This window comes from Oncorhynchus masou, chromosome 9 (genome assembly GCF_036934945.1).
Source record: "Oncorhynchus masou masou isolate Uvic2021 chromosome 9, UVic_Omas_1.1, whole genome shotgun sequence".
In the NCBI taxonomy this organism is placed as follows: domain Eukaryota; kingdom Metazoa; phylum Chordata; class Actinopteri; order Salmoniformes; family Salmonidae; genus Oncorhynchus; species Oncorhynchus masou.
The window spans coordinates 70,049,128-70,120,461 of record NC_088220.1 but is presented as its reverse complement, the minus strand read 5'-3'; the positions used below and the strand labels follow the sequence as shown (position 1 = coordinate 70,120,461).

The 71,334-nt window shown below is 44.9% G+C and overlaps 3 protein-coding genes and 1 long non-coding RNA gene across 7 annotated transcripts in view; all 4 read left to right on the top strand.

Moving 5' to 3' along the window:
• sez6b (seizure related 6 homolog b) overlaps positions 1-18,749 on the top strand; it is a 133,825-nt gene extending 115,076 nt beyond the window's left edge. Inside the window, exons 8-17 of one of the 2 annotated variants that reach the window (XM_064975089.1) lie at positions 1,871-2,065; positions 2,272-2,410; positions 6,141-6,337; positions 7,091-7,285; positions 7,946-8,137; positions 13,740-13,934; positions 14,067-14,105; positions 14,298-14,406; positions 16,241-16,346; positions 17,489-18,749. In XM_064975089.1, coding sequence (XP_064831161.1) covers positions 1,871-2,065; positions 2,272-2,410; positions 6,141-6,337; positions 7,091-7,285; positions 7,946-8,137; positions 13,740-13,934; positions 14,067-14,105; positions 14,298-14,406; positions 16,241-16,346; positions 17,489-17,518 — 1,397 coding nt within the window. In that variant the 3' untranslated portion in view covers positions 17,519-18,749. Of the gene's footprint in view, positions 1-1,870; positions 2,066-2,271; positions 2,411-6,140; positions 6,338-7,090; positions 7,286-7,945; positions 8,138-13,739; positions 13,935-14,066; positions 14,106-14,297; positions 14,407-16,240; positions 16,347-16,811 lie in introns of both variants that reach the window. The other variant, XM_064975088.1, reaches the window with a different exon arrangement.
• Positions 18,750-23,698: 4,949 nt separating this feature from the next.
• On the top strand, positions 23,699-40,772 carry LOC135546558 (PHD finger protein 12-like). The gene is made up of 13 exons (XM_064975087.1): positions 23,699-24,480; positions 25,005-25,186; positions 35,230-35,302; positions 35,469-36,085; positions 36,281-36,413; positions 36,803-36,964; positions 37,182-37,328; positions 37,611-38,445; positions 38,692-38,862; positions 38,958-39,053; positions 39,151-39,233; positions 39,375-39,513; positions 39,726-40,772. Exons 1-13 carry the CDS (start codon positions 24,415-24,417, stop codon positions 40,130-40,132), a joined length of 3,111 nt encoding a protein of 1,036 aa, XP_064831159.1. The 5' UTR covers positions 23,699-24,414; the 3' UTR covers positions 40,133-40,772.
• Positions 40,773-42,435: 1,663 nt separating this feature from the next.
• dhrs13b.1 (dehydrogenase/reductase (SDR family) member 13b.1) lies at positions 42,436-47,619 on the top strand. Its single transcript, XM_064975086.1, has 5 exons — positions 42,436-42,692; positions 42,882-43,000; positions 43,152-43,275; positions 44,887-45,213; positions 45,578-47,619. The coding sequence occupies exons 1-5, from the start codon at positions 42,569-42,571 to the stop codon at positions 45,838-45,840; spliced, it is 957 nt and encodes a 318-aa protein (XP_064831158.1). The 5' UTR covers positions 42,436-42,568; the 3' UTR covers positions 45,841-47,619.
• A 4,800-nt stretch (positions 47,620-52,419) lies between these two features.
• LOC135546557 (uncharacterized) lies at positions 52,420-56,362 on the top strand. 3 transcript variants are annotated; one of them, XR_010456597.1, is made up of 2 exons: positions 52,420-52,700; positions 53,021-56,362. It is a non-coding gene; the product is annotated as an uncharacterized LOC135546557 (long non-coding RNA). The 3 variants fall into 3 exon arrangements; XR_010456596.1 differs by having other exon boundaries at positions 52,420-52,871; XR_010456595.1 differs by having other exon boundaries at positions 52,420-52,903.
• Positions 56,363-71,334: the final 14,972 nt, after the last annotated feature.

Here is a 71,334-nt window from a genome sequence, read left to right as displayed (position 1 = left end):
AGTAAAATCCTATGGTCGGGGGTAGCCCACAAGTGGTCTTTCAGTCAACCACGTGTGAAAACGATTTCAGATCAGTTTAAGATCAGAGTCGCATGTGTGCACATTTGTAGATATTCTTTGCTAGTTATTGAGTTATAAGCCCAGTTATAGATAAGTATAGGTCAGCAATGGGGAGTTACTGATTAAGAGATTCCTGCAAGAGCACAAAACATGTCGGCTACATTTCAAGCTGGTTTTGAAAAGCTAGTCAGGTAAAACGCTTATGTCTTAATTAATTGAAGGGGCAGTGTTGTATTTTGAGACATGCAAATACATTTTGAGATATGCAAATATACCAATAGGCAGAGGGGTAGTCTACAGTGTCTAATTCTCTGTATGGTAATAATTGTATATTTTATTTTGTAAAGTGGTTTCTTGCATCATACAACACAATACAATGCAATTTGCAGTCACCTATTTGGCCCATGGTGTTACAGACCAAGTCAAATCATTAATTAATGTCAAGCCCTTCATAATGTAAAACCGTTTTTAAAAGTCTCATGCAATGTAGGTCTGCATTGAACACATATCTTCTTCTTCTACTTCTTCTACTGTAGGCTATATCATATCATATCATCAAAAGCTATTTCCATGTGAAAATGTTATGGGATTTGCTCCATTGGTTTTGTCGGTAGTCCTACATTATGCTCAATTAGCCACAATAGCCTATTGGCTACTGTCTAAAACTGTAAGGGTACAGCCTATTGGCTACTGTCTAAAACTGTAAGGGTACAGCCTATTGGCTACTGTCTAAAACTGTAAGGATACAGCCTATTGGCTACTGTCTAAAACTGTAAGGGTACAGCCTATTGGCTACTGTCTAAAACTGTAAGGGTACAGCCTATTGGCTACTGTCTAAAACTGTAAGGGTACAGCCTATTGGCTACTGTCTAAAACTGTAAGGATACAGCCTCAGTGTTCACTGTAAACTCGCTCCGGAGGTTGGACAAAATTCTCCCAACATTCAAGTTTCCGCTCACAAGAGCTCAGATTTGCTCAGTGCACCCCAAAATGAGAAGTAACAGTGGTTAGAACATAGGTTCCCTGTGTGCCACAAGACCAGGCATGGGGATCTAACACAAGTCTTCAGGTCTCTGGAAAGTGTACTCAAGGGCACTCAAACTTCCCTCAAACACTCCAGCAATGTAAAATGAGTGGAGCTAAAAACCTGTTGTTTATGAAACGCATCATGCCCTGCAGACTAGTATAACCAAAAGACACTGCCTCAGGCCCTCTCCTCATCTTTCCCTCCTCTAAAGAATTGGAATGGAAAGAAGTCAAACACAAGAATCAATTAAAGTCCTCTGCTCTCGTTAGTTTAGCTACGAACTCTCAAATGCTTTATTGTTCTCCATGCTCATGCCCAGTCATCCTCTCTACGTGTGGCAACTCATTCGCATAGGTGCCTTTTCAAAGGGCTGTTCAGAGCTTGGAGTCAGAGCCACATCACAGGTCCTGGAGTCATTATCCAATCAGATCAATTTAATCTGATTAGGGCTTCAATTTACTGTAGCAAATGGGATTACGCTGTGAGAGAGGAGCGCTGCTTATTCTAATGGACCGTGTGTGGGATGTCTTTAACAGCATTACCCTCATCAATCTGACACAGGGTGGAACTGATTTAATAGTGCTCCTCTCACCCTGATTTGAACCATTACATGTCAGTCAGTGGGTTGACGCAACAGACCTCCAATAAAATTAACCTCTGGGTCTGCTCCGTCCCTGATAGGAGGCGAGCTAAGTCAATGGCCCACTGCATGGCAGACATGGGGCTCAGTGTCACAGTCTGGACTTTTTTCTGTGACTGATCCACATATCCTCTCCTTCATAGCGTTTGCAGTGGGCCACTGCTATGAGCCGTTCGTCAAGTACGGTAACTTCACCAGTAATGACAGCACGTGGGCAGTGGGGACGGTGGTAGAGTTCACCTGTGACCCTGGCTACACCCTGGAGCAGGGCTCTGTCATCATTGAGTGCATGGACCCCAACAACCCCCAGTGGAACGAGACTGAGCCCGCCTGCAGAGGTATGCTGTGTGTTTTGGTTCTGTGTAGGAAATGAGCTGTATGATATTGTTGAACAGAGTATTTTTGCTTAATCTGTGTGTGTGTGTGTGTGTGTGTGTGTGTGTGTGTGTGTGTGTGTGTGTGTGTGTGTGTGTGTGTGTGTGTGTGTGTGTGTGTGTGTGTGTGTGTGTGTGTGTGTGTGTGTGTGTGTGTGTGTGTGTTACAGCTGTATGCAGTGGAGAGATGACTGACTCTGCTGGAGTGGTCCTGTCTCCTAACTGGCCAGAGGCCTACGATAGTGGCCAGGACTGCATCTGGGGGATTCATGTGGAGGAGGAGAGGAGGATCATGCTAGACATCCAAGTGTACGTATCTTAACTATCTCTTACGTTCTTCACTACAGATTCTCCTGAACATAAGATATAACATGTTATACAGATGCAGAAGAAGGATGTTAGCTATGGGAACCCTTTTAGTAACGTCCTGGCGTTCCCCTCCCCATAGCAGTTCAAGTGGAGGACGCCCCACCACAGAGTAGCTCTAACCTTTCTAAGAATCTTCACCCGTGCATGAGCTCTGCAGCACATCTCTGCACTCAGATCATTAGGAGAAGCTTTACAGCTGATGTACAAACACAGACCTGACTTCAAACAGAAACTGCCAGTGCAAAGAACTACCCCATTGTGACTGGTTTAACAAATGAAAGAGAAAAGGGCTGAAGATAAAATAATATCTTGCTCTTGGATGGGACACATAAGTACAAGCAGACAAAGGTTAATTACCAACTGGAGCGGAAACTAATTATTTAACGGGGGTTCGGACAGAGGTGGTGTGTGTTCTGCTGAATCAGATAGGTTGAGTTGAGCAGAGCAGGGGAGAGGAGTGAGTGTTTTCCGTGATAGTGATGTCAGGTGAAGGCTGGGAACAGAAGACCCTGCTGTGTCAGACCCTGATAGATTAACCATGCGTACAATCATTTGGCTTCCTTAATTAAGAACTGGCTCATTTGCATATGTTGTCTCTCTTGCTCTTCTCTCTCTCTTCGAAACGCCTCAGCTGTGGTTGTACATTCTGAAGCATTGTAATAAATGGCATCCCCCATGTTTGGTACAAGAAGCTGTCAACATAATTAATTTCCTATTCATATAGAGGGGAAGCGATTTGGGCAGATATGACTTTCAGGGACAACGGTGAAGCGCGTTCAGCTCAACCTCGGAGCGTTGATGAGAATTCAGCTTGTGCATGTGAGTGAGACAGAGAGATCATCTACAGGATTTCCACGCCATTTCCTTCAGTTTTGATGTGAACATCAATATCAGCATATGCTGAACAAGGAGAAATATGAGAACCTAACATCTGAAATCTCAGTTTAAAGGCATCACTCAAACCACTGTTATCCTTCACTACATCCTCAGGGATCCTCTGATCATAGCGATGAAACCAGTGCTGCACAAGGAGTGATAATCTGAACACACAGACTCTCGTGCCATGAACTCGCATGTTCCATGTCTGATGCCTCCCTCCTGGCCCACTAGTCACGCCAGTGTTCTGGAACACAATTGCACGGTGTGCCTTCCTAAAGCTCGTTACCAGGGTTTAGGAACACTTTACCACGGTAATGAGAACACTCTCATTCCTCTATAATCATTCATCACCGCCCAGCGTCCTGTTCACCACTCCCACAATCACACAGGACCAGGGGCCCTAATGACAGCTGCGACACTCATTCAAGGGCCCTTCTAATGACGACTGGTTCATCCCAACCAACCAGGAGGGCTAGCTAGGTGCCTGTTAAGGGCTCAGGTGCAGGAGGAGGGGCTGTGAACGGCATGCAGGTGTGGAGGATGGTACACCTGGGGTGTAGTTCAGCAGCCTAAGTTCAGATGCTCCAAATGTTGACGAAGTGCTCCAACGCCTAAATAGTGTTTAGGAGTGTATGGGAATGGGATTTAGCTGTGTCTCTGCCTTGATGATTATCAGAAATACATATTATCAGAAATACAGAATACAGAAATACAGAAATACAGAAATATTTTTTTTTTCTACTGTGTTATTGACTTGTTAATTGTTTACTCCATGTGTAACTCTGTGTTGTCTGTTCACACTGCTATGCTTTATCTTGGCCAGGTCGCAGTTGTAAATGAGAACTTGTTCTCAACTAGCCTACCTGGTTAAATAAAGGTGAAATAAATAAAAACACCCATGCATATGACTTTTGGCAGTTCTAGTTCATGTAATAATTTGTACACATGGATGCATACATTCACGTACATACCAATATACACACACTGTATATACTACCCCAGTAGTCCTATGGCGTTAATAAGGGAGGAAATAGTTTGCAAGTCAAATACGATGTGAAAGACAGACAGTGATTTTGGTAGTTTCCATTTTGGCTTCCATTATAGTGTACTTTGCCTTTGGTGAGAATTTAGTGAGAAGAGCGACAGGATATTTCATGCATTGATGCATCAAATATTAGTTATAGCACTTATACCTTGATTAGGTTTGTCTCCCAGGGCTGGAAGTTGGCAGGAGAACTCATTGACTTATTTCATCACTAGTATCACTGATAACTGTGTTGACTCTGAGCTTGCTTGTCTGGATATGTTAGCCTAGTTGAGGCGGAGTGAAGGGCAGTGGATCTGGATCCCTGTCCAGTCAAGATCTCACAAGCCAGAGAGGAGTGGATTAGAAATGGGATATTCCATCAGAACATTCATGTCTGTGGGAATTAAGAGGTGCAGGGGTGAGATGAAAGGAGAAGATTCTAATGATCATTGAGCAGCCATCATGACTCACAAATGACTGCGTTTAATTGAATTGTGATTTGTATTGAGGGGTATTAATTTTGCTTAAACTAGCTAGAAACGGGCAGGTGGTATTTATATTTTACTTGTCCTGGACATGAATGTCAAGTTCTCTCAGAGGTGGAGAATAGAGAATGCCATTGCAGATGAGGAGTTGTCTGAGATAATGCATTCTGAAGGAACATGGTGGCAGGCAGCTGGGCCTGTGGGCTGAGTCAATCTGAGCCTGTGTTTAAATTACACTAAATCAAATCACTGCCACACAATAGAAAGCATGATTAATTTTCGCTGCAGATACGGCAGCACAGCTATGCAAAGGCTTGTTTAACTTCATCACAACAAATTTAATGCAAGCTGATACAATTTCTCAATCTGTCCCGCACTGTTGAGGTGAGATGCATTTTCAGGTGTCAATTAATTACTGCAGGTTTAGCATTTTCTGGAGGGGTAATACAGATGCATCAGCAGAAAATACCCACTGGGCACACACTGGTTGAATCAATGTTGTTTCTACATCATTTCAATGAAATTCAGTTCAACCATAGTGGAATATACGTTGAATTCAAGTCTGTGCCCAGTGGGTAGGCTAAGCTTTACTGACATTTAATTAGTCTGATACACCTGATCTTTGCCAAGTAGTATGTGCATCATATCTTTAATGTCTTGATTCTTAACTCAGTTTACAGAGTGCAAACAGGTCGATGAGATTGAGACATTTTTACACTCTCTCTGTTATTCATGTCATACAATACACTACTGATACACGACTGTATTACAGAACCAAATCTCTTTATCGTTCAAATCTTTCCGTTTTTTTTTTCTTCTGTTAGGCTCCAAAGTGATTAATAGTTCAATTGCTTGCGTTGTAATGACTTTTATCAGGAGCCACTTGTGATTAATTTGAGACAGGAAAGAGTAACAGGTCACTTCCCGATTCTTGTGTTGTGTGATTTCCTCCCTACTTTACACCCTGTCCTGGTTCTTAAGCAGAGGGCTCTGTCTCAGGTGACACATTTAAAACAGGTGAAAGTGATAAATTACCACGTGGTTTTGTCACTTTCTTTTCAGTAGAGCTGCGGTGCTCCAAGGTAAATGTAACGTTTAAACGGAGCGTCTCAAAGCAACAAACACATTTTAGTGAGGATGCTTTCACGTTTTTAAAACAGATACAGAAAACAATGACAAAGAAACTACATGACAAATGAGCTAGTAATGTGAGGGTGTGCATGAAAACCAATTCATTGAGCACGTTGAAATATATTTTCCTTCTGTCTTTGTGCTCCAGCCTCAACATAGGGAAGAACGATCTGCTGACGTTCTATGATGGAGATGACCTGACTGCTACGGTGCTGGGTCAGTACGGTGGCTCACGGCCACACTTCAAACTCTACACCTCCATGGCCGACGTCACCATCCAGTTCCAGTCTGACCCGGCCACCAACATCTACGGCTACGGCAACGGCTTTGTGGTGCACTTCTTCGGTAAGACTCCGGAGTGAGTTAGGAGAGAGTGTGAACAGAATTAAAGAGTTAAAGAGACAGAAGGGCAGTGAAGAGGGGAGATGAGTAAGGAGGAGGAGAGTTCTAGAGGGTTCAGGAGGAGGAGACTCTCTTAAACATAAAAAAGAAGGGGCCCCTTCCATCAGCACGGTCGTCACGACACCGGAGCGGAGCCAACCCATAAAGCAGACATCTGATAAGACGTAATGAATTCCATGTAGAGAGAGGGAGAAAGAGGAGGCAGCAGAATACTGATGACTGGGAGAGAGAAGAGTGAGTGAAAGAGAGAAGCGAGAGAGGGACAAAGGGAAGGCAGAGAGAGAGAGAGAAAAGGCAGAGAGAGAGAGAGATTTATAGTCTGTTCATGCCTCTGACAGAGATGGAAAGCAAGGCCCAGCCAAGTGGTGCAGCTGTCTGGTATTGTGCCCGTCAGAGACCCAAACACAATTACTGCGTGTGTTTGTCCACATTAGCCTCATCTGCAGGGTGCCCTGCCCTCTCTGGCTTCTGCTGTGGCTAGAACGGGCCCCGCCAGGCTGCCTGGCAGACAGACATCCTATTGCATGGCACTTGTCACACTAGATTGAAATTCCTACAAAATGGATGTCCTCTATTGTGTTTGTCCTGAGGTTCATTCATTTGAATGCAAACCACACCACTCAAGCTCTGTGTGCTCTGTGAAGTCAGTGCCTTTTTCTCTGGCTTCCTTTCTCTCTCCCTCGTTCATGGATACAGAGGTGCCTCGTAACGACACGTGTCCAGAGCTCCCAGAGATCACCAACGGCTGGAAGAGCACCTCCCACCCGGAGCTGGTCCATGGCACGGTGGTCACCTACCAGTGCTACCCAGGTTTCCAGCTGGTGGGTACAGAGCTGCTCATGTGCCAGTGGGACCTGACCTGGAGTGGAGACCTGCCCAGCTGTGAGAGAGGTGATTACCACACACACACTGGCACACAGAATGTGCATTTTAGGTGTGAGAAGAAGTTTCAGTTAAGGACAGGCTAAAGCAGAGGCTGATGGGTAAAAGCATTCACTGCTTTTCTGACAACACAACCCTTTTTTCTGTATAGACCAACGTATCAGTGAGGTGAGTAGACTCTGTATTCCAGCTCCTCCACACATTACTCCTGTTCTATCCAGACGACCTGGATGCTGCTGAGTAGAGACAGGATAGTGTGACAAAGTCCTTGGTCTTGGTCACGTCCCACACAGTGACAGGCACGGCATCACTGACCGGACACAGGGGTTTGGAGACTCATTTGGACGTCTGTCACGTGAACATTATTACCATACTGACCCTTATCCTACTAGACCCAGGATTGGGTTCATGGTTTGCTGTTGTGTTGGACTGAGACACAGAGATAATCTCTTTATTTTCCAGTTCGGTGGGTTTGTGTCTGCAGGCTTTAATTAGAAAAAGGCCCAGGCACCACTCTGGCCCCATTGGTTAACCACAAATAAGCATTGACAACTGCTAATGATTTAAAAAAACAACTAATTGTATTCCCTGCACATGAGTAAAACTCTGTTTTTTTCTGTGTGTGTGTGTCTGTGTCTGTGTGTGTGTCCGTGTTTGTGTGTGTGTCAGTGCTGTCATGTACAGACCCAGGTACTGTGGAGCACAGTCGCAGGGTGATGTCCAGCCCGCGTTTCACTGTAGGCTCCACCATCCAATACATCTGTAACAAGGGCTACACTCTCTCTGGAAACAGCCTGCTCTCCTGCTACAACCATGGCTCCTCCGGACCTAAATGGAGCGAGAGGCTACCCAAATGTGGCTGTACGTACCCTCTGGGCTTCAGCCTGCTAAAACATCTCCATCATACACACTTCCCAGCAAGCACATGGTTCCTTGGACATTGTGGGTATATTCGCTTTTGGTTTCCCATTGGTTCTGGGAATAAAGCTGGCAAAACGGAATTATTTCAAACGTTCTGAGAACGGAAGTGTTTAGTTTGGGTTAACCATTTAACTTCAAGAAGATATAGGATTTGTTTAGGGAGGGATTGTTATTTATAATAAGGGTTACATGGAGAAAATCTGACTTCTCTGAATTGAAAATGGATGACCCTCCCTTCGGGCAAAATATATTTGACCTAAACCCTCACTGAACTCTTGAAAAAACAAACAAGTGACCCTCTTCTACAACCAAAATAATAATTAAAACAAAGTGGACAGCAGAGGACTGCTATGTGTTCACCTTATCATATTTATCCAATGCCAAATCAGTGTGTGTTGTTTGCAAATAATTAAGTCGGTGACTTCATTAGGAGTCTGAGCATGGTAGGCTACTTTCATAATTTAGGCCCACCATTCCACCCCAGACAGAGTAGTCCTACCATTCCACCTCAGACAGAGTAGACCTACCATTCCACCCCAGACAGAGTAGACCTACCATTCCACCCCAGACAGAGTAGACCTACCATTCCACCCCAGACAGAGTAGTCCTACCATTCCACCTCAGACAGAGTAGACCTACCATTCCACCCCAGACAGAGTAGACCTACCATTCCACCTCAGACAGAGTAGACCTACCATTTCACCCCAGACAGAGTAGTCCTACCATTTCACCCCAGACAGAGTAGACCTACCATTCCACCCCAGACATAGTAGACCTACCATTCCACCCCAGACAGAGTAGACCTACCATTCCCCCCCAGACAGAGTAGTCCTACCATTTCACCCCAGACAGAGTAGACCTACCATTTCACCCCAGACAGAGTAGACCTACCATTCCACCCCAGACAGAGTAGTCCTACCATTTCACCCCAGACAGAGTAGACCTACCATTCCACCCCAGACAGAGTAGTCCTACCATTCCACCTCAGACAGAGTAGACCTACCATTCCCCCCCAGACAGAGTAGTCCTACCATTTCACCCCAGACAGAGTAGACCTACCATTTCACCCCAGACAGAGTAGACCTACCATTTCACCCCAGACAGAGTAGACCTACCATTCCACCCCAGACAGAGTAGTCCTACCATTTCACCCCAGACAGAGTAGACCTACCATTCCACCCCAGACAGAGTAGTCCTACCATTCCACCTCAGACAGAGTAGACCTACCATTCCACCCCAGACAGAGTAGACCTACCATTCCACCTCAGACAGAGTAGACCTACCATTCCACCCCAGACAGAGTAGTCCTACCATTCCACCCCAGACAGAGTAGACCTACCATTCCACCCCAGACAGAGTAGTCCTACCATTCCACCTCAGACAGAGTAGATCTACCATTCCACCCCAGACAGAGTAGACCTACCATTCCACCCCAGACAGAGTAGACCTACCATTTCACCCCAGACAGAGTAGACCTACCATTCCACCTCAGACAGAGTAGACCTACCATTCCACCCCAGACAGAGTAGACCTACCATTCCACCCCAGACAGAGTAGACCTACCATTTCACCCCAGACAGAGTAGACCTACCATTCCACCCCAGACAGAGTAGACCTACCATTCCACCCCAGACAGAGTAGACCTACCATTCCACCCCAGACAGAGTAGTCCTACCATTCCACCCCAGACAGAGTAGACCTACCATTCCACCCCAGACAGAGTAGTCCTACCATTCCACCCCAGACAGAGTAGACCTACCATTCCACCCCAGACAGAGTAGTCCTACCATTCCACCCCAGACAGAGTAGACCTACCATTCCACCCCAGACAGAGTAGTCCTACCATTCCACCCCAGACAGAGTAGTCCTACCATTCCACCCCAGACAGAGTAGTCCTACCATTCCACCCCAGACAGAGTAGACCTACCATTTCACCCCAGACAGAGTAGACCTACCATTCCACCCCAGACAGAGTAGTCCTACCATTCCACCCCAGACAGAGTAGTCCTACCATTCCACCCCAGACAGAGTAGACCTACCATTCCACCCCAGACAGAGTAGTCCTACCATTCCACCCCAGACAGAGTAGACCTACCATTCCACCCCAGACAGAGTAGTCCTACCATTCCACCCCAGACAGAGTAGTCCTACCATTCCACCCCAGACAGAGTAGTTCTACCATTCCACCCCAGACAGAGTAGACCTACCATTCCACCCCAGACAGAGTAGACCTACCATTCCACCCCAGACAGAGTAGTCCTACCATTCCACCCCAGACAGAGTAGTCCTACCATTCCACCCTAGACAGAGTAGTTCTACCATTCCACCCCAGACAGAGTAGACCTACCATTCCACCCCAGACAGAGTAGTCCTACCATTCCACCCCAGACAGAGTAGTCCTACCATTCCACCCCAGACAGAGTAGTCCTACCATTCCACCCCAGACAGAGTAGACCTACCATTCCACCCCAGACAGAGTAGTCCTACCATTCCACCCCAGACAGAGTAGTTCTACCGACGCAGAAAAATGTAAGCTTTAACTGCTGGCGACTTGTCTTCCGTGGCTTCACCCAACGAGAGAAGGTCACAGGTGTTTCCTTAAAAGCTGTCTGGGTTTAAACATATTCTATTGTACAGAAAGTGAATAGCTTAATCAATTGATAGTGACAGAATTAGATTACTTCCCAAGCAAAGTATAGTCTTTCCCGGGTATTTTGCAGCTTGTTTCAAGCATAAAGCATTGCTGACCAAAGCGCTGTTATAGAGACTTTATATAATCAGATCCCTTTTATTTTCTTCAAAATCTTCAACTAACAAGGGGTGGGCCTATGCTTTTTTGCAAATTTCTTTAATAAAAATGTAGGCCTGTGGCATACTCTCTCAGTCTTGGTTTTAATTTAACAGCCCTTCACTGACTCGGAGGCAGGCTACTTAAAGAGTGCATGGTAGGTGGAGGAATTGACCGACACAAAATAGCCTAATTGTCTGTCAAAGAAATAGGCTTCAACACAAAGCCCTCTTGTTGTTAGTGAAGTCTAATTAAAATGAGCTTTCCATTTCTGATTGATTGTGCCGCGGGTACTGCTTCAAGTTTCAGCACCACAATGTACGTTACGTGAATCTGGATTATTGTGGGGTCAATAACTCTCATAAATACATCATGGGCAAGAAACATTGTTTTTATTCAAATAAATTATAGTAGTAGCAAGCTATCAAATTTGACCCTCTGTCCTTCGCGCTCTGCTTCTCAAACTGAACAGAACATAGGCTATAGGCTAGTCTGTGCATTTTTTGGACTAGGCCTAATCAGAAGAAGCCTTCGTCTCTCCTGAACTGTCACCATAGCCCTACACAACAGCAAGAGCAGAGCAGGGCTCAGGGGTGGAACATCCATTGTAGTGTGTAATGCAGCCTGGTTTTATTTACACCGTCCCAGCAGCTATCTTAGAAATATAACTTTGCTCTGTGCTTCTCCAAACATGCACTTCGTAGCCTATAGGCTATGGATCATTTGATTGAGACCACACTAAATAGCCTATAGGCACAATTTATATTGCATATATATGTTGCACCAGCGGAAAATCAGAGATGAGGGGCGACATCGGGCACACATCGATTTTTGTTTTTTTATTTCACCTTTATTTAATCCAGGTAGGCCAGTTGAGAATAAATTCTCATTTACAACTATGACCTGACCAATATGAAGCAAAGTGGTGCGACACAAACAACAACACAGAGTTACACATGGAATAAACAAACGTACAGTCAACAACACCATATATAGCCTAATAAGCAGCTAATCCTACAACAATGAGACATATTGAAATTTCATCAATTACAAATTACATGACCCTTCCCTGGACTAGATTTAAAAAATACTAAACCCTCCCCTTGAGTGAAATTGAAAAAACATGACCCTCCTCCATTTCCCTCCAGGTAACCATTCTGTACATTTCAATCAGTCCCTTAGGCATTAATCATGAAAGCACATGTATTTTTTTATTGTGGCATGGTGTCGGTTAGATTTGAACCTATGATCTTCTGTTCTCAATCCATGGAATTAGTCCACTATGTCACTACGATGGAGCTTGCATGTCATGTTTTTTTAAACTCATACAAAGCTGTTCATTTTAGATTATTCAAACAGACTCCATTTTAAAAAAAAAGCACTTAATTAAAGGTGCAATATGCAGGAATCACTCCACCATTTCTTGGTTGCTAAAATGTGAATAGTTCTAATTCTAATCATGTCAGTATGTGACAAAACAAGCACTCAGAGTGTAGAGAATCACTGTACAATCTAAACCGCTGTGAGATACCTTTTCAATAACCAAAACTATTGGATTTTCAGCTGTTTGAAGCTGGTGTACAAAACTGAAAGTAAAAGATGCAAAAATGCAACATGAGAAGTATAGAAATACTGTACATAGAACTGATCTACCGCTTTTTAGATGTGCTTTCAATGGGAATGACAGATATATAACTCACATTTCTATGTGATTTTGGTCAGGTAACCCAAAAAGTGACATATTGTACCTTTAAAATCAGTTGTGCCCAATTAGTGGGCAGCCCAGCACACCTATCAAGATAGAGGATAGAGAGAGTTTTGTTGACTGACACTGAGAATGGAATGTATATGTTTTTAAATAACATTCTTAGAGCTTTCTAAGAACGTAACACATTTTTCTTCTGTTTTTTATGGAAAGTTCTTAATGTTCTGAGAACATGACTTTGAACAGAATCATGAGAAAACCAGCAGAAAGCGATATGCTTAAGTACTGAAATTCCCATAGAAGAACGATGTTTCTTAAAACTGTGATATGTAACATTTTGGGGGCGTCCTGACCAAATTCCCATAGAAATGGGAGATAGATATGTCATTCTCATTAAAAGCAAGTCTAAGAAGCTGTGGATATGTTCTATGTGCTTTATTTCTATGCCCATTCTTGCATTATTGGTTTTACTTTTGGTTTTGTACATCTGCTTCAAACAGTTGAAAATACAATAACTTTGGTTATTGAAAATATATTTCACACTGGTTTAGATGGTACAGTGATTCTCTACACGATACAATGCTTGTTTTTTCACAGAAATTTAAATTAGGCAAACTATTATAACGTTCGGAGAACATGACTTTAAATAGAACCATGAGGAAACCGGCACAAAACGTTATGCTGAAGTACTACAATTCTCATAGAAAAATGTTGTTTCTTAGCAATTCTGAACAATTTGAGAGCATTACTTTAAATAGAACCATGAGGAAACCTTACGCTGAAGTAGTACAATTTCCACCTGGTTTTCAGAGTTATGTGCTAGCTGGGTATCCTGCACCATTCACAGAATATTGTGGGAAGGTTGTATGCAAAATAACCATAGGACAACCACACTTTCACCAAGCTCTAAGAAACATACGGTTCTCAGAACAAGCTGGATTGGCAGTGTGTCCAATTCATACAATACACCAAGAGTTTTACTAGCTGTTTACAGAAATACATTATATGATGTTGACTGTGTGTGTGTGTCGTGTCCACTCCTCTCTCAGCGGTGACCTATGAGCCTTGCAAGAACCCTGGCAGCCCATCTTACAGCACCCAGATCTCAGAGAAGCCTCTCTACCAGGCCGGGGAGACGCTGCGCTTCTCCTGCCTCAGAGGCCATGAGCTGCTGGGGGAGCCTGTCCTCCGCTGTGTCCCTGGACACCCTTCACAGTGGAGCAGCCTGCCCCCTGTCTGCGGAGGTAGGAACTGCAGACACGTACTCCCCTGTGTGTTTAGTTCACTCTGGCATTGTTCACAGTAGTTCATGATGAACAATATATCTGTCTGTATATTTTAACATCTGTGTTCTGATGTTCTCCATTTCTTTACAGCCTCCTCAATGGTGTTTATGAATGAACGCAGGTTAGACGGTAAGTGCCGTCAAGTCTGCACAGTAATTGTTAGATCTTTCAAATTAAAACATCAAGTCAAGACCAAATTTAAAAAAACGAAATACAGTACTTCCCAGCAACTTCAAGTGTGTTACATTGAAGTGTGCCTCTTTAGGTTATCATACCAATTGAGTGTGTCCCTGTTGATTCCTCTACCTCTCTGCTCACCAGCTGCCAGTGCCGACTACATCATGGAACGAGCCAACATAGCTCTAACAGTCTTTATACCAGTGGCCCTCATCATGGTCTTCATCATCGGGATCTACCTCTACTTCTCTAAGTAGGTCTTGTATTCCTACTTTATATAGATAAAAAAAATACTTTGAAAGTATGAAAGCTATCATCATCCATAGTACCAAGTAGTCTATCCAGGGGTTGACTTGGACTGAAAATAGGTGCCGGTACAGATTTTGGTTGCCGTTACTGTTTAAATATAGGTGCAGGAGCTCCACAATAATTTTGAGCTCGAGCTGTAGAACATTTGAGGTGCTGGTACTCGGTGAGCTCCTGCCCATGTCAAGCACTGAGTCTAACCAATAGCTATAGACCAGCTAGGTTCTGTAATAATGTTGTAAGTATACTATGCTGCCCTTGTGACACTACAGTGCCTTCGGAGAGTATTCAGACCCCTTGACTTTTTCCACATTTTGTTACGTTACAGCCTTATTCTAAAATGTATTACATGTTTTTTTCCCTCATCAAACTACACACAATACCCCATAATGACAAAGCAAAAACAGGTTTTTAGAAATGTTTGATAATTCATTACAAATAAAATAAATATTTAGACCCTTTACTCTGTATTTTGTTGAAGAACCTTTGGCAGCGATTACAGCACAGAGTTTTCTTGGGTATGACACTACAAGCATGGCACACCTGTATTTGGGGAGTTTCTCCCATTCTTCTCTGCAGATCCTCTCAAGCTCTGTCAGGTTGGATGGGGAGCTTTGCTGCACAGCTATTTTCAGGTCTCCAGAGACATTACCTCGGGTTCAAGTCCGGGTTCTGGCTGGGCCACTCAAGGACATTCAGAGACTTGTCCCAAAACCACTCCTGCGTTGTCTTGGCTATGTGCTTAGGGTCGTTGTCCTGTTTGAATGTGAACCTTCGCCCCAGTCTGAGGTCCTGAGCGCTCTGGAACAAGTTTTCATCAAGGATCTCTCTGTACTTTGCTCCATTCATCTTTTCCTTGATCCTGAATAGTCTCCTAGTCCCTGCCACTGAAAACATCCCCACAACATGATGCTGCCACCACCATGCTTCACCATAGGGATGGTGCCAGGTTTCCTCTAGACTTGACACTTGGCATTCAAGCCAAAGAGTACAATATTGGTTTCATTGAACCAGATAATTTTGTTCCTCGTGGTCTAAGATGTCTTTACTGTAGGTGTCTTTTGGCACACCCCAAGCAGGCTGTCATGTGCCTTTTACTGAGGAGTGGCTTCTGTTTGGCCACTCTATCATAAAAGCCTGATTTGTGGAGTGCTGCAGAGATGGCTGTCCTTCTGGAAGGTTCTCCCATCTCCACAGAGGAACTATGTGGAGCTCTGTTAGAGTGAACATCAGGTTCTTGGTCACCTCCCTGACCAAGGTCCTTCTCACCCGATTGCTCAGTTTGGCTGGGTGGTCAGCTCTAGGAAGAGTCTTGATGGTTCCAAACTTCTTCTATTTAAGATTGATGGTCACTGTGTTCTTGGGGACCTTCAATGCTGCATACATTTTTTTTGGTACACTTTCCCAGATCTATGCCTTGACACAATCCTGTCTCTGAGCTCTACGGACAAATCCTTCGACCTCATGGCTTGGTTTTTGCTCTGACATGCACTGTCAACTGCGGGACCTTATATAGACAGGTGTGTGCCTTTCCAAATCATGTCCAATGAATATAATTTACCACAGGTGGGCTCCAATTAAGTTGTGGAAACATCTCAAGGATGATCAATGGAAACAGGAAGCACCTGAGCTCAATTTAAAGTCTCATAGCAAATGGTCTGAATACTTATGTAAATAAGGTTTTATCCATTTTCGAATAAGGCTGTAACATAACAATATTTTGAAAAAGTCAAGGGGTCTGAGTTTTTTCTGAAGTCACTGCATGTGTGTGTGTTCTCTAGGGTTCAGGGGAAGCCTCTGTGTCTTCCCATGTCCACCTCCTTACCATATGACCACATCCCAGGAGAGTCCACCTTCGACAACTCCCTCTACAAAACAGAGACTACGGTACGTTCTGATATAGAGATATTCACTGGTTCTTTAAGATGCCTGTTGGAATTAGTAAGCCCCCCAAAAGGTTGAAATCAGACGCTGTCATCCGTGTCTGAGATGATGCACTTAAAGCACCATCTGGTTTGCCATATTGCAGGTTCATTCTCCAAATCTAATTTACCGTTAGGTGATATAGAAATAGGTTTGAGGGGTGTAAATCTAAACTCCGCTCACCTTCAGTCATTGACAAGGGCCATTTCATTACACCTGATGCAAACAAAAGGTTTCCGAGTTCATTTGACAAAGCATAGCTTTATTTTTTTGTGCTATGACATTGTTCAGACATGGGTTCAAATAGTATTTGAAAGATGACAAATATTTTACCCATGTCTGATGCTTTCATGCTCATGCTTTCAGATAACTAACAATTGTCTCTCTGTCTGTTTGTTTCTCTATCCTTTCATGACTGCACTCCTGAAGAACAATGAGGTAGACCAAGCGCTAGGCTACAACTTGCTTATTTAGCCTCCACTCTGTCTGTCAGTCAGTCTTCATCAATTCCACATTCTGAACCTATTTCACACTGTGAGCTTATTGAACTAAAGCCCACAGTAGGTTGAGCACATTTAAATGGGTCAAAGGAGAGGTACAAACCTCTCAAATCAAATAAAAAATAGAGTCAAATTGGTCGCATACACAGTTTTGCAGATGTTATCACAATTGCAGCAAAATGCTTATGTTTTTAGCTCCAACAATAATTATCAATATAATACAATACACACATAATCTATAAGTTAAAAAGAAATATCAGAATGAGAAATGGAATATAAATAAATATACAGTATACTGTATGTATGTGAATGGTATGTATAGACAATGGTGTGTGTGTATAGACAATTTAAGGTCATTGTCCCCTCTCTCAGGTGAAAATGGAAAAGCCTCACAGTTTGGGCTGATCTCTTCCAGACACTAAACGTATCCCTGTGATATCCCTATCATAGTCTACAAACAGATGTCAGTTATCACATGGCTCATTCACAAAAAGAGGAATAGCCTTTGTGATCATAGTAGGAATATGATCTACTCTACTTCTGTCTCACTATACCTTATTGTGTACAAGCTTGTCCCTAATTCAGAACTATGTCCTCATTTCACAGGACACAAGAGAGTATGAGGTTTCCATCTAGAGGCACAACTACGTGTTTCAGCAATGACAGGTCTGGTCTCAAGATGGTTTGCCTTGTGGAAGTTTGTCTGCACTCCTCAGACCCCCCCCCCCCCCTTCACACCCCACTCCGCTTGCCTCCACCACCTTTCCCTCTGTCTGCTGAACATGTCTCTGCCCAGCCCACATTGGCCATCACTGCAAAGACTGGAAAACATGATTCTTTTTGTAGAGCTTCAACAGCAATGGCCTAACAGCAGTGTTTGTACAGTTTTTATCCTGAGATGATCAAAGCCTAAAGACGTCAGTCCAATGTCGAACCTCACAAATGGGAAAGCTGAGTTGGTATCTAGTCCAAAAAATGGAATGTGTCAATACAACACGATATATTTGTCACACAGCTTGTAGGGAATTTTTATTTTGAGGCAAGGCACACCACAAAAGAGCTGGATTGTACAAGTGATGATTGGAGGGATATCATAATAACTTGGACTCTTAAACCTTTCAAATACAATGGACAATTTAAACATCTTTTCATTCTTTTTGTACAATAGCTGCAAATTGTAAAGTTGACTCTCTCAAAAACATGTAAACACACCTCTTTTTTTATGCAACCTCCTATGATTAAAAACATCTGAATGTGCCTTAAAATGAAGGCCCTTATTAAGCAATGTTCATATCATGTATATTTCTGATACTGCATTGGTTCATCTGAGATTATTACATTGTTGATTTCATATGGATCATAAAATAGAGATGTAGTAATACAAAGAAAATGTCCTTTAATTTCTTCTCATACACAATTGTATGTGTGTCTTCAACATGCTGATTGAAAGGTATTCATGAATGATATTGGAATGGCAAATCTCTGAAAAAGTCTATGGCAAAGTGTATATAAGTTCTAGTGCCATTAGTTTTGTGATGAAAACCAGGGAAGGTTAAAGCTTAAGAAGTCACTGTTGTGGATTGGGGATTCCTAAAAACTGATGCAATGTATTTGCCTAAAATAATATAGCTTATTCTATAGGAGAATGCATCACCATTCAAACTCTCTTTTTATCATTGTCACTTGATAATATTTATTCACACAAACAGGTGTGATGACAATGATTATACTTCTATAATCTATTTTTGATTCATTGTATATACACTGATTAAGCCAGTTCATGAACAAAACGTCCTCAATAAAGTTATTATTCAGAAAAAAATTGACACACAATCTCATTAAATCATTTATTAAAGATTACTGGTTCAATTCGAAATGCATTTAGCCTTTTTGTCCTCTTAGTCGTTCATCTGAATTTGCCCTGATATGTACAGTATGCATGAATAAAGAAGAGCTGAAGGAAGCAATAATGTCCTTTGAAGAAGTGAAGAAAACCGCATAACACCGAGCACACTGGAGGAAGCTTTTGTCAGATGACCCATGCTCCTCATTGAGTCAAAGTAAATCAAGATTGTAGCTACCTCTGACAGTGTAGAGGTTTTGGGGTTGGAGGTGTAGCAGACTCATGTCCGGTGTAGTGTACTAGTTTGTAGTTCAGAGAGTAGCAGATTTACGGCCAGTGTAGCGGCGAAGGGTGTGGTCTTCCCGTATAGGCTACATAAATGTATAAGGTTCGCCATACATTATCTTTATCCCTATAGAGCCTTATACACACAGTGGGTAAGATTACCAGTGTAGACAAGACCAACAACACGCACTGTGGTCTGGTACCATTTATAGTTAGGTAATTTATGTTTGAATAATAGTCTAACATGTTCTGATAAGTAGACGTTTATAACAGACAGCGATGGGGAATAAGTGGCGTAAATATATTCCGATCTGCTGGGGAAACTGTGACTCGCTATACTTGTGCCTCACACTTTTGTCTTGTCATGTAGTATCACCACCATCTACTGGTCACCAAAAATACTGCAACCAGGGAGGGGTTTAACTGGCTTTTCCTCAACGTCATTTTTTTGAAAGATTGACAATGAGTTAGGTCCGTAACAAATGATTGTTTGGGGAACAGAACCCTGTATAGAGATTAGATGTTTCCTGATCTGTGAGAAAAATAAGCAGAATGTTGTTGACCCAGTTTTATCTTGCTCCATCGTTTTCCTCTGCCCTGCCAGTGAACTTTCACTTCTAACCAAATATGGTAAGGAGAGGAAGCATCGCTATAGATAGAACATTTGACAACAGAACAGACACACTGGCACCCAGTCTACTAAAATGGGGGGACTGAACAAAAAAATGCTTATGGTAAAGTATGCTGACAAATAGTGTTGGGCAAAACTTTGATCTGACAGCGGTTCTAAACTTGGTTTTGCCCGGGGACCCAAATTTGACAATGACAATTGAGTCGCGACCCATTATTATGGACTGCTTGATGATAACATTTTATAATGTTTTTTTTGCAGCTTGATTGGGCAGGTTTGCAGCTTTATTGTCAGGTTTCATTTGCAAAATAGACTATGTTCTCAATTATGGTATTAAAGAAAGTAATTAGGCTACACAGCCATATTAACTGAGAACACATGTATTATACATTCACGGAATAAGCCGTTTAATTAGGCGGTCGGTTCAGGAATGGGGTGTAATAAATGATCAGACTCAGAACATGACATCAAAACCAGTCCAATAATGTTAATGAACAGTAACACATACCAGTTCAATAGTTTTAAACAAAAATAACACATACCAGTCCTGTTCATTTATTGTGTGTGTGTAGCCTATCAGTGAGAAAGCTGGGGTGTTTCTTCAGTTAAATACGTTTATTGAAGTCTGTTTGATAGGGCAACTCGGAGGTCATGCTGGCTGTCCAGTTAGTTTCTGCTTTTAGTTTTCAGCATGGCCATAGCAGAGAAGCCACTTTCACACAGATAGGTAGTGCTGAAGGGTAGCATGATTCTGAATGCATGACAGGCGAGAGCAGAATACTCTCCCATTACGCTGCTCCAGAACTTTGGCAGTGTCATTTCCGGGTAGCGCATGCTCAATCCGCGATCAAACGACAGCACCACGAAAAGAGCCTATTCGTTGCTTGGCAACGTGACGCTTCCCATCTCAACTCGAAAGGGTCACTTATCCAGTCGTCTTGTCTCCTGTTCTCCTCCGGGAAAGAGTCGCAAAACTTTCCCAGCAGTTTATTAACAAGATGCTGTTTAACGTTTTTTCTCAGTGTGTCGCTGTGCGCTTTGTTGATCATTTACTGAATTTCGAAATCAGCATTGGGAAACATGTCAGTCCTCCGGTTAGAAACATGATTGCCCGAACGGTAAACTTAATTTTGAAGGCCTCCACTTTGTCCCTCTGTTCAAATCGATTGTGCCCCCTCCCCTGTATATAGCATATTTATTGTTATGTACTGTAGCGACCCGCACCGATAGCTGTGTGTTATGTGTTAGGCTAGTAGGTGGTTGTGTTGTACTTATCAGTACCCAGTGTTTGCGGGGTCCGACATGCCAATCAACCTGCTATCTGCCAATCACGGGAATGCCAGGAATGTTCTGATGCCGGGCATCCTGACGGTTGGCGGAGTGGAGGGGGTTTGGGCAGGGGGCAGAGAACATTATTGTATTGGTCAGTGAGGGAGTGCAGCGCGAAAACCCTCAGTCCGAACGTCGCTAGACATTTCACAACAGCGACCCCACTGCACGTGTAAAGTCACCAACAATAATAAGCGGTATGGTGATATCCTTTCAAAATAAATGTTTCGGTGCAGCAGTTGCTTTTCAAAATAATTTATGCAAATCAAATTCTATTGGTCACATACACATGTTTAGCAGATGTTATTGTGAGTGTAACGAAATGCTTGTGCTTCTATTTCTGACTGTGCAGCAATATCTAACAATTTCTCAACAAATACCAAATACACACAAATCTAAGTAAAATAATGGAATTAAGAATATATAAATATATGGATGAGCAATTTCAGAGCGGCACAGACTAAGATACAGTAGATACATATGGGATGAGTTATGAAAAATATGTACATTTTATTAAAGTGACTAGTGTTCCATTTATTAGAGTGGCCAATGATTTAAAATCTGTGTATGTAGGCAGCAGCTTCTGTGCTAGTGATGGCTATTTAACAGTCTGATGAGGTAGAAGCTTGAGGAAGAAGGTGTTTTTCAGTCTCCCGGTCCCAGTTTGATGCACCTGTACTGACCTCGCCTTCTGGATGATATTGGGGTGAACAGTCAGTGGCTCGGGTGGTTGTTGTCCTTAATGATCTTTTTGACCTTCCTGTGACATCGGGTGCTGTAGGTGTCCTGGAGGTTTGCCCCCGGTGATGTGTTGTGCAGACCGCACCACCCTCTGGAGAGCCCTGCGGTTGTGGGAGGTGCAGTTGCCTACCAGGCGGTGATACAGCCCAACAGGATGCTCTCAATTGTGCATCTGTAAAAGTTTGTGAGGGTTTGAGGTGACAAGCCAAGTTTCTTCAGCCTCCTGAGGTTGAAGAGGCGCTGCTGCGCCTTCTTCACCACGCTGTCTGTGTGGGTGGACCATTTCAGTTTGTCAGTGATGTGTACGCCGAGGAACTTCCACCTTCTCCACTGCTATCCAGTCGATGTGGATACAGAGGTGCTCCCTCTGTTGTTTCCTGAAGTCCACGATCATCTCCTTTGTTTTGTTGACGTTGAGTGTTGTTGTTGTTTTTTGATAAAGAGCAAATACCTATGCATGGGAAGCTATGCTGTAAGAGCTTTCATCCCCAAACCACTGCAGTGGAAGAATTGTAAAGGATTTGGCCATATTTCAAGTGTGTGCAGACGGACAGATTATACTGAAGAACAGTGTTGCAATTGTGGCGGGGATCATGATCCTGAGTTCCTGGAAGGCCCTGTAAGGGTGAAGGAGATTGAGGTGGGGATCATGATCCTGAGTTCCTGGAAGGCCCTGTAAGGGTGAAGGAGATTGAGGTGGGGATCATGATCCTGAGTTCCTGGAAGGCCCTGTAAGGGTGAAGGAGATTGAGGTGGGGATCATGATCCTGAGTTCCTGGAAGGCCCTGTAAGGGTGAAGGAGATTGAGGTGGGGATCATGATCCTGAGTTCCTGGAAGGCCCTGTAAGGGTGAAGGAGATTGAGGTGGGGATCATGATCCTGAGTTCCTGGGAGGCCCTGTAAGGGTGAAGGAGATTGAGGTGGGGATCATGATCCTGAGTTCCTGGAAGGCCCTGTAAGGTTGAAGAAGAATGAGGTGGTAAAAGTTAGAGGTCAATCCAATCTCCGATGCGGAGGCAATTAAAATAATGAAGAAAACAAGTGATGCTGGTGAAGATATGGTAGCGGATGCACCACAGCCTGTTGTTAATATTTGCTTCCACAAGAAAGATACACTGTGTTCATTTAAAAAGGTTGATTTCGTTGCATTTATTGCCACAGTTATAAACTGTATGGCACAAGTCTCAAATAAGTCTAATAAACTGGACATTATTGTGGCTGGCAGAAATTTGTTGGGGACATCTGAAGACTTGCAAGGGGTACTGGCACCGGAAGACCCGTCCTCACAGGTTCCCCTTGAGCCTGTGTAGGGATCAGATTTTTAACAGAAAGTTTTATTTTATTTATTGGTAGTTTGTTCAGTTTTTTGGTAAACCTGTTTCCATCCTGCACATTAAATGGTGTGATCGCCAATATACTATAGAATAAGAAAACTCTGATATGATTGTCCATACAGATGGAGGGCGTAGCGAAGGCTACATTGAAATGAGGAGGGTAGTTTTGCTTGCAAGCTTCGTCGGTGGTCAGTCACAAATAGAGGGGAAGATAGCGCGTTAAAGTTGATCAATATAAGCAAACTGGTGTAGTTATCTAGCTGTTATTTGACAACTTAGCAGCTCCAACTAATTATTCAAGTTAGCTTGCCAGCTGTCTTTGAGGGCTTCTCAAGCGCATGACATTTTTATTAGTTTGTGTCGTCGTCTCTAGTTACCACAGCCACAAAGTCTTAATTATGGCTAAACCCGCCTATTTCTACAATTTATCTACCTAAAATCTGCAACTTTAACCACACTGCTAAACTTTTTCCTAACCTTAAATGAAGACCAAAAAGTAAATTTTGTTTTTCATGAATTTTTACGATATACCGAATTTTGACTTTATGGCTTTGGTAACTAGTGACAACTGTTTATGTGCTGCCGCGGCCATGTTTTTCAACAATCTTGAAACGCGCATGCTCAAACGTAATTTCATTCGCAGTTGCGCCAACTCGGAGAGGATATTGCCACTAGCAACATTGATGCATTTGATTTTTCATAACAAAAATACTATTCTTGAGGAACCTGCACCCTTGGTTGGAAATAACGCTTAATTTACAATTGTACATGTTGTGTATTCTGACTGTTGACAATGCAAAGTGGAAGCGAGCGGGTTTGCAGAATTTTCAAGCGTCTTTTCTTAGCTAGGAGCAGAAACAAGAACCATGGCTAGGCCTCACAGATACATTCACAGTTGTTCACCAACCTGACAACAAGACAGTTTAGAATGGGCTCAAAGTTAAGATTTGTGAGAAACCCATAACATTCGTGATATACTTGCCATTAGTTAGCAAGCGAACATTGATGGCTGGCGTGGCAAACTAACGTTATAGTAGCGAGCTAAGTTACCGAGGGTACAAGACAGTTGTCTAAATAGGTACTTTGGCTATCAGTCTAGTGTGTGCCTATATCTTATTCAGATACAGCAGCTAGCTAACGTAGCAATTCCTAGCTTGCGTACGAGGTCGTTACGTTCGGCTAGATAACGACTGGGTCCGTTATTCTCTCTACAATATTCAGTAATAAACCGAGAAAGACAATTTGGAGGAAACAAGTTGAGGGGGGGGCTCGACAGAACCACACTGGGCGTGGAACGAAACTAGCTAGCTAAGCTGGTTCCATAGCATAGGATTCTCTGCAAGAAGTCGTCGACTGCTTTGCTGGGTGAATGTGGGACAAAATGGAGACGCCAACGATTGTATACGACTTGGATACCTCTGGGGGCTTAATGGAGGTGAGGCATGTCACCACAACGTTGCTAATTTCAGTTAAAATGCAACCTTTTAAATTTAACTATCTAACTAGCGAGCCAAATGGACATGGTTAGCTAGATAGCAGGATGGAAGCATATAGCTATATTTTGAGGCTGTAATTCTGTTCTAACGCGGTTGGCTAGGATCAAGTTGAAGACAACACATATCTTTGTGATGTGTAACTAGCCAGTTTATGGGAAACGTGCTATTACTCTAACTATAGCTTAACTACAGTCATATTTAAAACTATTTGTTGTCAGCTGTTTTGATCACTGCTGCAGACTCAAACGTTACAGTAAATACCCTAGCTTCCATCAGTAGGCGATTTATAGTTTACTGACCTAACTAGCTATTATCAACAATCATGTTCCTGAGATTACACTGAATCATACACTTAACTGTATTTGTTTGATGTGCTAGCAACAAGGACAATAAACCTAAATGTGCATTGAAGGTAGTTCAATTTGGCGATCCAGATTTCTCATACGTGTTCAACTTGTTACAGCAAATTCAAACACTGCTCGCACCCCCCAAGTCAGAGGATGGCGAAAAGAGGAATCGGAGGAGTGAAAGGGACGTTCGGAGAAAGAGCAGGGCCACCAACCACGACATCTGTGATAGTTGTCATGAGGGAGGGGATCTTCTGTGTTGTGACCATTGTCCTGCCGCCTTCCATCTACAATGTTGGTATGTGTGAAACTGATACTTGTATCCCACTAGCTTGGTAAGGCTCGTGCATATTTTGCTGGATTCAGAATGCCTGCGGCTGTCCTGTTTAGACAATCCAGCTTCTTCCAGAACCTTGCCGCTGTGCAAAATACCACACTTGAGATGTGTTAAGTTAAATGGGGGGTGCTTTTCAACCATGCTACGAAGATGATTGTGACACAGGAACCAGGACTTGGTTAAAATTAGCCGCTAAATGGTTGCAGCCAGCCCCCGCCTAAGTCTGCTTTGCTCCAGGTATCGTCTCTCACCAACTCTGAGGACGCTGGCTGAAAATGGAGTCGAGGCTGCTCTTCGAGCGTGTGCCTCTGTTTACAATATGGCGACCTAAAAAAAAACGTTTTATTCCAGCGCCATTTTACTGACGTTTCTCTTGACTTTTAGCAGGAATATAATTATGATATTAAAGCTGATTTAACGTGCTTATAATTCAATTTGAGATGAGCATATGTGCATTTCGGGGACATCCATTTAGACATTTGCCTCACACAGTTGTGCAAGATCTGGTTATGTGTCATGTTGGTTGGTAGCTACAGTTTACATCATATGAGCCAATAGTGCAGGTTTTGGTTGTGAACTAGGCTACAGTACAAGGCTTTCCACATAGAGGACTGAGTATAATCTGTCTTTGCAAATAGAACATTTGCATATCCCCTTGGGTGTTCATTGACTGTAAAATGTGCCATTGCTGGTAACTTTAGCTATGTGATTTTAATTTCAGTTCCATCATACAATCACATTGACAACTGCCAATGCAGTAGCTGTATATCTTCTAGTTTGGAAACAACAGAAAGCATTCCAACAATTAATTATGATGTCCGGCTGTATAAACTGGGTAGTAGAATAGATTTTATGAGCATCACAGCTCGGTGTTGTTCGTAGACCATCTAAAGCGAGACCAATTCAAGACCATGATTGTAATTGTGTGAAATCGCCATGATAAGTCAAACGTGTTCTGTTTTCAGATTTCAAGAACATGTTCTTTAGACATTCAGAATGGTGAAATAAAATGCATGCTTATGGCAAATAGAGAGCCACTCTACATATTACCAGTAACCCAAGTCTATAAAAGCTGCAAATACAAAATGTTACAACTTCCCAGGTCTCCCCTTACTAACAGTGAGCATGAAACTTTCAAACAATTTCCCATTTTTCAATTAATGTAAAGGATTCAAATATTACCAGTAAAGTAGGAGGCCCAGGTTTCAATAGGCCATAAGAAATTGTCAAGAAAGGAGTGTGGATATTTGTGCTGACTGAATGGGAGCTCTGGAAGAGTTTGTCTTCATTGCCCAAGACAGAGCAAAACATTTTCTGACACTGGTCTAGTGTACAACAACATTATTGTGGGGCGTGTTAGTAAGTGCTTAATTTCCCTGTGTTGGTGATTTTAAAGATATAAAGTAAACACAGTTTTCAATATTGACTAACTCCTGTTTTTTGACAAGTGGGCATGCCAGGCAGTGTCACATTAATCCCACTAGATGGAGAAGGGCATTTAGAAAATGAAGGCATTTAGAAAAGAAGCCATTCTAACAGTAAACACTCAAGCATTAAAGTAAGGTTTGCATTAGGTATTTAAAGGTGTATTTTGATGTGCTATGTTGTGTTACATTGAAACATAGACCTGTTCCAGCACAGGTCAATTACATCATCACAATACAGTAGCCCCTGGATTGATCTCTATTTTGAGCTGATATGGAGCCAAGACACTTCATTTGTAAATTACCGCAATAAGAAACCATATTGTTGCTTTGATCACATCAGATGATATCCTCCTCACAATCTCCAAAACACAACAGCCATTTGTTTGGATGTCGTAAAGGACCATTCGCCGAAACTGAAGAGATGTATAGCTGGCGAAAAACCACCTCTTCCAAGTCTCAAAAAACAATGGACAGAAACCTGCTAGCTAGCTGGGATTGTCTAAAAGGAATCTGCCTCCCCAAAAAAGCTTCTCCCAAGTGGGTGTGACACCTACTCCCTTTGCCTGCTTCACTGTTGCTTGGATCCCACCTGGCAATCTGTTCAGTCTGCCCTGGCCTGTCGTCGCCTCCAGTACACACGCACTGTTGGGGCGAGTGACTCTGAACTTACAATGGCTAGCCCCAAGTCGTTTGATTATTTTATTGTGCTTTATGCTATTTACCTCATGAGTCCTGGAGGCTTTGTTGACTATGAACTTGCTTGTTTACCCGACTGTGGGACAGACTGTTTGTTTCCACACTCAGGACTCTGACTCTCTATTGGTTACAAGGACTCTTGGCCTCCCATCCTATTCTAACCACATCTCTCCGGCTTTGTATTCACGTTGCCTGAGGAAATTACTGTACAAAATGATCTTGTTGCCATCTAATGCACATTCAAATGGCATTAATCAACACTGCAGAGCTCTCCCTGCCCTCTGCTGTTTCCTGACTGTATTACTGCTGATGATATCTAGAAATGTACATGTACACCCAGGCCCATCTACTGTTGCTAGAGCACAAGTCAGATTTGGGGCTATCTGCTTCACTGATTTAGCTTATTACCTAAAGTGAATCAATTGAAAGTGTGTGTTCACAGCTCCAATCCAGATGTTGGACATTACTGAGACATGGTTAAGGAAGAGTTTTGAACACTGATGTTAACCTTTCTGGTTATAACCTTTTTCGTCAAGACAGATATTCCAACGGTGGTGAAGTGGCAATCTTTACCAAGGATCACCTTCAGTGCTCGGTTGTCTCCACCAAGTCTGTCCCCAAACAATTTGATTAATGCTTAAAACCAGTTAAACTTTCAAATAGCTCTTTGTTAACTGTTGCTGGGTGTTCCCATCCTCTATCAGCACCAGCCTGTCCCCTAAATGCCCTAAGCGCTCTCCTGGCCCCTTACACTAAGTCTGCATTTGTATTGCTAGGTGACCTAAACTGGGACATGCTTTAACCACCTGACCAAATCCTAAAGCAATGGGACTCCCTAAATCTTTCTGAGATTATTACCAATCCCACAAGGTATGACTCCAAACATCTAGAAAATGTTACTCTCTACTTGATTTTGTCCTTACAAATAAACCTGATAAGTAACAGTGGCGTTTTCTGTAATGACCTTAGTGATCACTGTTTTACAGCCCGTGTTCGTAATGGCTGCAAAGTAAAACGACCTGTCCTGATTTTGTCATACACTTGCTAAAATACTTTAATGAGTGAACCTTCCTTCATGACCTGGACTCTGTAAATTGGTATAAGATGCTTGGACTTTCTTTTTTGATATTTTCAGTGTTGTTGTTAGGAAACACTCCCCCATAAAGAAAATGAGAATTTTGCATAGTTACTCCACCTCAAGAATTGCGCTTGGCGAAAGGCTCGGCACACACATACTCAGGCTGACTGGCTCTCATTCAGGAAAATGGGAAATAAGTGCACTCAGGCTATCCGGAAGGCCAAAGTTAGTTACTTTAAGAAGCAGTTCTCGCTCTGTGGGTCTAACCCTAAGACGTTTTGGAAAAAGACCTGGAGAACAAACCCTCCTCACAGCTGCCCATGTCCCTTAATCTCTTATGGCTGCATCCCTTGTTCTCAATTTCCACCTGAAGACACCCTAATCTAACTGCCTGTAGCTCAGCCCCAGAGGCAAGGATATGCATATTCTTGGGATCATTTGAATGGAAACATTCTGAAGTTTGTAGAAATGTTAATTGAATGTAGGAGAATATAACAGAGTAGATCTTGTGTAAGGAAAGAGAAAGAGAGCATACGTTTTTTATTTTTTTAGGCAGGAGTAGAGGGGGCAAAGGTAGAGCGGGCAGCTTGGCACGGGGGCTCCCAGTCGGAGTCGCTATCACTGTGAAAGAAAATATAAAAAAAAATATTTGTATTGTATGAGCCTTATCATCACATAAAATAAACATATGTATTGTATAGAGCAGAGGGAACAGTCACTAAGGTGAAGTGCTGTTCCATTCAACTCCGGCCATTGTTGTGGGCCTGCCGTCCCCCGAAAATCACCCAATGGCTATTTCATATGGAAATGGAGAGGAGTAGCAGGCGCAGTGGCCATGTGTGTTTGCTGTTCTACTCCATTCCATTTGAATAAAAAAATGGAAAAAATATCTGACATGGTGTGTATATATATATATATATATATATATATATATATATATATATATATATATATATATATATATATATATATATATATATACACATAACATGCATACATACAGTGGGGCAAAAAAGTATTTAGTCAGCCACCAATTGTGCAAGTTCTCCCACTTAAACTATGACAGACAAAATTAGAAAAAAAATCCAGAAAATCACACTGTAGGATTTTTAATGAATTTAATTTGCAAATTATGGTGGAAAAATAAGTATTTGGTCAATAACAAAAGTTATCTCAATACTTTGTGATATACTTTTTTTTGGCAATGACAGAGGTCAAATGTTTTCTGTAAGTCTTCACAAGGTTTTCACACACTGTTGCTGGTATTTTGGCCCATTCCTCCATGCAGATCTCCTCTAGAGCAGTGATGTTTTGGGGCTGTTGCTGGGCAACACAGACTTTCAACTCCCTCCAAAGATTTTCTATGGGGTTGAGATCTGGAGACTGGCTAGGCCACTCCAGGACCTTGACATGCTTCTTACGTAGCCACTCCTTCGTTGCCCGGGCGGTGTGTTTGGGATCATTGTCATGCTGAAAGACCCAGCCACGTTTCATCTTCAATGCCCTTGCTGATGGAAGGCGGTTTTCACTCAAAATCTCACGATACCTGGCCCCATTCATTCTTTCCTTTACACGGATCAGTCGTCCTGGTCCCTTTGCAGAAAAACAGCCCCAAAGCATGATGTTTCCACCCCCATGCTTCACAGTAGGCATGGTGTTCTTTGGATGCAACTCGGCGTTCTTTGCCCTCCAAAAACGACGAGTTGAGTTTTTACCAAAAAGTTATATTTTGGTTTCATCTGACCATATGACATTCTCCCAATCTTCTTCTGGATCATCCAAATGCTCTCTAGAATACTTCAGATGGGCCTGGACATGTACTGGCTTAACCTCTTGAAACTCCCCATCCCGGATCCGGGATCGTGACTAAAGCCTCAGGCTCATTAGCATAACGCAACGTTAACGATTTCTGAAAATCGCAAATAAAATGAAAATAATGCACCTGCTCTCAAGCTTAGCCTTTTCTTAACAACACTGTCATCTCAGATTTTCAAAATATGCTTTTGAACCATAGCAATTTACTAATTTGTGTAAGAGTATGCTAAGCAAGCTTAGCATTTTGAGTAGCATTTAGCACGCAACATTTTCACAAAAACCAGATAACCAAATAAATAAAATCATTTACCTTTGAAGAGCTTCGGATGTTTTCAATGAGGAGACTCTCAGTTACATACCAAATGCGCAGTTTTTCCTGAAAGCGTCTGTGTGTAGGAGAAATCGTTCCGTTTTGTACATCACATTTGGCTACCGAAACGAACCGAAAATTCAGTCACCTACAACGTCAAACTTTTTCCGAATTAACTCCATAATATTGCCCGAAACTTGGCAACCGTTGTTTGGAATCAATCCTCAAGGTGTTTTTTTCACATATCTCTTCATTGATATATCGTTCGTGGAAGCCTGCATTCTCCTCTGAATTCTGTGGAAAAATACTTGCAGCTGACTTTTGCGCACCAATTTCGGCGCAGGACACCTGGTAAATGTGGTCTCTTATGGTCAATCTTCCAATGATATGCCTACAAATACGTCACAATGCTGCAGACACCTTGGGGAAACGACAGAAAGGGCAGACTTACTCCTCTCGCATTCACAGCCATATAAGGAGACAATGGAAAACAGAGCCTCAAAAATCCTGCTCCTTTCCTGGATGCCGTCTCATCTTGGTTTTGCCTGAAGCTCACGTTCTAGGGCACGCACAGAAAATATCTTTGCAGTTCTGGAAACGTCAGAGTGTTTTCTTTCCAAAGCTACCAATTATATGCATAGTCGAGCATCTTTTTGTGACAAAATATCTTGTTTAAAACGGGAACGTTTTTCATCCAAAAATGAAATTGCGCCCCTAGAGTTTCAACAGGTTAAGCAGGGGGACACGTCTGGCACTGTAGGATTTGAGTCCCTGGCGGCGTAATGTGTTACTGATGGTCGGCTCTGTGACTTTGGTCCCAGCTCTCTGCAGGTCATTCACTAGGTCCCCCTGTGTGGTTCTGGGATTTTTGCTCACCGTTCTTGTGATCACCACGGGGTGAGATCTTGCGTGGAGCCTCAGATCGAGGGAGATTATCAATGATCTTGTATGTCTTCCATTTCCTAATAATTGCTCCCACAGTTGATTTCTTCAAACCAAGCTGCTTACCTATTGCAGATTCAGTCTTCCCAGCCTGGTGCAGGTCTACAATTTTGTTTCTGGTGTCATTTGACAGCTCTTTGGTCGTGGCCATAGTGGGTTTGGAGTGTGACTGTTTGAGGTTGTGGACAGGTGTCTTTTATACTGATAACAAGTTCAGACAGGTGCCATTAATACAGGTAACGAGTGGAGGACAGAGGAGCCTCTTAAATAAGTTGTTACAGGTCTGTGAGAGCCAGAAATCTTGCTTTTTTGTAGGTGACCAAATACTTATTTTCCACCATAATTTGCAAATAAATTCATTAAAAATCCTACAATGTGATTTTCTGGATTTTTTTTTTTCATTTTGTCTGTCATAGTTGAAGTGTACCTATGATGAAAATTACAGGCCTCATCTTTTTAAGTGGGAGAACTTGCACAATTGGTGGCTGACAATACTTTTTTTGCCACACTGTATATACACACACACACACACACACCCAAACAAACCAACACACACAAACAAACCACACATTACGTTGCAAATTGCAAAATATATATTTATTTTTTTGCAAAATGTAAAAAAATAAATCTTTTATATATATATATAATATTATTATTATTTTTTTTTTCTCCATAAAACGGCATTAGCACTTACCCGTCCAGAAGTACGTCCTGTCCTTGCTGAAACAGCTCCTCAGCTCCTGGATGAATCATAACACTCAGATTCCTCAAACAAAACAGCTGTCTCACTTTCCAGATCAATCTCTTCTGTAATCTGGTGCAAATCTGTATACTTAGACTTTGACTTCGCTTTTCCTGATTTATTCGCCATGATGTCTTCAATGAAATCGTTGAAAATACAATTTCCCAAAATACTGCTGTGCGTAACAAGCGTCACAGCAATTCCTCTGATAGTGAAGGCGAGAATGGAGTTCCTTACGCGTGCATTTAAAAACAAGGAATGGTGGTCCAACCCAAAACCATTACATACTGGCGTTTACCTCAGCTCATTGGCTATCCACCCAGCTAGATTTCAAGAAGATCAGTGGTCATTGGGCAGAAATATAGTCAATCAATGAAGCTTCGCTAAAATTATTGGTGCTCAAGGTAGTCATTGCTCGTTGTCTTCAAATCAGTTCACTTCGGTCAATACTCCCCGCAAAAAAAAGACGTTTGGCTGTGTTGCAAACATCCAGAGGAATGCACTGAAACCAACCATGACTAGATAAACAATGGTTTACCGTGTGTAATTACGTTGAATGCTCCGTAAAAAAATTGATAGATGGAATTCACGGCACAAACGGGTTACAATCGTTTCGATTTAGGGTATTAAAAATTGATTTTATCAAAGAAAACGGCACTTCATTTGATCACTGGGACGCTCAGGAAGAGAAATAAGAGCAAGATATCAGAATGTAAGTCATAATTTTACCTTCAGATGTGAATGTGTAAAAACTGTCATGGCGGAAAATGTTGTTGTTGTTGAATGCTCTTCTCAAACAAAAGCATGGTATTTGTTCTCTGTAATAGCTATTTTAAATCGGAAAACGTAGTTTGATTACCAAGATCCCAATCTTTTGAAGGATGTAAGACACTTGCATTTTCAAGAATGTTTAATGTTACAACGTTGTATTTTTAGGTGTCACTCTGAAATTTCCCCTGATGTTGATCCCTGTACGGGGATTGCAGCCATAAGAGGTCTGATGTGGTTGTTACTGACAAGAAGCACATGGCCGAGCTCTTTATTCACCACTTCATTAAGTCAGGATTCCTATTTGACTCAGCCATGCCTCCTTGCCTGCCCAACATTCCCCGATGCTCCTCCCCCTCTTTCCCCTGCCCGGCTTCAACATTTCTCCTTGCAGGCAGCCACTGAATCCGAGGTGCTAAAGGAGCTCCTTAAACTTGACCCCAAAAAAACATCTGGGTCAGATGGTTTAGACCCTTTCTTCTTTAAGGTTGCTTCCCCGATCATCGCCAAGCCGATCTCTGACCTTTTTAACCTGTTTCTCCTCTCTGTGGAAGTTCCTATTGCTTGGAAGGCAGCCACAGCGCGTCCTTTATTTAAAGGTGGAGATCAAGCTGACCCTAACTGTTATAGTCCAATTTCTATGTTGCCCTATTTATTAAAAGTGTTGGAATAGCTTGTCAATGTCTAGTATTATCTCTGGTATGCAATCTGGTTTCCACTCAGGTTATGGATTTGTTACTGCAACCTTAAAGGTTGTCAATGATGTCACCATTGCCCTTGATTCTAAGGAATGTCGTGCTGCAATTTTTATTGACTTGGCCAAAGTTTTTGATACGGTAGACCATTGCATTCTTGTGGGCCGTCTAAGGGGTGTTGGTGTTTCTAATGGGTCTTTGGCATGGTTTGCTAACTACCTCTCTCAGAGTGCTGTGTATAAAGTCAGAAAATCAGCTGTCTTAGCCACTGCCTGTCACCAAGGGAGTACCCCAAGGCCTGATCCTAGGCCCCACGCTCTTCTCAATATACATCAACAACATAGCTCAGGCAGTAGAAAGCTCTCTCATCCATTTATATGAAGATGATGCAGTCTTATACTCAGCTGGTCCCTCCCTGGATTTTGTGTTAAATGCTCTACCACAAAGCTTTCTTTGTCCAACAAGTGTTTTCTGCCCTTAACCCTGTTCTGAACACCTCCAAAACAAAGGTTGTGTGGTTTGGTAAGAAGACTACCCCTCTCCCCGCTGGTGTGATTACTACCTTTTTGAGGGTTTAGAACTTGAGGTAGTCACCTCATACAAGTATTTGGGAGTATGGCTAGACGGTATACTCAACTTGGTTTCCTCTATTGTAATTGCTGCTCTTTTACCGGCGCTGCCAAACGAACCCTGAGTCAGATGACCATCCTTCCCATACTAGATTACGAAGATGCAATTTATAGATCGGCAGGTAAGGGGGATCTCGAGTGGCTAGATGTTCTTTACCATTCGGTCATCAGAATTGCCACCAATGCTCCTTATAGGACACATCACTGCACTCTATACTCCTCTGTAAACTGGTCATCTCTGTATACCTGACGCAAGACCCACTGGTTGATGCTTATTTATAAAACCCTCTTAGGCCTCACTCACCCCTGAGATATCATCCGCAGCCCTCATTCTCCACATACAACACCCGTTCTGCGCACATCCCTTGGTAGCTCATCTTTTCAGTTCACTGCAGCTAGCGACTGTAACGATCTGCAACAAAGACTCAATCATGGATACCGACACCTGTGGCTGCTTTGCGTGATGTATTGTTGTCCCTACCTTTCCCCAATAATGTTTGCACCATGTTTTGTGCTGCTGCCATGTTGTGCTGCTCCTATGCTATGTTTTAGGTCTCTCTTTATGTAGGGTTGTGGTGTCTCTTGTCGTGATGTGTGGTTTGTCCTATATTAAAATTGTATTTTTAATCCCAGCCCCTGTCCTTGCAGCAGGCATTATGCTTTTTGGTAGGTTGTCATTGTAAATTAGAATTTGTTCTACATTGACTTGCTTAGTTAAATAAAAAAAACACTCACCTATACCCTGATTTATAGCCTATGCTTCAAAATTGAATAGATGCTTTGTTTGGCATTAGCCCGTATAAAGTTTACATAGCAATTGATCCACGTTGGACCTATGAATAAAATGACAAGCAAGAAAAGTCCTTTTTTTTATGGCTATTTTTTTTGTGTGGTTCCTACAGTAACCCACCATTGAGTGAAGAAATGCTGCCTCCTGGTGACTGGATGTGTCATCGCTGCAACGTACGGAGAAAGGTGAGGTTTCAACAATAAATGATACAACAGAGATGTTATTATGCTTCAAATGTGTTAGCCTGTTAACACCCATTTTCAATGTATCAATACGAGTCAAAGTATTGCAACAACCCTAGTGGTGGTGAATACTGTCTGATCCTAGCTGGTCTCTCACTGTCATCCCCAGAAGCGGGAGCAGAAGGCTGGGCCGACAAATGGCCTGCTGGAGAGGGAGAGGCCCCTCTCCAAGCGCTCCCCCCCCCCCGCAGCTGAACTGGAGCGGGGCACCACCACCATTACTACCACTACGTTGCGCCTGGACAGGCTGCCCCCCGGGGTCGGAGCAGCAGGACCCGGACTGCGGGTGGCTGCTGTACATCTGGAGCGTCTGGAGCACCTTGAGCGGCGGGCCAGCAGCCGACCGGGCACGCCAACATCCAACACCTCCTTCACGGACACGGCCACCCCCTCGGAGGAGCAGAACGAGGCTGACGAGATGGCCAAGGCAGAGGAGGTGGTGGTGGAGACCCTGTGCTCGGAACCTGAGCAAGCCACCGCCACCCATACCCCCACACCACGGCTCCTCAAGAGGCCCTTTCAGCTGCTCATTGCCGCTGCAATGGAGAGGAACCCCTCGCAGTTCCAGCTGCCCAACGAGCTCACTTGCACCACAGCACTGCCAGGCAGCAGTAAACGGAGGAGGAAAGAGGAGCTGATCATGAAGACTTTCAGGAGGCCACAGCATGAGATGGACCCCAACGGCCTCGTTCCTCTGCCAGTCAGGGTGTGCTTCTCCTGCACCAGGTATGATTAGTCAATCAAACCCGCAACATCATTGTTGGTTATATCAACATAGATTATTCAAATACAATCTGTATTCAGGGAATCCAAATAGACTCCTTATTTTCCGAGTTTGTGTATGTCTGCGTGCATTAATTGGTTGGCTGACTTTGCTAATCCAAGCTTACGCTCTTTTCTGTGCTCCTCTCTATCCTATAGGAACTGCAGAATGGCCCCCCTGGTTCAGTGTGACTATTGCCCCCTGCTCTTCCACATGGACTGCCTGGACCCCCCACTCACTGCCATGCCCACAGGCAGGTGGATGTGCCCCAACCATATGGAGCACTTGGTGGTAAGTGATGGAGCCAACCCCCCGGTGTCATCTGGTGGCCAAACATCCTGATGCATGGACTAGGGGTTCAGTATTTTGGCAGGCTTAAAAACAATACGGATATGGTGATTTTTAGATAGGAATGGCTCTGTTTTCGCTGTACAGGGAAAAGGGTTTGTAGTTGTGTTTGGGTGATATCAAGCATCACCAATATGCAATAATATTGTGATATCTCTCAACCCTAGTATGTAGAAGTTATTCTGTTACTGACGTGACCTGTTCTCCAGCTGAGCTTTAGGGTCTATAGACGTGTTACAAGTGCATAGTGTCTGGCTACTGGTTGATTTGGGGTTGATTCAGGAGTAGGCATCGCTCTTTTTCCTGACATGGCCTCCTATCCTGTTCTCCAGCTGAACCGGCGGAGCCTGTCCCTTACCAGCCGTTGCAAGCTCTTAGACCAGTTCCAGGACAGAGTATCCCAGCATGCAGTCAAGGTGGACTTCCTGCGATGGGTCCACCGACAGAACCCGCCTGTCCGCAGCGGTGTCAACCACAAGACGAAGACGCTCAAGGTTGCTTACACCCACTGAGTCTGTAAAAGCCATGTAATGTTATGAAATCCGTTTTTGCCTTTCAGTTTGAAATACTGTAGTGGTGATGAAGACAGATTTTCAACAAATGTATTGATTTGTCAACTAATCTGCATTAAGAGTGAATGTGAAGAACCACAATGGGACTTCACTGCTCCTGTAAATAATGTTGTGTGTGGGTGTTTGTTTGCCCCTCCAGGTACCCGACGCTATTAAGTCCCAGTACAAGAACCCCCCGGTCATGTTGGCTCCTGCAGCGGTGCGTAACGGGGAGCTGATCTGTAATGGCATCCCAAACCAGGACTGCTCCCCTCAGCATTTTACCAGCCAGGCGGAGCAACAGGAGGTAGGCATGACAGACACACAGCTCAAACTCACCCACTAGTATCTGTTTACTACACTGAGATTCAGTGGTTCCTTTGGGCTGTGCCTGAGACGCCACTAAAGCACTTGATAAAAAAAATCACTGGACACTGGCCCAGCTAGAAGACATGGGTCCAGACATGCTAGGAATGAACTGCCAATTATTGAATGTATAATAACTGTAAATTGATGTTAATTTGGGGAGTTGATGGCTGGGTGAAAGTGCTTATTTTCACTGAAATGTTTTTTTTTCTTTGTTGTTCAGTGGCTTAGAGACGTCATGGCGCTCCAGTGCAGCATCATGCGACATTTATCTGGCAAGCAGAAGTCCTCGTCAGACTGGGATTCTGAACAGACAGACATTAAGCCCTGTGTGGCTTTAGAGAACAGCAGCACTCTGCCCCTTGCAGAAAGGACAGCTTCTGCCCTGCCTGCCCCCTGCTCTAAGCCCTGCAATACATCTGATGGCCCCCAGGGAGCACCTGTATTGAAGGAACTCTCGCAGTGCCAGGAGAGCTGCTGCTGCACGGTGAGGCCCTGTTTGAAGTGCAGGAAACACAACGGACCCCTGACGGAACAGCCTGTACAAGCCAACGGGCCGTTAGCGTGTGACGCTGCCTCACGTGCCTGCAGACAGACAGAGCTCCAGCTGCACATACTCAACCCCCTAGCCTCACTCCCAATCTCTGCTCTGGGGCTGCCCAATCCCCTGAGAAGAGGGGTTGTGGTTAAAACGGAGAGGGGCAGCCCCCTGGAGTCTTGCACCCAGAAAGGTTGTTCCCCTTCGACGTGTGCAGCTACAGGGCAGGATGTCAAGAGTCAGGCCTACGGGACTCCTCCAGGCAAGGCAGGGGCTCAGGCCACCCCTCTGAGCTGCTTCAGTGAGCTGAAGCTCGGCCCCAGCCCCAACCTGGGTGTCCATGTCTTTACCCCACCCAGAGCCGTTAAAGACTCCAGCACGGCAAGACAGCCCACCACCACACCTCCCTGTTTCTCCTTAGGGCCAGATCTAAAGGGCAGCTCCATGTTCCCCAGCTCCCTCTCCACCTCCATAGCAGACCTGTCTGGTGGCATGAAGGCCATGATGGAAGGGGATGGGGGTATGTAGATACCTCAACACCATTCTACCTGAACCACTGTTTAGAATTAGGCCTAGGTGATGAGCACCTCTTGCTGTCTAGTTTAAAAACATAACTTTTTTGTTGTTGAATAAAGTATAAAACGGTGCATTAATGTATTGGCCATGCTGATTAAATGGCCTGTAATGCTGCTTACAGATGGCTGTGATACAGGATTGCTTCAAGCGAAGTCTATGATGATGTTGAAACATGTTGTTGTTCATACAGAGATGGAGATGAGTAACCTGGATGAGGAGTTGGTCAAACTCCTGGCCTGGCAGAGGATACAGCAGCTGTTTCCCCCCAAAGCGCCCCTAACCCCCCAAGGCAGCGGTCTAACCGCTCCTCCCACCATCAGCGTCGCCCTCAAACCTCAGTCTCCCGCACCACGCACAGAGGGTAAGACCCCGCCCCACTGCTGGCAGTTTCATTTTAGGGTCATAAGAATGTTACACAATAAAATGTCATTCCTCCAAAATCTGTCCTGATCACAGAAGAACCGAAGGTGCAGGCGAGAGCAACATTCTATCCACTCATGGGGAAGGGAGGAGCCATCAGCATGTCTTATAGGACCCTGTACATAGGAGCTGGTAAGGACTGCCCATGCTGTATTATGAAATACTGTGATCTTTACTCAACATGGAACAAAGTATCATCAGTCTTTCTATCTCTGACAACCCACTGTAGGTGCTGACATGGATGTGTGCCTTACAAACTATGGTCATTGTAATTATGTATCTGGAAAACACGCCTGCATCTTTTACGACGGGGTAGGTTGTCTTGCCTGTTTGAAACACTGATAGCTTGTCGAACAAAAACTATTTTACCCCTTGCTGAGCAGTGAGCAATATTTTAAATAAAAGTAGCACGACAGACAACATGACTGATGGCTATCTTGTACCTGTTTGTAGAACACCAAGCACTATGAGCTGCTCAACTACAGTGAGCATGGGACCACGGTGGACAACGTACTCTACTCCTGTGACTTCTCTGAGAAGGCCTCCCCCAGCCCGGTTAGTGGCCTGGTGTCCAAAGTGCAGGGCATTGTCCGTAAGTAACACACACACACCTCAGTATATGAACACACCTCAGCATATACACACACACACTTATCAATTTTGCTAAGTTTGAAACCCCCTATCTCTCCTGTGTGCAACATGTGGTTGGTTGTTTTGCCCCATCACCTTAAACCTGTTGACATAGGGTTTGGCCAGCACTGTGTGTCTGTAGGACACTTGAGTGACGGTTCCCTCTTTCTACAGGCCATTGTAAGATGAGAGAGCAGGAGGAGGGGGCTGAGGCAGGGCCCGGCCCCAGGACTGGCCTGATGCCATCAGGAGGAGTGATGAGTTGCCAGCCCCAGGGAGGACCCAGGCTCTCCTGCAACTGTAAGGCCAGCAGTTCCAGCCTGATTGGTGGCAGCGGGGCTGGCTGGGAGGGCACAGCGCTGCTCCACCACGGCAGCTACATCAAACTGGGCTGCATGCAGTTTGTCTTCAGCATTGTTGAGTTCACCAGCAAGCAGCCCAAAGAAGAGGGAACCACTGGCACCGCCAATACCACCCCCAGCCAAGAGGAGGCAGACAAACAGACGATCAAGCTCCACCAAGTGCACCTTGGTTCCATAGCCCAAACTCTCTCTTTTTCACCTCTTTGCAGTCAAACCTAAGGGAACCCTACATAGCTGGTTGTCACGCAGGGAAAATAGATATTTTGTTTATGCTTTCACATTAAATTCAATCTCAAATCTGTTATTTAGATGTCAATTCCTCTCGAAGATCTTTGGACTTCAAATATTTCACTCATTTTTGCCAGTGTAGTTATATAACATTTCCTTATTTTTCAGCCAGCTCATGTAGCCCAAACATTTAATTTTATGATATTGAAATTGTAGTACTCATTTTTGTTGGTGTGGCTACATTAGCACCACAGGTAGCTAGTTATACATTCATGCTCCCTAACATGCTTATACACACATTTGTATGTACAGTGTATTAATGTCAATATGTTTGGTGCTTTTCAATTGGATATCCTGTACATAAACCATTGTGGTGGTTTTTTTTAAGCATACAGTACCTCCCATTGACCTGTGTGCTCCATGCTGAAATCCATGGTGTAAATAGTGTCGAAACGTTTCAGCTCTCGCTTTAACACTCGTTCTTTGTAGGTTTCTGCCTGTCTGTAAAATACAGATTTTTTTTAAGAACAAACTTAAAAATGTCTCCTTGTGCTGCATTCTTGATAACTTTGAGACATGGGGTCAACAGTCTAAAATGCTTTTTTCAGTAATAAATCTTGAGTGAACTTTCCAGTAGGTGGTGGTCATGTACAGCTAGCTCTGGCAAAGAGGAGTTGCAATTGACTCTATATATACAAAAGTATGTGGACACCCCTTCAAATTAGTGGATTTGGTTATTTCACCCATACCCGTTGCTGACCGGTGTATAAATCGAGCACACAGCCATGCAAGCTTCATAGATAAACATTGGCAGTAGAATGGCCTTACTGAAGAGCTCACTGACTTTCAACGTGGCACCGATATAGGATCCACCTTTCCAACAAATCAGTTAGTCAAATTTCTGCCCTGCTAGATCTACCCCGGTCAATTAAGTGCTGATATTTTGAAATGGAAAAGTCTAGGAGCAACAATGGCTCAGCCGTGATGTGTTAGCCCCCACAAGCTCACAAAACTGGACCGCCGATTGCTGAAGAATGTAAAAATGGTCTGTTCTCAGTTGAGACACGCACTACCAAGTTCCAAACTGCCTCTGGAAGCAAGTCAACACAACTCGGGAACTTCATGAAATGGGTTTCCAGGGCCGAGCAGCCCTGCCTAAGATCACCATGTGTCGGCTGGAGTGGCGTATAGCTCGCCACCTTTGGACTCTGGATTGATGAATCACGCTTCTTTATCTGGCAGTCCAGTGGACAAATCTGGGTTTGGTAGATGCCAGGAAAACACTACCTGCCTGAATGCATAGTGCCAACTATAAAGTTTGGTGGAAGAGGAATAATGGTCTGCTTTACATGGTTTGGGCTAGGCCCCTTTTTTCCAGTGAAGGGAATCTTAATGCCACCGCATGACATTCTAGACAATTCTGTGCTTCCAACTTTGTGGCAACAATTTGGGGAAGACCCTTTCCTGTTTCAGCGTGACAATTTCTCTTCCACCAAACTTTACAGTTGGTACTATGCATTGGGGCATGTAGTGTTCTCCTGTCATCCACCAAACCTAGATTTGTCCGTTGGACTGCCAGATGGACAAGTGTGATTCATCAATCCAGAGAATGTGTTTCCACTGCTCCAGAGTCCAATGGCGGCGAGCTTTACACCACTCCAGCCGACGCTTGGCAATGCGCATGGCGAACTAAGGCTTGTGTGCGACTGCTCCGCTATGGAAACCCATTTCATAAAGATCCCGACGAACAGTTCTTGTGCTGACGTAGCTTCCAGAGGCAGTTTGGAACTCTGAGTGTTGCAACCAAGAACAGACCATTTTTACGCGCTCCAGCAATCGGTGGTCCCATTCTGTGAGCTTATTTGGCCTACCACTTCGCAGCTGAGCCATTGTTGCTTCTAGATGTTTCCATTTCTACCACTTACAGTTGACCGATGGAGCACCAGCAGGGCAGAAATTTTATGAACTGACTTATTGGAAAGGTGGCATCCTATGACTGTGCCACGGTGAAAGTCACTGAGCTCTTCAAGGCCATTCTATTGCTCATGTTTCGCTATGGAGATTGCATGGCTGTGTGCTTGATTTCATACGCCTGTCAGTAACGGGTTTAGCTGAAATAAGCAAATCCACTAATTTGAAGGGGTGCCCACATATTTCTGTGTATATAGTGTACTTTTCGTCATGCAGTGTATGTATGTCTAAGGGTAAAACCCTTTTGCTCGGATTTGACTGTTTTTATCTTCCATGGCCGTGCCCTGAGAGAGCGACTCCGGTTTGTCCAGTTGAGCAATCACCAGATAAACAAACTGAATCCACTGTGAAGCTGATAAGGGTGTGTTTATATTTTCACAACAGCTCTCCAATGAGTTAAAATTAGCTTGTCTGCACTCTTGAAAGCAAAGGTGTTTTCACACAGGAGAGAGAAGGATGTATACCTATTTGCTTGTCGGTTTGGTAGTTGGTATTGCATATATTTATCACAGTGTTGTGGTTAAAGGAAAGAGATGCAAAAGTAAAGCAAAACTGCATGGGAAAACGGTCATCGTAACTGGTAAGTCCTTTTCCAGTGATTTCCATTCCTATTTTATTAATCAATGTTGGATAATCAAGACCAACAATGAAAAAAAGCATGTTTTTTTATCTTCCCACCTGCATAAATGTAAGAGTAATGTAAACTTGTATTATTCACCTTCCCATATAAGATATTTCTTTAATACTTTTTTATGCCCACTTTCTCAAGGAAGTAACACAGGCATAGGGAAGATGACAGCGCTAGATCTGGCCAGAAGAGGTGCCAGAGTCATCCTGGCCTGCCGCAGCAAACGGAGAGCTGAGGCCGCGCTCGCTGACATCAAGAGGGTGAGAGGAGATTGAAAACTCTTTGACCAGTTTAGCCCCTATAATGGCCAGTAGTGTATGGCTAGTATTTTTTTTCTGCGGCGGTTTTAGGATTTCTCTATTATAATTTGTGTATGAAAATAGTACTGTAACATAGAAATGTGTTCTATAGGAGAGCGGGAGCAATGAGGTGGTGTTCATGCAGTTGGATCTGGGGAGTCTGAAGTCTGTTCGCTCCTTTGCTGAAACCTTCCTAAAGACTGAGCCCAGACTCGACCTGCTCATCAACAATGCAGGTGTGGCTTGCAGTGGTTGTTTTCCGCAGCGCTACGGCCCTCTTTCAATACACGCAACCTTGTACGAGACTTAATGACATTGTATTTAGTCTTGTACAGACCAGTAGAGGACCATCCTCAGTGTATTTCAGAAAAATATATTTTTAAACATTTAAAAAGTTATCATTTTTTAGATAAAACTATACTAAATATAATCACATCTCACCTAATAATTGATTAAAACACTATTTTGCAAAGAAGATCTACAGTAGCCTCCACAGCACTCTAGGGCAGCACCATGTTGTAGCTGGAGTACAGCTAGCTTCTGTCCTCTGGGTACACTGACTTCAATATAAAACCTAGGAGGCTCATGGTTCTCACCCCTTTCCATAGACTTTCACAGTAATTATGACAAATGCCGGAGGACATTATCCAACCTACCAGAGCTCTTGCAGAATGAACTGTTGTTCACCCAATCAAAGGATTAGATAATTAATCTAGTACTGAAAGCATAAACTACAGCTAGCTAGCACTGCAGTGCACCGTGTGGTGAGTAGTTGACTCAAAGAGAAAGACAATAGTTGAACAGTTTTAAACTAATTAATTAATTCCAAATTGAAGGAGAAGCAAGAGAGAGAGAGAGTGTCATTTTTCCCCAATGTCACGTAGCTAGCAAATGCAGCTAATTAGTTTAGCCTACTCAAACAGAGGGATGCTATGTTAGCTAGCTGGCTATGACTATCCAACACAACACTGGAACTCTTCCAAGTCAAGGTAAACTTCTGGATTTACAAATGTACTGCCACCAGGGCCCAACGGTGTAACTGCTCACTGACCGTGTACTGTAACGTTACTGCATGATTGTAGGGGTTTACAAACACATTAGTTCTATTAGCTATGCTGCTGTCTATGACGTTACTTTAGCAAATATGGTGACAACGATGTAAACTGTGTAGCGGCTTGGAATGTATTTATTTTTGTTTTTTTAAACGGGGATAAACATACCTGAATTTTTCCAATATAAACTCTCGTTTGTAACCGTTGGACCAATGATTACACCCTAGATCAGCTAGATGCAGGCAAGAGTGTGCAAGGCGGTATTGAATGTGTCACTGTCTGTCCATGTGTCTGTCTGTCATAGGCTAGGTTGTAGCAACCTCATGGTTATAGGAAAAATATTAGTGTCATGTAGGTTCCTAAACCTAGAAATAAGGCCATGCTCATGAAAAAAAAAATCCCCCCTCATTTTAAATGGCACTGACGGCTACTGGTACAGACAGCCTTTTCCGGATGGACTTGAAGTTAGTGCTTAGTGAGGTGTCACAAGAGCCTGTGTACAGAGCTGGAACATTTCATAGAGCTGGAACATTTCATAGAGCTGGAACATGCAGCCACGGTGTTGTAGGCTACAAATTATGCTCCAGCCAAAAGAGCTGGCTGGACTGCTGTCTCAACTAACCAAGCCTGCCAACCATGGCACATGGTAATACCCATCCAATATTACCCACGTAATATCCTGACACCAGTGTAGACATTTTGGAAGTGAGGCAGCTGGTATCAATCTGAGTAAAACATGTTTTGTAGTATTTAATGAAGCCAAAATGTAAATAAGTTACTTCCCCTTTGTTTCAGGTATTTACATGCCCGGCACCACAGAGGACGGCTTGGGGATGATGTTTGGTGTCAACCACATCGGTCCCTTCCTGTTGACCAACCTGCTGTTAGACCGTATGAAGGAGTGTGGTCCGAGTCGAGTGGTCAACGTGTCATCCATCGGTCATAACCTCGGCACCATCGACTTCAAATGTTTAAGCACTCACAAGGAGTTAGGAGTTGGAAATTCTGCCACAGATGTTTTCAACATCTACGCCAACAGCAAGCTGTGTAATGTTCTCTTCACGCATGAGCTGGCCAAGAGACTGCAGGGCACAAATGTTACCTGCTACACCCTTCACCCAGGTGAGTGCACTATATCCCAGTTATGTATAAAATCTTCATTGTGCCCAAGTATGGGTTAGAAGGACTTGTCCTGTATTGATTAGTTGAAATGCAGTATTTTTATGCATCCCCCGCAGTGTGGGTGGCAATATAGGAGGATGGGCTCATTGTAATGACTGGAGTGGAATGGTGTCAAACACATCAAGCATATGGAAACCACATGATGGGCTCTGTTTCATTTATTCCATTCCAGCCATTACAAAGAGCCCATCCTCCTATAGCTACTCCCAACAGCCTACTCTGATCCCCATGTGTCTGAATAATAGTACATTTATTGGTTTGCAAGTTTTAACCAATATAAACATGGGTTTATTTTGTTTTTCAGGAGCCATCAACTCTGAACTGTTTCGCAATGTCAGCAAGGTGTTCATGATTCTGATGAAGCCTTTCCTCATGTTCTTCTTCAAGGACACTGTGGCGGGGTCTCAGACCACCCTACACTGTGCCCTGCAGGAGGGCCTGGAGCCCCTCTCTGGATGCTACTTTTCTAACTGTACAGTCAGGAACCTCTATGCTAAGGCCAGAGACAATGCGGTGGCCAAGAAGCTATGGGAAGTCAGTGAGAGTCTGAGTGGCCTATCCTCTTAAGAAAACCACTGTGAATCTCCAGTTTTAACTGGGCTTCAACCTACTAACCAATATGCTGTGTTCTTTTGAAACAAATCTGTAATTCTTTCAGTTTTGCTTTATAAAATGTACATGATTAGAAATATATGGATGAAGCTCTTGCTTTTTCTTACCTAACATTGATTTATGGGACATTTAATTAGATACGTTATTATTTATATTTCTTACAAAACAGTAAATAAGCCTAAAATGTTAAGAACGTTTGTCTTGATTGTTTGTTTTTTGATGGCTCCAATTACTATTCATAGCTTTTGCCTAAGTATCCTCCTAACCATTTATCAGCTGAATTAGAATTTAAAGATGGAGAGAGAGGGAGAGAGAGAGAGAGAGAGAGGGAGAGAGAGAGGGAGAGAGAGAGGGAGAGAGAGAGAGAGAGGGAGAGGGAGAGAGAGAGAGAGACGGAGAGGGAGAGAGAGAGAAGCATGGAAGCTTCAGTAGAAGAATCCAAACAAAGCAAATAAGAAGAAAAGCTAAAATGCCCTTGTGCTGTCCAATGGGGTGTGGTTTAAGCTTTCCCGCAACTCGACAGAAAGTAGAGCTCTTTGTGCTGCAGAGTAACCATGAGAATAACTTTATGGTAAGGAATTCTAGACCATGAGAATAACTTTATGATAAGGAATTCTAGACCATGAGAATAACTTTACGGTAAGGAATTCCAGAGGGCGCAGTATGTGCTATGGGTTCTCTTTACTGAGTGCTACACAGGATCTGAAAGCTCAATGGCTGCCTTTCTTGTTGCTGGAGTGGTATTGGTGGCCTATATGATTTTTCATAACGTCTTTGTCAAAGGGGCAATATGCAAAAGCAATATGAAACAGCATGAGAACTCGTAATAGGTGTCTGTTTTTGTCAATGCTTCCTGTATTTCCCCACATTGACACAGGAGAAAAGTTCATGGCACTGTTATGTAATAATGTAGAGTAGATGTCATTTTCTTTGCCTGTACATCATTTCATGTATATAGCATTCTTAAATTCGTTTGTCTTTGTGTATTATTTCATTGGGGATTTTTGAACGATTTCCCTGGTTGTAAAACTCAACGAACACTCTGCTGCAGGTTGTAGGGGAGACTGGGGGCAATTGTAACAGGGGGTGTTTGTAACAATTAGAACTTCTCCAAACAGAAACAAGTTAGAGTACATTACATGCCCATTTAGGTTATCTTCCTGTTTGAAGAGTTTCAGACGAATATTGCACTGTATTTTCTTGTACTCTCTGAGCCTTAATGTCCAAGAACTCGAGCTAGCATCATTTATCACTTTCTGTTAGTTCAACATTGACATTGTTGTCTCTTGCTCGGCACATGAGGTTTTGTGTCATGGCTGCTGGGTTGGGGGCAATTGTAACAGTGTTTAAAATGGTCCTAAGCCAAATGATGGGAAAAAAAAGTGATTTTAACTTAAGATTTTTATGAATTATACAAAACTAACATTAAATATCCTTGGGGTCCTGTAGATTGCCAAATAAGTTGTCAACAGATATCATTTGGGCACTATCAGACTATTCAGATGTTTTGAGAGGAACTGAATGGCCATTCACAAATGGGTGTTACTGTAAATATTGGTTGGTTACTTAGACATAATTTGATAGCAAAATCATTACATATGTCTATGATAATTCAAACCGAAGTATTTGAAGTTGAATTTATTTGGTTTATTTTTTTAGGTGTTACATTTGACCCTGGCACTGGGGGCAAATGTAACGTCCAGACTGTGGATTAAAGTCAGTATTGTAACCCGACTGGTTTATGTACTGACCTATGAATGATTAGGAGACTGATGATAAAAAATCACTGGCATAGTTCAAGTGGTCTATATATAGAGTAAAATATATATTTTGACATTTGCCTCCGATCTCCCCTACATTGCATTGATCCTAGAAATACTAATTCTCCAGGAAGTAACACAAGCTTAGGGAAGATGACAGTGCTAGATCTGCCCAGGAGAGGTGGCAGGGTCATCCTGGCCAGCCGCAGCAAGCGGAGAGCTGAGACCGCTCTCGCTGACATCAAGAGAATGAGATGTTCAACAATCTGACTTTCTTCACATTAGCACATTTTATTACATCACAACCCTCGTGCAGTGGCAGTCATAAGTCAAAGTGAAAAGAGGCGTTTTGGAAAATGATAAATATATGAATGGTTCGGCTTCAATTGTTCAATTAAATTGGGACAAAGTAACAAAGAAATGCCTGTGTCCTGTAGGAGAGGGAACAATGAGGTGGTATTCATGCAGCTGGACCTGAGGAGTCAAGTCTGTTCACTCCTTTGCTGAAATCGTCTTAAGACTAGACCCAGATTGAGCCTGCTCATCAACAATGCTGGTGATGGAGGACTGAGGAGGTATTGTTGGACCACTCTTTTTCTGGGTGTATCTCGATATTTCTAAACTTTTCTCTCTTTCCTCTACCCTTCTTTATTTGTGCTGACATGGCAGGTGAAAGCAATACACCTGTCCAGTTCCTTTGCATCAATGCAGGATGAAAGAAAGGTTGTGAGGAGATGAAGCTACTTGAGACTATTAAGATGCACCCTGAACTCCCATCAACCCATAGAAGTGATTACGGATGAATGATGTCTCGTTTCCTCTCAGGTATTTACATTCAGGGCAACACAGAAGACTGCTTGGGGATGATGTTTGGTGTTAACCACATCGGTCATTTCCTGTTGACCAACCTGCTTCTGGACAGTAAAGGAGTGCAGTCCGAGTCGAGTGGTTAATGTGGCGTCCCTGGGTCATAATTTTGGCAAAATGTATTTAAACTGCTTGAGCACTTAGGGAGTAGGCACGTCTGCTGTTGCTGTAGATGTTAAAGACATCCATGGCAATCTGTGTAATGTTCTCTTCACCCATTGGCCAAGAGACTGGAGGACACAAATGTTACCTACTTCAGCCTCCACCCTGGTCAGTGCTGCTAAGTCAGGTTTATAAAGCAATCTGTGTAATGTTCTCTTCACCCATTGGCCAAGAGACTGGAGGACACAAATGTTACCTACTTCAGCCTCCACCCTGGTCAGTGCTGCTAAGTCAGGTTTATAAAGCTTTTGAATGTAATGGTATCTGCAGTTTTCAAGTTAGTTCTACCTTGGTTGAATGTAAAGTAGAATAAAATGCCTAATGATCCAGTCCAAGCTCTCCTCTGTCCTGGCACCCCAATGGTGGAACAAGTTTCCCCCTAATATCAGGACAGTGTAGTCCCTGACCATCTTCTGACAACGTCTGAAAATCTACCTCTTTAAAGAGTATCTTAAATAAATCCCACAACCATATGTTGTCTCAACTAGCTATCTTAAGATGAATACACTAATGTAAGTCGGTCTGGATAAGAGCGTCTAAATGACTAATATGGATTTTTTTTTAAATATATGTTTTATGAATGGATAACTCAACTCTAGTGCTTGTGTTTTTTTTCTCCTGGGTTTAAGCTAACCTGAGCTGGGATGTTATGCAGACACCGTATTGTTAATGCTGTTGAAGGTCATCTCCATGTTGTTCTTCACGAACACTATGTTGGGGTGTCAGACCGACCTGGATGAATGAAGACAGCTTGTCTGTTGAAACATTGGTTATTAGGTTATTAAATGATTGCATCTGACCTCCTAGAGTGTGCTGCTCTCCTTTTTCTTTTTCAGGGGTGTCAGACCAACCTGGAGCCCCTCTTTGGACACTACTTCTCGAACTGTACAGTCGTGGCCAAAAGTTTTGAGAATGACACAAATATTAATTTACAGTCTGCTGCCTCAGTTTGTATGATGGCAATTTGCATATACTCCAGAATGTTATGAAGAGTGATCAGAGGAATTGCAATTAATTGTAAAATCCCTATTTGCCAAGCAAATGAACTGAGTCCCCAAAAAACATTTCCACTGCATTTCAGCCCTGCCACAAAAAGACCAGCTGATATATCAATGATTCTCTCGTTAACACAGGTGTGAGTGTTGACGAGGACAAGGCTGGAGATCACTCTGTCATGCTGATTGAGTTCGAATAACAGACTGGAAGCTTCAAAGGAGGGTGGTGCTTGGAATCATTGTTCTTCCTGTCAATCATGATTACCTGCAAGGAAACATGTGCCGTCATCATTGCTTTTCACAAAAAGGGCTTCACAGGCAAGGATATTGCTGCCTGTAAGATTGCACCTAAATAAACCATTTATCGGATCATCAAGAGCTTCAAGGAGAGCGGTTCAATTGTTGTGAAGAAGGCTTCAGGGCGCCCAAGACGGTCCAGCAAGTGCCAGGACCGTCTCCTAAAGTTGATTCAGCTGCAGGATCGGGGCACCACCAGTACAGAGCTTGCTCAGGATTTCAGCAGGCAGGTGTGAGTGCATCTGCATGCACAGTGAGGTGAAGACTTTTGGAGGATGGCCTGATGTCAAGAAGGGCAGCAAAGAAGCCACTTCTCTCCAGGAAAAACATCAGGGACAGACTGATATTCTTCAAAAGGTACGGGGATTGGACTGCTGAGGACTGGGGTAAATTCAGTTTCTCTGATGAATCCCCTTTTCGATTGTTTGGGGCATCCGGAAAAAAGCTTGTCCGGAGAAGACAAGGTGAGCGCTACCATCAGTCCTGTGTCATGCCAACAGTAAAGCCATGAGACCATTCATGTGTGGGGTTGCTTCTCAGCCAAGGGAGTGGGCTCACTCACAATTTTGCCTGAGAACACAGTCATTGAATAAAGAATGGTACCAACACATCCTCCGAGAGCAACTTCCCCCAACCATCCAGGAACAGTTTGTTGACTAACAATGCCCTTTCCAGCATGATGGAGCACCTTGCCATAAGGCAAACGTGATAACTAAGTGGCTCGGGGAACAGAACATCGATATTTTGGGTCCATGGCCAGGAAACTCCCCAGACCTTAATCCCATTGAGAACTTGTGGTCAATCCTCAAGAGGCGGTGGACAAACAACAACCCACAAATTCTGACAAACTCCAAGTATTTATTATGCAATAATGGGCTGCCATCAGTCAGGATGTGGCCCAGAAGTTAATTGACAGCATGCCAGGGTGGATTGCAGAGGTCTTGAAAAAGAAGGGTCAACACTGCAAATATCAACCCTGCATCAACTTCATGTAATTGTCAATAAAAACCTTTGTAATTATACTTCAGTATTCCATAGTAACATCTGACAAAAATATCTAAAGACACTGAAGCAGCAAACTTTGTGGAAATTAATATTTGTGTCATTCTCAAAACTTCTGGCCACGACTGTACAGTCAGGAACGTCTAAGGCCAGAGACGGCACAGTGGCCAAGAAGCTATGGGAAGTCAGTGAGAGTCTGTGTGGACTAGTGAAAACCTACCCCTAAGACTCAAGCTCTCCTTTGTGTGCAAAATGATTTTTGACATTTGAGTTGACTTACCCTTCAAATCAACCAACAGTGTCAGGTATTCTAAAAGGGCTTACTCATGTGTGATTCGTATCTAGGATTGATCTTGTGCATTAACTTCTAAGCTCTTAGGCCTACCCCACGTGACTTAGGGTGTTCCACTCTGCCCTAGTAGATATCATATCTGGAACATAATGAAAGGACCCACCCAAAACGGGTGATGTTGGAATCAATTCAATCATGAAGTGGCAAACGGAATGAAGAAGCATAGGCTTACTGGGCAATTCAAGACTGAAGGGAATAAAGTACATGTTGCTCAATGAAGCTGTTGTGTATTCATTGGTGGCTGTATAATAACTGTGCCAGCACCTAACAGTGCATCCATTCATATTACAGATCATGTATTCTCATTCCTCACCCAGCTCTCTACATGCGTAGCAATTGAGCCTTGGGAAGAGCATTTATAGATCATGTGGATATAGCAGAGGAGCTGATGCTGTTTGTTGCCTTGATCATATAGATTGGAATAAATGGGTGAAGAGTACTGAAATATCCTACTTTAGAAGTAAAATTACTGGTGTAAAACTACTCAAGTAAAAAGCAGCTCATTTAAAAAGTACTCAGAGTAAAAATAATTGAGTTACTTTTAAAATATAAAAATTGACCTTGAAAATTAGCTAAGATTACCTGAACGTTGTTACACATGATATTTTCCATGCATTAAATTGAAAAAGGAAGAGGGAATGGATGTACAGTAGTAACTAAGTACATTTATGTTATGATTTATAACAAAGTACTGAAATATCCTACTCGAGTAGAAGTACTGTTACTTTAATTACATTTTACTAAAGTTTCTGTAAAATGACTGACTTAACACTCAACCTACAAGTACACGGATAAACGACTGAATTCGTATAGAGAGGAGTTGGAATTAGTTACTTTACACCTCTGCAAAACAAAAAACAGGCTAGCAAAATATGTAATGATGCCTGAGTCGTTTGTGGTTGGGAATATTTAATTATTCAGAGTGTTTCACTTGAATGAAGTAGAACGCATAAGAAGGAAATAAACTACTACACTGCCCACAAATGATTTTGATTAGAATGTATACCCTCAATATGGAACCGATTTTCATGCAGATTACAAATACGACATCTGGTGGAATACTTCCGTACAGCAACTATAAATTAAACCCGGAAATTCTTGGTGTAATAAAACAAAAACGGTGCATGCCGCAGCAAGTTAGTCTGCTGAACTTTGATAGCTTGCAAACGACATTACCTTACCAAATTTAGAAACAATGCTCGGCACTGTAATAATGTCTTAAATTTAGGTTGTATTTGATACTTTATTAGAACGTGTTCAGCGGGTGAAGATGCTGCTGTGTGACACAAAGGGAAGACTGCTTTTGTAACAGTTTAGTTAGGCCATTTTTTTTTTGCCTTGCTACGTGATGGGGACTGTTTTAGTGTGCTCACGTTTCAAGTGCGTTCATGCTGAAGACCTTTACATTCATGTGTGTTTTGTTGTTCCCTAGTTAGCAACACTGGTATTGGAAAGGCTACTGCTTTGGATTTGGCTAAGAGAGGTGCCAGGGTCATCCCTGTCTGCCGCAGCAAACAGAACGCAGAGGCTGCTGTCTATGATATCAGAAGGGTTAGAGGAGCCTTATAGATAAAATAAATAATGTAAATATAAGAATGTGGAGTCGGCATCTCAATACATATTGATTTGAGATTTGTTTAACCTGTCTGAAAATGTATGGTGTTTGAAATCCACAGTTTGATTCCTCCTCTGTGTTATAGGGAGCCGGGGGAATGAGGTGGTGTTCATGCAGCTGCATCTGGGGAGTCTGAAGTCTGTTTGCTCCTTTGTTGAAACCTTCCTAAAGACTGAACCCAGATTGGGCCTGCTCATCAACAATGCAGGTGTGGCAGAGAGGGAATGTAAACATTAATTACCAATACATAAAACATACTTTCTTTATTAAATTAACCCTAATGAATGATGGATAAAATAATTCTAATTTGAAGACAAATACTTGGCCATTATGTGTTGCCTAACTCCGTCTAATCTCACTGTGTCACCTTGTTTGCCAAGTCACTTTTACCCCTACCTACATGAACATACTGTATTACCTCAACTCCCTCTTTCTTTCTTTTTAGCAAATATTTGTCTTTTTAGCTCTACATTGTTGGTTATGGGCTCGTAAGTATTTCACGGTAAACTCTACACCTCTTGTATTTGATGTATGTGACCAATAAGATCAGATTTGATTTAGGAATGCTGGGGCCTGGCCATACTGAGGATGGGTTTGGCTTGGCGTTCAGGGTTAACCACCTAGGTGACTTCCTGTTGACCTGCTTGCTGCTGGATCGGCTGAAGCAGTGTCAACGTGTCGGCTCACCTATACCGGCTCGGCTCTGTGGACTTTGTCCTCCTGGGTACCCACAAGGATCTGGTGCCAGGCCAGTCTACCTGGCTTAACTTCAGGGCCTACTGCCACAGCAAGCTGTGCAATGTGGTCTTCAACAGGGTGCTGGGTAACCGCCTGGATGGGACAAGCGTCACCACTTACAGTCTCCACCTAGGTCAGTAGCCCTCCACCTACAGCCTCCACCCAGGTCAGTAGCCCTCCACCTACAGCCTCCACCCAGGTCAGTAGCCCTCCACCTACAGCCTCCACCCAGGTCAGTAGCCCTCCACCTACAGCCTCCACCCAGGTCAGTAGCCCTCCACCTACAGCCTCCACCCAGGTCAGTAGCCCTCCACCTACAGCCTCCACCCAGGTCAGTAGCCCTCCACCTACAGCCTCCACCCAGGTCAGTAGCCCTCCACCTACAGCCTCCACCCAGGTCAGTAGCTCTCTACCTACAGCCTCCACCCAGGTCAGTAGCCCTCCACCTACAGCCTCCACCCAGGTCAGTAGCTCTCCACCTACAGCCTCCACCCAGGTCAGTAGCCCTCCACCTACAGCCTCCACCCAGGTCAGTAGCTCTCTACCTACAGCCTCCACCCAGGTCAGTAGCCCTCCACCTACAGCCTCCACCCAGGTCAGTAGCCCTCCACCCAGGTCAGTAGCCCTCCACCTACAGCCTCCACCCAGGTCAGTAGCCCTCCACCTACAGCCTCCACCCAGGTCAGTAGCCCTCCACCTACAGCCTCCACCCAGGTCAGTAGCTCTCTACCTACAGCCTCCACCCAGGTCAGTAGCTCTCTACCTACAGCCTCCACCCAGGTCAGTAGCTCTCCACCTACAACCTCCACCCAGGTCAGTAGCCCTCCACCTACAGCCTCCACCCAGGTCAGTAGCCCTCCACCCAGGTCAGTAGCCCTCCACCCAGGTCAGTAGCCCTCCACCCAGGTCAGTAGCCCTCCACCCAGGTCAGTAGCCCTCCACCTACAGCCAGGTCAGTAGCCCTCCACCCAGGTCAGTAGCCCTCCACCCAGGTCAGTAGCCCTCCACCCAGGTCAGTAGCCCTCCACCCAGGTCAGTAGCCCTCCACCTACAGCCAGGTCAGTAGCCCTCCACCCAGGTCAGTAGCCCTCCACCTACAGCCAGGTCAGTAGCCCTCCACCCAGGTCAGTAGCCCTCCACCTACAGCCAGGTCAGTAGCCCTCCACCCAGGTCAGTAGCCCTCCACCTACAGCCAGGTCAGTAGCCCTCCACCCAGGTCAGTAGCCCTCCACCTACAGCCTCCACCCAGGTCAGTATCTCCAGCTTGGAGAAACAATGGCAGAAGCTCTTTCTAGAGCCCATCACCAATCTCTTCATGGATACTGAGAGGGGAGCTCAGACCACCCTGCACTATGGGCTTTAAGAGCGTATCGAGCTGCTGAGTGGACGCTACTTCTCTTCCTGTGCACTACAGGACGTCGGTGCCAAGGGGCGGGACGATGCGGTGGCCAGGAAGCTGTGGGAGGTGATTGAGAGGCTATCCGACCTGTCCTGAGAGACTGATTCTAGCCACGGCAAAGATTTTGGAATATACTGACAAGATATTGGACACTCCTCTCTAATGATGGGAATCAATGTCTGTGAAGGCAAACGCAGGCGGGAGGAGGTGGGAGCAGGCTTCTCACTCTCTCACTCACATCATGCCTAGACTAATGCCTTGTTAAGGATGGCTTTTAAATGTATGATATTTCCTTGTATATTGGAATTAATTCCTTTTACATTGTTATTAAATATTTGCGTTTATATTAGTTATGACCATTTCTTGATCTTAGTCAGCAATAACTTCTACTTGCTGGCACATTGCTATTTATCTATATGGAGTCAGTTAATAGACTGTCAATAAACAAATTACTACAAAGTACGAGGCCAGGTGAGTAATATGACGTCCTCCTACACAACTGCTTTATATTTTATTTTTGCATGGATGGCAGGAAGGGAGGAGTCATCGCTCTCGCTTCACCTATTCCTCTATGGCCATGGTCCTAGTGGCCTTTAATGACACATGAAGAAAGGGCTGTAGTGAAATCTGTTTATATTTTGTTTTAATGAGAGTAATTTATACTGGTTTTGTGGCGCAATGCCATGGAAAGGGATTGATGACTGAACTTTCCCACAGTTATCAGTCCAGCCATTCATTACATTCACTAGGACAGTTTAGCTACACTTAAATACTCACCAAGGAACTGCAGTTATGGTATGTCATGACACCTTGTGTTCAGCACAGGGTAAACAAAAGATGGGACCCAACCCAAGTAGGGCTCCTAAGGATAGATGTTCTTCAGAACTTACTAATAGTATAATAAACAAACAAGGTTTATGTATAGATTTCTGTTGAAATGCACGTGGTAAAACATTTACGGGCTATTTAGTTTTCAATTTTTCATTGTGGTCAATGCGAAGATATATTAAACATTTCAATTCAGCACTGATAAACATAAAAAAATTCTACCAACCATTTTGTTGAATGGCTCACAAAGTTCTGTTTTTGCTTCTGAATGAAGTTATGCTACCGGTAAATGGATGTGTTGTACAATGTACAGGTAGTTTTGTTCATACCCCTGTGTGGCTGTCATGTTTTCCTTGTACACCAGGGGGCAGTAGCGCATCACCGGTCATGCCTTGTAACATGAGTTTGCCTCGTAAAAGGCATGAACTGTAATACACAAATGTTATTAAATACTTGCATTTATATTCGTATCAAATTATAATTTCTTGATCTTAGTCAGCAATAACTCATAATGCTTTCTTTATGGAGACCGATAATATACATTTTAATAGACTTTGTTAAACAAATTACAAAGTTCGAGTGAGGCCTGGTGAATAAAAGATCGTCCCCCTACACCACTGATTCAAATGTTATTTTTGCATGGTTAGAAGTAAGGGAGGAGTTATTTATGTCGCTTTGATAATTTCTCTATGGCCACAGTTCCCAGGGGCCTTTAACAACACAGAGTGAAAGCATGTAAAGTGAACAAAAGGACTTTCCGATGAATGATGTGCCATTCTGAAGAATGTCCTACTACAGGTCCAAATATGGACTTCCATGATGTGCTTATTATCTCACAATATTCAGGGAAGGTAAATTACAAGTAAAACAGATAGGAGCACTACTTGGGTTCCATACAGAACAGATGTTCTTCGTGGTTTTACTCGTTAACCGCGAAGAATCACTACAGACCCTAGTTCGATTCAAGGCTGTATCACAACCGTCCGTGAATGGGAGTCCCATAGAGAGGAGCACAATTGGCCCAGCGTTGTCGGGGTAGGCCATCATTGTAAATAAGAATTTGTTTTAACTCATCTGCCAAGTTAAATAAAATAAATACAAATGATTTAGATCTCCATCAATCTTTACAGTTGGCAATATGCATTGGGGCAAATAGCGTTCTCCTGGTCCGCCAAACCCAGATTAGTCCGTCGGACTGCCAGATGGTGAAGTGTGATTCATGACTCCAAAGAACGCGTTTCCACTGCTCCAGAGTTCAATGGCGGCGAGCTTTACACCACTACAGCCGACGCTTAGTATTGCGCATTGTTATTTTAGACTTGTACAGTTGAAGTCGAAAGTTTACGTACACTTCGGGTTCAAGTCATTAAAACTCGTTTATCAACCACTCCACAAATTTCTTGCTAACAAACTATAGTTTTGCCAAATCGGTTGGGACATCTACTTTGTGCATGACACAAGTAATTTCCCTCGACAATTGTTTACAGACAGATTATTTCACTTATCATTCACTGTATCACAAGTCCAGTGGGTCAGAAGGTTACATACCCAAAGTTGACTGTGCCATTCAACAGCTTGGAAAATTCCAGAAAATGATGTCGCCCAGCAAGGAAGAAGCCATTGCTCCAAAACCGCCATAAAAAGCCAGACTTTGGTTGGGGACAAAGATCATACTTTTTGAAGAAATGTCCTCTGATGAAACAAAAATATAACTGTTTGACCATAATGACCATCGTTATGTTTGGAGGAAAAAGGGGGAGGCTCGCAAGCCGAAGAACACCATCCCATCCATGAAGCACGGGGGTGGCAGCATCATGTTGTGGGGGTGCTTTGCTGCAGGAGGGACTGGTGCACTTTACAAAATAATTGGTTTGAGGACGGGTGATTGTGGAGGCCTGATGCAGTACTCCATCACTCTCCTTCTTGGTCAAATAGTCCGTACACAGCCTGGACGTGCGTTGGGTCAGTTTCCTGTTAAAATACAAATGATAGTCCCACTAAGCGCAAACCAGATGGGATGGCATATGACTCCAGCTTCGCCTCTCCCGAGCCCATTGGGGAGTTGCAGTGATGAGACAAGATCAAAATTGTGGAGTTTTTGTCACACAACACAATGCCACTGATGTCTCAAGTTTTGAGGGAGCTGGTAGTTGGCATGCTGACTGCAAGAATGTCCACTGGAGTTGTTGCCAGAGAATTGAATGTTAATTTCTTTACCTTAAGCTGCGTCCTACGTCGTTTTTGAGAATATGGCAGTTTGTCCAACCGGCCTCACAACCACAGACCACGTGTAACCACGCCAGCCCAGGACCTTCACATCCAGCTTCTTCACCTGCGGGATCATCTGAGACCAGCCCCCCAGACAGCTGATCAAACTGAGGAGTATTTCAGTCTGTAACAAAGCCCTTTTGTGGGGAAAATCTCATTTTGATTGGCTGGGCCTGACTCCCCTGTGGGACCTATGCCCTCCTCCCTGGCTTCACCTGTGGGACCTATGCCCTCCTCCCTGACTCCCCTGTGGGACCTATGCCCTCCTCCCTGACTCCCCTGTGGGACCTATGCCCTCCTCCCTGGCTTCACCTGTGGGACCTATGCCCTCCTCCCTGACTCCCCTGTGGGACCTATGCCCTCCTCCCTGGCTTCACCTGTGGGACCTATGCCCTCCTCCCTGGCTCCCCTGTGGGACCTATGCCCTCCTCCCTGACTCCCCTGTGGGACCTATGCCCTCCTCCCTGACTCCCCTGTGGGACCTATGCCCTCCTCCCTGGCTTCACCTGTGGGACCTATGCCCTCCTCCCTGACTCCCCTGTGGGACCTATGCCCTCCTCCCTGACTCCCCTGTGGGACCTATGCCCTCCTCCCTGACTCCCCTGTGGGACCTATGCCCTCCTCCCTGGCTTCACCTGTGGGACCTATGCCCTCCTCCCTGACTCCCCTGTGGGACCTATGCCCTCCTCCCTGACTCCCCTGTGGGACCTATGCCCTCCCTCCCTGACTCCCCTGTGGGACCTATGCCATCCTCCCTGGCTTCACCTGTGGGACCTATGCCCTCCTCCCTGACTCCCCTGTGGGACCTATGCCCTCCTCCCTGGCTCCCCTGTGGGACCTATGCCCTCCTCCCTGGCTCCCCTGTGGGACCTATGCCCTCCTCCCTGGCTCCCCTGTGGGACCTATGCCCTCCTCCCTGGCTTCACCTGTGGGACCTATGCCCTCCTCCCTGACTCCCCTGTGGGACCTATGCCCTCCTCCCTGGCTTCACCTGTGGGACCTATGCCCTCCTCCCTGGCTCCCCTGTGGGACCTATGCCCTCCTCCCTGGCTCCCCTGTGGGACCTATGCCCTCCTCCCTGGCTCCCCTGTGGGACCTATGCCCTCCTCCCTGGCTCCCCTGTGGGACCTATGCCCTCCTCCCTGGCTCCCCTGTGGGACCTATGCCCTCCTCCCTGGCTCCCCTGTGGGACCTATGCCCTCCTCCCTGGCTCCCCTGTGGGACCTATGCCCTCCTCCCTGGCTCCCCTGTGGGACCTATGCCCTCCTCCCTGACTCCCCTGTGGGACCTATGCCCTCCTCCCTGGCTCCCCTGTGGGACCTATGCCCTCCTCCCTGGCTCCCCTGTGGGACCTATGCCCTCCTCCCTGGCTCCCCTGTGGGACCTATGCCCTCCTCCCTGGCTCCCCTGTGGGACCTATGCCCTCCTCCCTGACTCCCCTGTGGGACCTATGCCCTCCTCCCTGACTCCCCTGTGGGACCTATGCCCTCCTCCCTGGCTCCCCTGTGGGACCTATGCCCTCCTCCCTGGCTCCCCTGTGGGACCTATGCCCTCCTCCCTGGCTCCCCTGTGGGACCTATGCCCTCCTCCCTGGCTCCCCTGTGGGACCTATGCCCTCCTCCCTGGCTCCCCTGTGGGACCTATGCCCTCCTCCCTGGCTCCCCTGTGGGACCTATGCCCTCCTCCCTGGCTCCCCTGTGGGACCTATGCCCTCCTCCCTGGCTCCCCTGTGGGACCTATGCCCTCCTCCCTGGCTCCCCTGTGGGACCTATGCCCTCCTCCCTGGCTCCCCTGTGGGACCTATGCCCTCCTCCCTGGCTCCCCTGTGGGACCTATGCCCTCCTCCCTGGCTCCCCTGTGGGACCTATGCCCTCCTCCCTGGCTCCCCTGTGGGACCTATGCCCTCCTCCCTGGCTCCCCTGTGGGACCTATGCCCTCCTCCCTGGCTCCCCTGTGGGACCTATGCCCTCCTCCCTGGCTCCCCTGTGGGACCTATGCCCTCCTCCCTGGCTCCCCTGTGGGACCTATGCCCTCCTCCCTGGCTCCCCTGTGGGACCTATGCCCTCCTCCCTGGCTCCCCTGTGGGACCTATGCCCTCCTCCCTGGCTTCACCTGTGGGACCTATGCCCTCCTCCCTGACTCCCCTGTGGGACCTATGCCCTCCTCCCTGGCTTCACCTGTGGGACCTATGCCCTCCTCCCTGGCTCCCCTGTGGGACCTATGCCCTCCTCCCTGGCTCCCCTGTGGGACCTATGCCCTCCTCCCTGACTCCCCTGTGGGACCTATGCCCTCCTCCCTGGCTTCACCTGTGGGACCTATGCCCTCCTCCCTGGCTCCCCTGTGGGACCTATGCCCTCCTCCCTGGCTCCCCTGTGGGACCTATGCCCTCCTCCCTGGCTTCACCTGTGGGACCTATGCCCTCCTCCCTGGCTCCCCTGTGGGACCTATGCCCTCCTCCCTGGCTCCCCTGTGGGACCTATGCCCTCCTCCCTGACTCCCCTGTGGGACCTATGCCCTCCTCCCTGGCTTCACCTGTGGGACCTATGCCCTCCTCCCTGGCTCCCCTGTGGGACCTATGCCCTCCTCCCTGGCTCCCCTGTGGGACCTATGCCCTCCTCCCTGACTCCCCTGTGGGACCTATGCCCTCCTCCCTGGCTCCCCTGTGGGACCTATGCCCTCCTCCCTGGCTCCCCTGTGGGACCTATGCCCTCCTCCCTGGCTCCCCTGTGGGACCTATGCCCTCCTCCCTGGCTCCCCTGTGGGACCTATGCCCTCCTCCCTGACTCCCCTGTGGGACCTATGCCCTCCTCCCTGACTCCCCTGTGGGACCTATGCCCTCCTCCCTGGCTCCCCTGTGGGACCTATGCCCTCCTCCCTGGCTCCCCTGTGGGACCTATGCCCTCCTCCCTGGCTCCCCTGTGGGACCTATGCCCTCCTCCCTGGCTCCCCTGTGGGACCTATGCCCTCCTCCCTGGCTCCCCTGTGGGACCTATGCCCTCCTCCCTGGCTCCCCTGTGGGACCTATGCCCTCCTCCCTGGCTCCCCTGTGGGACCTATGCCCTCCTCCCTGGCTCCCCTGTGGGACCTATGCCCTCCTCCCTGGCTCCCCTGTGGGACCTATGCCCTCCTCCCTGGCTCCCTGTGGGACCTATGCCCTCCTCCCTGGCTCCCCTGTGGGACCTATGCCCTCCTCCCTGGCTCCCCTGTGGGACCTATGCCCTCCTCCCTGGCTCCCCTGTGGGACCTATGCCCTCCTCCCTGGCTCCCCTGTGGGACCTATGCCCTCCTCCCTGGCTCCCCTGTGGGACCTATGCCCTCCTCCCTGGCTCCCCTGTGGGACCTATGCCCTCCTCCCTGGCTCCCCTGTGGGACCTATGCCCTCCTCCCTGGCTCCCCTGTGGGACCTATGCCCTCCTCCCTGGCTTCACCTGTGGGACCTATGCCCTCCTCCCTGACTCCCCTGTGGGACCTATGCCCTCCTCCCTGGCTTCACCTGTTGGACCTATGCCCTCCTCCCTGGCTCCCCTGTGGGACCTATGCCCTCCTCCCTGGCTCCCCTGTGGGACCTATGCCCTCCTCCCTGACTCCCCTGTGGGACCTATGCCCTCCTCCCTGGCTTCACCTGTGGGACCTATGCCCTCCTCCCTGACTCCCCTGTGGGACCTATGCCCTCCTCCCTGGCTCCCCTGTGGGACCTATGCCCTCCTCCCTGACTCCCCTGTGGGACCTATGCCCTCCTCCCTGGCTCCCCTGTGGGACCTATGCCCTCCTCCCTGGCTCCCCTGTGGGACCTATGCCCTCCTCCCTGGCTCCCCTGTGGGACTTATGCCCTCCTCCCTGGCTCCCCTGTGGGACCTATGCCCTCCTCCCTGGCTCCCCTGTGGGACCTATGCCCTCCTCCCTGGCTCCCCTGTGGGACCTATGCCCTCCTCCCTGACTCCCCTGTGGGACCTATGCCCTCCTCCCTGGCTCCCCTGTGGGACCTATGCCCTCCTCCCTGGCTCCCCTGTGGGACCTATGCCCTCCTCCCTGGCTCCCCTGTGGGACCTATGCCCTCCTCCCTGGCTCCCCTGTGGGACCTATGCCCTCCTCCCTGGCTCCCCTGTGGGACCTATGCCCTCCTCCCTGGCTCCCCTGTGGGACCTATGCCCTCCTCCCTGGCTCCCCTGTGGGACCTATGCCCTCCTCCCTGGCTCCCCTGTGGGACCTATGCCCTCCTCCCTGGCTCCCCTGTGGGACCTATGCCCTCCTCCCTGGCTCCCCTGTGGGACCTATGCCCTCCTCCCTGGCTCCCCTGTGGGACCTATGCCCTCCTCCCTGGCTCCCCTGTGGGACCTATGCCCTCCTCCCTGGCTCCCCTGTGGGACCTATGCCCTCCTCCCTGGCTCCCCTGTGGGACCTATGCCCTCCTCCCTGACTCCCCTGTGGGACCTATGCCCTCCTCCCTGGCTTCACCTGTGGGACCTATGCCCTCCTCCCTGGCTCCCCTGTGGGACCTATGCCCTCCTCCCTGACTCCCCTGTGGGACCTATGCCCTCCTCCCTGGCTCCCCTGTGGGACCTATGCCCTCCTCCCTGGCTCCCCTGTGGGACCTATGCCCTCCTCCCTGGCTCCCCTGTGGGACCTATGCCCTCCTCCCTGACTCCCCTGTGGGACCTATGCCCTCCTCCCTGACTCCCCTGTGGGACCTATGCCCTCCTCCCTGACTCCCCTGTGGGACCTATGCCCTCCTCCCTGACTCCCCTGTGGGACCTATGCCCTCCTCCCTGACTCCCCTGTGGGACCTATGCCCTCCTCCCTGGCTCCCCTGTGGGACCTATGCCCTCCTCCCTGGCTCCCCTGTGGGACCTATGCCCTCCTCCCTGACTCCCCTGTGGGACCTATGCCCTCCTCCCTGGCTTCACCTGTGCTCAGTCATGTGAAATCCATAGATTAGACCCCATTGAATGTATATCAATTTACTATTTTCCACACATTAACTGTAACTTAGTAAAAATTGTTGCGTTGTATATTTTTGTTCAGTACGTGTGTGTGGGTGTGTGGTTCAATGTACAGGTGTGGTTCAATGTACAAGTTGGTGTTCATGCCCCTGTGTGTTCCCTTGTTTTCCTTGTACACCAGGGGGCAGTAGCATATCACTTCTCTTGTAGAAACTGCAATTTACCATGCTGTTCCTTCCTTGCAATTGTTGCTTGGAGCAAGGTTGTCGAGGACCTTAACCTATGGATTATTTTCATTATGAACACTGATTATTAACACTGGTACACTTGAAAGTGAGGTCAGTTTTGTACGTTAAGAGCTTCACTCATGTAATTACTCAGGAGGACAGTCTCTGGTGCAGGCTTCTCCTTTCACCTCTGCTATGTGTGGGGAGACATGCAACTACTATCGATTCCTCTCCCTTTCTCTTGCTTTCTCTCGCTCTCTCTGTCCTTTCTCGGGTGAATAGAGCCTGGGACGACAGACAGTGGCACAGCGGATTGGAGGAGAGTGGTGAACTTCTTGTCCTGTTCTGTTCACCTCAGATCCAATTGTTATCAAGCCCCTCTCTGCAGACGCTGTATTATATTACCTCAGTCCACAGAATCATTAATTAACACAACTAGGCAGTTCCTGAACACATTTCTCCTTTTTTAGGCTTCATTTCTAGTGATGTCGTGCTCTCAGCCCCATTCAGTGGCATTCTTTTTCAATTGCAATTACTTGAATCACGTAGGTGCCAGGCTGGAACTCCTGCATACCCAGTAGCTCTCCAGGACTGGAGCTGGAGACCCCTGTTCTACACTCTGCTCTCCTCTAACAGAGTGGTCAGTCTGTAATATTGTTCCTTTTAGTCTCACATCTGTAGCTTGTTGAAAGGTATTCTATAGTTGAAAGGTATTCTATAGTTGAAATGTATTCTATAGTTGAAATGTATTCTATAGTTCAAAGGTATTATATAGTTGACAGGTATTCTATAGTTGAAAGGTATTCTATAGTTGAAAGGTATTCTATAGTTGAAAGGTATTCTATAGTTGAAAGGTATTCTATAGGTGAAATGTATTCTATAGTTCAAAGGTATTCTATAGTTGAAATGTATTCTAGAGTTGAAATGTATTCCACAGTTGAAAGGTATTCTATAGTTGAAATGTATTCTATAGTTGATAGGTTTTCTATAGTTGATAGGTATTCTATAGTTGATACATGTTCAAAAGTTGATAGGTATTCTATCGTTGATAGGTATTCTATAGTTGATAGGTATTCTATAGTTGATACGTGTTCAAAAGTTGATAGGTATTCTATCGTTGATAGGTATTCTATAGTTGATAGGTATTCAAAAGTTGATAGGTATTCAAAAGTTGATAGGTATTCAAAAGTTGATAGGTATTCTATGGTTGATAGGTATTCTATAGTTGATCGGTATTCTATAGTTCATAGGTATTCTATAGTTGATAGGTATTCTATAGTTGATAGGCATTCTATAGTTGATAGGTATTCTATAGTTGATAGGTACTCAAAAGTTGATAGGTATTCTATAGTTGATAGGTATTCTATAGTTGATAGGTATTCTATCATTCATAGTTATTCTATAGTTGATATGTATTCTATAGTTGATAGTTATTCCATAGTTGATAGGTTTTCTATAGTTGATAGGTGTTCTATAGTTGAAAGGTATTCTATAGTTGATAGGTGTTCTATAGTTGAAAGGTATTCTATAGTTTATTGGTATTCTGTCACCCTCTTCTCTCCGTGGGTTGTGAAATGAGGCATTGATGACCTGCTCTGTTGTTGCTGTTTACTTTGGACATACTCCCAAGCAGAGGCCAGGTGGCAGTACAGTACTTAGTGACTGGATTAGCTAGCTATCAATTAACTTAGAGGGCCCTGATTGATTTAGATACTACAGGTCTGATTTACTGAGTGCATCTGTTATTTTCAGAAGGCAATAAACCATTTAAAAAATGGCAAAGGTGGAGAGAAGACATCCTACGGTTTGGTGCAAAAACAAAAATAATTGTGTTCTCTCTCTTGCTCTTCTCTTTTGAAAATAACTGGTGGAAACCATGCACAGGGTGCTCTGCAAATCTAACTTTGTGTTTGTAGAAGGTACTGTCATATCTGGGGAGTGGTGGATGCATAGTGTGGTGTGTTCTATGGCAGAGCATTCAGGACAGAAGGAAGGAGGAGGATGAGGAAGAGTAGCGGATGACCCCTGGACCTTTGCACCGTGGCAGCCACATCACTCTGGATGTCCGCCGTGGCAACGCAGAGCAGCGGTTTCCTCTGCAAATGCAGGGACCATTTTGAAGAAACAGGAGACATACATGCGTGCTACTGTCTGATTGGATGAGTTTCTCAGATCTAGCATGGATGGATAGCTTATGCTGAGTTAATGTGTTACTCTGGCTGTTGTTCTGCTGCATATGCTTTATATTTTGAACACCTCAAGTACCTAGATGTCCAGTTATTTATGTTAAGGTTCCTTATTGCCATGTCAGGGACTCTCCTGGTTGATTTGACATATTTATTAGACCCAACTGAACCTATTGAACCCTTATTGTTAGCCTTCTCTGGGCACTATGCAAACTTTAACATGTATAGAGAGAGTAAAATATTGGTTTGTTTGAGTATGTAACATTTTGTGTGTGCATGTCTGGTTTATCCATGTTTTTAAGCTTTTGAGTAATTTTTTGACGTGTGTGTGTGTGTGTGTGTGTGTGAGAGATCGAGGGAGAGATGGTGTGCTGAAGTATTACAGAGAGTGTATGGTACTGGGAACAGGTGGTGTGGACGTGGCACTGCAAGTAACTGTCAGGTAGAAGAGTAGATCTGGGGATGGTGCTGGGCCTCGGTTGGTGGATTGAAGCAACACAGGGGATTGTGAGTGTGTGGCAACAAAAGAGTGGTGTTGGTTTATTCAAATTTAGACCTCTCTTCCTCAGGCAATGTGTATCCCATCTCTCTCTCTCACACACACACACACACACACACACACACACACACACACACACACACAGCCTTTATCAGTAACAATGGAAGTCGATAAATAGAATCATCCTCTGGGTCTCGTTATTTCCTCCAGTGCAATTAACGTCCCCATCTGCTAATCTGTGATTAACGATGTTTACAAATATGCTGCAACGTGCTGGAAAGTGTCAGAATCGCTGCTCACAGTCACACCTTCCTCTGTCACACACACCCCACTCCACCCCAACATTCTCTGAGGAGGCATACAACTACACACAGCGTCATCTCCCCACTGAGAGTCTCTATTGTCCAAACACCAATGGTGGCAAATTAAGTAGGGACTCCTTTGACTAGTAATTGAAATGGAGACAGAAATGGGTGAAGTAGAACATAAGCAGTAATACGAATGGTGATCATGGAGGTCTGATTCTTTGTGAGGATGTAAAAAAAAAAGTCAAGTTGGCTTCACACCAAGATCCCTAAAATGTTTTCAATAGTCCCCAGTGTTTTGAGATTGTACTGTAGCTAGACTGTACTGTAGCTAGATTGTACTGTAGCTAGACTGTACTGTAGCTAGATTGTACTGTAGCTAGACTGTACTGTAGCTAGACTGTACTCTAGCTAGATTGTACTGTAGCTAGACTGTACTGTAGCTAGACTGTACTGTAGCTAGACTTGATCAGAGATGGGATCTGCCATATGTTCAAAAAGTTTCCCTGTTCTGTTCAGTTTGTAATTAGGGTAGCTGTTACCTACTGTGTCTGGAAAGCAACAAGAAACAGACGTGGCGAGAAGAAATGTTGATTTCATAAAAGCTTCATAAACATACATTCAATCACACCACTTAGGTAAATGAACACATTTTCCAGTTTCTGCAATTTGCAATAATCTAATGAGGTAAAATGTGGCTTGCTGCGTGGGACTGCCAAGGCGAAGGCAGCCTACCAGGGAGGTTATTGCTGTGAAAGCTATCAATTAGGGAGAAACTATAGCATTTTGCAATTGGGTTACTAATTGGCAATTAGATACTCTAAAATAAGTGCATTGTCTTGTTTTCTTTATGTGATTTGCTATGAGCTATTGAGGGTATTTACTAAACGTGAACAGTCAAGGCCATTGCAGGGCTGATTCTCCTTCAATGTGTTGTTCTATTGCCATTCAAATTGAAAAGGGAAAACTGGAGTCCCTGTTCCACACTGATGCTTCTCTATTTAGTTGGCTTGCTAAAGAAGAGCGGGAAGAGATACCTCAGTCATCAGGGCATACTATACATGATGGAGAACAGGATTAAGAAGCTGAATCCCCTTGTGTTGTGTGGAATCTCTAACATGGACACTAAAAGCTTTTGTATCGAACTGGATTGAATTGTATAATGACACACTATATATACAAAAGTATGTGGACACCCTCTCAAATTAGTGGATTTGGCTACTTCAGGTGTATAAAACTGAGCACACAGCCATGCAATCTCCATAGACAAACATTGGCAGTAGAATGGCCTTACTGAAGAACTGTGACTTTCAACGTGGCACCGTAATAGGATGCCAACTTTCCAACAAGCCAGTTTGTCAATTTCTGCCCTGCATCCCCCTTGGCATTTTTCCTATTTTGTTGCCTTACAACCTGGAATTAAAATGGATTTTTTGGGGGTTTGTATCATTGATTTACACAACATGCCTACCACTTTGACGATGCAAAATATTTTTTCTTGTGAAAAACTGACTTACTTTGTCGAGCCACCTTTTGCAGATATTACAGCTGCAAGTCTCTTGGGGTATGTCTCTGTAAGCTTGGCACATCTAGTCACTGAGATTTTTGCCCATTCTTCAAGGCAAAACTGCTCCAGCTCCTTCAAGTTGGATGGGTTCCGCTGGTGTACAGCAATCTTTAAGTCACACCACAGCTTTTCAATTGGATTGAGGTTTGGGCTTTGACTAGACCATTCCAAACCATTTAAATGTTTCCCCTTAAACCACTCGAGTATTGCTTTATCCAGTCTCAAATCTCTGGAAAGCTGAAACAGGTTTCCTTCAAGAATTTCCCTGTATTTAGAGCCATCCATCATTCCTTCAATTCTGACCAGTTTCCCAGTCCCTGCCAATGAAAAACATCCCCACAGCATGATGCTGCCACCACCATGCTTCACTGTGTGGATGATGTTCTCGGGGTGATGAGAGGTGTTGGGTTTGTGTCAGACATAGCATTTTCCTTGATGGCCAAAAAGCTCAATTTTAGTCTCATATGACCAGAGTACCTTCTTCCATATGTTTGGTGAGTCTCTCACATGCCTTTTGTTGAACACCAAACATGTTTGCTTATTTTTTTCTTTAAGCAATGGCTTTTTTCTGGCCACTCTTCCGTAAAGCCCAGCTCTGCGGTGTGTACTGCTTAAAGTGGTCCGATGGACAGATACTCCAATCTCCACTGTGGAGCTTTGCAGCTCCTTCAGGGTTTTCTTTGGTCTCTTTGTTGCCTCACTGATTAATGCCCTCCTTGCCTGGTCCGTGAGTTTTGGTGGGCGGCCCTCTCTTGGCAGGTTTGTTGTGTTGCCATTTTTTGCTCTGTGGGATGTTCAAAGTTTCAGATTTTTTTAAATAACCCAACCCTGATCTGTGCTTCTTCACAACTCTGTCCCTGACCTGTTTGGAGAGCTCCTTGGTCTTCATGGTGCCGCTTGCTTGGTGGTGCCCCTTGTTTAGTGGTGTTACAGACTCCGGGGCCTTTCAGAACAGGTGTATATATACTGAGATCATATAACAGATCATGTGACACTTAAATAAAGTCCACCTGTGTGCAATCTAACTAATTATGTGACTGCTGAAGGTAATTGGTTGCAACAGTTCTTATTTAGGGGCTTCATAGCAAAGGGGGTGAATACATACGTATGCACGCACCACGTTTCAATTTTTATATTTTTTAAATATTTTTTGAAACAAGTAATATTTTTCATTTCACTTCACCAACTTGGACTATTTTGTGTAAGTCCATTAAATGAAATCCAAATAAAAATCCATTTAAATTACACAGTGTAATGCAAACAAATAGGAATAATGCCAAGGGGGATGAATACTTTTGCAAGGCACTGTAAGTGCTGTTATTGTGAAGTAGAAAGGTATAGGAGCAACAACGGCTCAGCCGTGAAGTGGTAGGCCACACACCTCCCTCTAAAAGCAACATCAGAACAAGAACTTTCATTGGCAGTTCCATTGGACTCTGGAGTGATGAATCACACTTCACCATCTGGCAGTCCAACTGACAGATTTGAGTTTGGCGGATGCCAGGAGAGCGCCACTTGTCTTAATGCGTAGTGCCAACTGTAAAGTTAGGTGGAAGAGGAATAATAGTCTGGGGCTGTTTGTCATGGTTTTGGCTAGTTCCCTAAGTTCCAGTGAAAGGAAATCTTAATGCTAAAGCATACAATGAATGATATTTTAGATGATTCTGTCCTTCATTTTGGGGAAGGCCCTTTTGTTTGGGGAAGGCCCTTTCCTGTTTCAGCATTACAATGCCCCTGTGCACAAAGTGAGGTCCATACAGAAGTGGTTTGTCAAGATTGGTGTGGAAGAACTTGACTGGCCTGCACAGAGCCCTATGATCCCAACTTAGGCCAGAGTAGAAGTTGACCTCTTGCCCTGGACGAAAGCCACACCGTGTTGAATATCTGTTTGTGTTCGTCTAAAAGCACAGCCTACATTGCTAGAAGGGTTTTCTTTTCTTCCCCGAAGTAGTTTTATTTTGGTGAAAAGGTTAAATATGAACAGACAGACTTGAGATACTTTTCCTCCGAGCCCTTTATGCACCAACACCATTTATATGTTTACTGTTCAGTAGTGTTGTTTTGTGAAAGGGTCCACTTAAGTAGTTTGTACAGACTGTCTTTCTACTGAAAGACAATGAAAGAATTTCAATTACGCGACGTAAACAACTTCGCCTGGAGTGGGGGGAGTGAATGGGCCTTTTTTGACGCCTCAAGGCTGCTGTTTTTGTGTGTATTTCATTGGAAATTGATAGAGAAATTCCGAAGGAAACATCGGTATCGATCAGGCCATAATTGCACCTCTCTCTAGCTCGCTGAAGAAAAGCCTCCATCCTGGCAGGCCAGCGCAGATCAAAGCCAACCGTCATCTGTGCAATTAACATCGAGCTGTGTTCACAATGCACCAAATGAACGTCTCAGCAGCAGCCGCTTGTGTGTGTTTACCGCAGCAGCGCAGGAATCTGGGATATCTCAGTAACGTTGGTTTGTTTGCAGAAGGTCATTGCTATTTATGTTATTTACTCGCTTCACTTTTGTGAAAAAGAGGGCCGCAGTTGGGTGGGATGGCGATATGCAGAAAGATGTCTAAAAACCACACAACCTCCAAACAAGACTTTAAGCATTAGCTGAGTGTTGCCTTGAAAACACATCCCGACAGCACAAGGTTTCTCAGGGGGTGCTCAGACATTTAATTACCGACAACGGTTAACTAACTCTCCTTGGCTCGGAGAGACTGAGACAGCCAGGCCCGCCAAGGCAAACGTTTACCAACAGATGTGTGGAGCACTCAAATGTAGAAATAAATCAATAGAAACGGTCCCTCTTCGGAAAACACACAATAAGGAATGTCTCTTAAACTTCCCATGCTTCTCTTAGTTCCCCTTTAATTCACAGCTAATTGGCTATAATTGCTGCAGCTGCTGTGGTCTCACTGGCTGGATCGCCACGCCGCTGCTGCTGCCCCTCAGTTTATCCACAAGTGCTTTTCTATGGAGATTCATTCACCGGCGGCACACTGCTATGCCTGTCTCTTACATTTTTCAAGCCTATCTCGTTAGGGGGAACGTCCTCGACCATATGTGGCGAGGGGGCTGGGCGTAGGGTGGAAGGGAGTTGAGAGGGGGACTGCAGCTGAGTGGCCTGACATCCATCATGCCTGTTTGCGGGTCTGGAGTGCCCCTCAGGTGGGGTTTTGTAAATCTGATTAACTGTAAGGCCTGTTTACAGAAACAACTATATAGGAGTGGCATCAGACCGGCTACCACAGCAGCTGATCCACTGAGTCTATGCCCACTCTCACCTGCTGCCCCAGAGACACAGCAATGCTCTTCATGTCTTATTGGAAAAAACATCTGGTTTATCCCTGAAATGAAAGATCAGGTGGTTTTAAATTATTAGATCTGCATTCTTTCTGTCTTAATTAAAGTGTTTGTGTGTGAGAGAGATAGCGAGAGGACATGGC

Coding starts and splice junctions, on each gene's coding strand:
- LOC135546558 (XM_064975087.1), top strand. CDS start 24,415: ATGTGGGACAAAATGGAGACGCCAACGATTGTATACGACTTGGATACC. Junction 36,965..37,181: donor ACAAGACGAAGACGCTCAAG/GTTGCTTACACC, acceptor TTGCCCCTCCAG/GTACCCGACGCTATTAAGTC. Junction 37,329..37,610: donor GCCAGGCGGAGCAACAGGAG/GTAGGCATGACA, acceptor TTTGTTGTTCAG/TGGCTTAGAGACGTCATGGC.
- dhrs13b.1 (XM_064975086.1), top strand. CDS start 42,569: ATGTATACCTATTTGCTTGTCGGTTTGGTAGTTGGTATTGCATATATT. Junction 43,001..43,151: donor CGCTCGCTGACATCAAGAGG/GTGAGAGGAGAT, acceptor TGTGTTCTATAG/GAGAGCGGGAGCAATGAGGT. Junction 43,276..44,886: donor CCTGCTCATCAACAATGCAG/GTGTGGCTTGCA, acceptor CCTTTGTTTCAG/GTATTTACATGCCCGGCACC.